Source organism: Rutidosis leptorrhynchoides, chromosome 1, assembly GCF_046630445.1.
Source record: "Rutidosis leptorrhynchoides isolate AG116_Rl617_1_P2 chromosome 1, CSIRO_AGI_Rlap_v1, whole genome shotgun sequence".
Taxonomy (NCBI): Eukaryota; Viridiplantae; Streptophyta; class Magnoliopsida; order Asterales; family Asteraceae; genus Rutidosis; species Rutidosis leptorrhynchoides.
Genome location: NC_092333.1, coordinates 440,842,068 through 440,914,156, shown reverse-complemented (window position 1 = coordinate 440,914,156; position 72,089 = coordinate 440,842,068). Strand labels below are relative to the sequence as shown.

The 72,089-nt window shown below is 33.5% G+C and overlaps 1 protein-coding gene and 1 long non-coding RNA gene across 2 annotated transcripts; both read right to left on the bottom strand.

Moving 5' to 3' along the window:
• Positions 1 to 15,276: 15,276 nt before the first annotated feature.
• Positions 15,277 to 55,318, bottom strand: LOC139872827 (uncharacterized). The gene is made up of 3 exons (XR_011767163.1): positions 54,305 to 55,318; positions 15,813 to 15,870; positions 15,277 to 15,440 (listed from the first exon to the last, which is right to left on the bottom strand). It is a non-coding gene; the product is annotated as an uncharacterized lncRNA (long non-coding RNA).
• A 6,582-nt stretch (positions 55,319 to 61,900) lies between these two features.
• Positions 61,901 to 62,272, bottom strand: LOC139902726 (uncharacterized). Its single transcript, XM_071885332.1, has one exon. The coding sequence runs from the start codon at positions 62,270 to 62,272 to the stop codon at positions 61,901 to 61,903; it is 372 nt and encodes a 123-aa protein (XP_071741433.1).
• Positions 62,273 to 72,089: the final 9,817 nt, after the last annotated feature.

Below are 72,089 nucleotides of genomic sequence, written 5' to 3'. Positions count from 1 at the left end.
AAACTACTCTTATTTGGATATAGATAGAGCCGAATTAAGAGTGATACATAGGTTTTTAGCTAATTCGATTACACAAAGGGGTAAGAACAAAGAAAAAGTAAATGAACAAGATTTGTTTTACCATATGTGTATTCGAGACCCACAGAGCGCTGTAAGTATACCATATTGTGTGGGTTATTATTTATCAGCTATGGTTCGGGGGATGCGACCACATAGCATAATAGGAGGTGGAATTTTTATTACTTTGATTGGTGAATATCTCGGTGTGGATATAAGTCGGGGGGGGATTATTAGTAGAAAATCCGGAACCCCGCGACACTATAGGTTTAAATGTATACCATGGTGCGAAAGTTTTGAAGAGGCGAAATAACGCTGCAGTACGATACCATGGTAGACATCCACAGGTGGAGAGAAACCAGCAGCAAGGTAATGTAGGAGGGGGGAATGAGATGCAAGAAATGCATAGGTTTATAGCTTCTCAGGAATACGAAAATGCTAGACAGAGAGCATTTGAAGATTGGCAAGTTCATCAGAACCAGATCATAGCTCATTGCCAACATATAGGTAGAAACTATATTCCTACACCGAAACCCGTCTTCCCTCCTTGGTCTATAGAGATGCAGCCACCATATCCTACGTATGACCCTGCCGAAGCATTCTATAGCACTTATGGTTATGCCTGGAACCCCTATTGGTACCAATATCATCCTTAGTTTACTTTTTTTTTTTATTCTGTAATTTGTAATTATTGATACATTTAATATTTTTGTTAATATTGTAATCATTTTTATAATTATCTAACTTTTATTCTTAGATTTTAATAATTTTTGAATGTGGGGTAATATACCAAACTTCAAAAATATGTATATATGTTTGCAGTTTATCTTATGTACACAACAGGGTAAAACAAAGCATTTTCAAATACTGGCATTAAGTTCAGCAAAAGCAACTAATTTTGACGACAAGATGCAAAATATATGTGAAATAACAACAAGACGGAATGAACAAATGATGTGCACCATTTATCATTCAGCAAACAAACGCCAATATATTTGGAAACTTTGGTAAAAATTTAATCATTTTCACACAAATCACCCTCAATAATTTAAATTGTTACTGATTTCTTGCAAATGAGGGCATTGCAAGATCTTAAGTGTGGGAAGGGGTTAAATTCTTTCGGATTTTAAAATTTTTATATTAAAACACTTAGTTACCATTAAAAATACTAGTAAAGCAGTAGTTGTATTAGAATCTAGTGCTCTCTGATAAAAAAGAACAGCCCTAGTCTTATATACTGACTACCCAATTCTAGTAAAATTTTTCTAAATTTTCAATTAAATGAATTCAAAATCATGTTTATACATATTTATGAACAATAAAACTAGGTTTTAACACCGAAATTATTGTTACCTCGGAAAGGACATAAATTGAGAAACAAACTAAAATGTTAAAATTCATTTAAAATGGAATAGAGGACGATAAAAAGGAAAATAAAAGCCAAGTGTGGGAAAATTTACCAAGTTATCTTAAACATATGTCACATATATCTGTAACAAATAACTGAAAATACTTTTGCTTTGGACTAAACTAAACTGTTTTACCCGATGAAAGAAAAGAAGAGATGGATCTACACGATGAATCAATTCCATCATTAACAGGAAGTAAAGTCTTCCGAAAAAGACACGCGCTTCTTGATTTAGGTCATGAAGTTGTCGTCCAGACCAGCTGTAGGTTGACGAAAAATCTAGAAAAGTCATCACTAAAATCAGCAGGAAATCCACGGACCTCAGCATTAAACAGGGTCGCCAAGTGGTCAGATTTATCCTAACCATGAGAAGGATTTATCTCGTACAATGGGGGGGCACCATGCAAATTAGCTGGATAAGACTAATGAATCAGATCCCCAGAAAGGATAATCTCCTTAAAGATTAAAAATCAGCTTTTAAGACTGATATTACTCAATCCTAGAGATTGACCTTAAAGATTGAGAATTACAAACTCATGGAATTCGATGATATCTAAACTCGAACTTAAACGAGAAAATATTTTGATCAAAATTATAAACCGATTTGTTTTCTGAAAACCCTATTTTCAATGCGTTCATTACCATTGAACGTAAAATCCTAGGAATTCACCTGGAATTCATTAGGTCACCTGAACTAAATCGGGTGTCAACCGTAAGAACGGTGGTTGCATAATGGTCAAAGACAGGACCTTGTGCCATACCGAAAAATTATAAGGGTGAGCTTTACTATTGCTCCTACCAAGGATAGTAATTGCGTCCGACACGTTATAGACCATAATCAAAAGCATGTCACGGGACATTGCCTTAACAGTTGCTTGTTCAACGCTTTCCTTTACAACCGGACGGTAGTTTGCCGAAAGGTAATATACGGAACAAGTAAACTGGACGTGTTGCTTTCCAAATACAAGGATAGCAAGTGGGTGACACAAAACAGCAAGTTTTGAGCTAAAATTTTCAAATCTAAAACCCACCAAACCCACAAAAATATTTTGCAAACACCGGTAAAGGGTTATTCCGGAAAACTTATCTAGGGTAAAAACTAGATTTCAAAAGATCAAATGTTTTCATAAAGATCCAATTTCCTTAATGGATCTAAATTTTTATAGTCATGTGGGACTGTAAACCATATCGTTACTACCATTGTTTATACCGCCGTATAGAAATCACTGATGTACAAAGTGTGAAGAATAAAGAAGTGATTCTAGTATTTCAAGACGATATTGCTTGAGGACAAGCAACGCTCAAGTGTGGGAATATTTGATAATGCTAAAAACGAACATATATTTCATAGCATTATTCCCCAAGAAAGACAAGCTTTTAGTTGCAATTGTTCTATTTACAAGAGATATTCGTTTAAATAATAAAAGGTGAAGACAAAAGACAGATTCGACGAATTGAAGACGCAAACGACCAAAAAGCTCAAAAGTACAAAAGTCAATCAAAAAGGTTCCAATTATTGATAAGAAACGTCTCGAAATTACAAGAGTACAAGATTCAAAACGCAAAGTACAAAATATAAAATTGTACGCAAGGACGTTCGAAAATCCGGAACCGGGACCAGAGTCAACTCTCAACGCTCAACGCAACGGACTAAAAATTACAAGTTAACTATGTATATAAATATAATATAATATATAATTAATTATATTAATTATATATATATTATATATATATATATATTAAAAACCGTCGGCAGAGAAACTCCAAGGGTGTGAGCTGTAAATTCATCCTCCGCGACTCGCGGAGTTTGAAGAGGCTTTTGCCGCGAGTCGCGGAGCCCCAAATTTCAACTCTGCCTATAAAGCAAACCGAATTCTGATCAAAATATCATCATCTTTTCTTCCTCATTCATACGTAAAATTTATATTTATATTTATAATTTATATTTTAATTTTAATTATAATTCTAATAATAAGGGTATGTTAGCGAATGTTGTAAGGGTGTAAGTCGAAATTCTGTCCGTGTAACGCTACGCTATTTTTAATCATTGTAAGTTATGTTCAACCTTTTTATATTAATGTCTCGTAGCTAAGTTATTATTATGCTTATTTAAAACGAAGTAATCATGATGTTGGGCTAATTACTAAAATTGGGTAATTGGGCTTTGTACCATAATTGGGGTTTGGACAAAAGAACGACACTTGTGGAAATTAGACTATGGGCTATTAATGGGCTTTATATTTGTTTAATTAAATGAAAGTTTGTTAATGTTAATATAAAGATTTACAATTGGGCGTCCCTATAAATTACCATATACACTCGATCGGACACGATGGGCGGGGTATTTATATGTACGAATAATCGTTCATTTAACCGGACACGGGAATGGATTAATAGCCACTAGAATAATTAAAACAGGGGTGAAATTACATTCAAGGGTAATTGGTGTAATTGTTAACAAAGTAGTAAAACCTTGGTTTACACGCAGTCGATAACCTGGTGTATTCATTAAACAAAGTATTAAAACCTTGTTACAATTCGAATCCCCAATTAATTGGAATATTTAACTTCGGGTATAATAATAATTTGACAAGGACACTTGCAATTTATATTTATGACTGATGGACTGTTATGGACAAAAACCAGACGGACATATTAAATAATCCAGGACAAAGGACAATTAACCCATGGGCATAAAACTAAAATCAACACGTCAAACATCATGATTACGGAAGTTTAAATAAGCATAATTCTTTTATTTCATATTTAATTTCCTTTATTTTATATTTAATTGCACTTCTAATTATCGCACTTTTATTTATTGTTATTTAATCGCACTTTTAATTATCGTACTTTTTAATTATCGCAAGTTTATTTTATCGCACTTTTATTATTCGCAATTTCATTATCGTTATTTACTTTACGCTTTAATTTAAGTCTTGTATTTATTTTATATTTTACATTAGGTTTTAACTGCGACTAAAGTCTTAAAATCGACAAACCGGTCATTAAACGGTAAAAACCCCCCTTTATAATAATAATATTACTTATATATATATATTTGTATTTTTAATAAAAGTAAACTAATATAGCGTTGAGCTTTGTTTAAAGATTTCCCTGTGGAACGAACCGGACTTACTAAAAACTACACTACTGTACGATTAGGTACACTGCCTATAAGTGTTGTAGCAAGGTTTAAGTATATCCATTCTATAAATAAATAAATATCTTGTGTAAAATTGTATCGTATTTAATAGTTTTTCCTAGTAAAATATAAACTATTTTATATACACCTCGTACGACATCAAACATCATTGATGCTCTTTTCTTCAGTTTGTACTTTCTCGACGTGTGCTAGAACAGCATAGCAACCTTTTCTTATTAGTTTTTGTGCCTTCAAATTACTAATAAGATGTAGCTTCGTGTTGCCCTTTTCTCCGTACACCATTAAGGGTTTTCCTTTTTCTCGTATAATGCGAATTGCATTTTTGTAACAAACGATCTCTGCTTTCACTTCTTTCAACCAGTCCATACCGATTATCACATCAAAACTCCCTAACTCTACTGGTATCAAATCAATCTTAAATGTTTCGCTAACCAGTTTAATTTCTCGATTCCAACATATATTATCTGCTGAAATTAATTTACCATTTGCTAATTCGAGTAAAAATTTACTATCCAAAGGCGTCAATGGACAACTTAATTTAGCACAAAAATCTCTACTCATATAGCTTCTATCCGCACCCGAATCAAATAAAACGTAAGCAGGTTTATTGTCAATAAGAAACGTACCCGTAACAAGCTCCGGGTCTTCCTGTGCCTCTGCCGCATTAATATTGAAAACTCTTCCGCGGCCTTGTCCATTCGTGTTCTCCTGGTTCGGGCAATTTCTAATAATGTGGCCCGGTTTTCCACATTTATAACAAACTACATTGGCATAACTTGCTCCGACACTACTTGCTCCGCCATTACTCGTTCCGACACCATTTGTTCCTTTCGTTCTATTAACTCCTGGTCCGTAGACCTCACACTTCGCCGCGCTATGACCATTTCTTTTACACTTGTTGCAAAATTTGGTGCAGAACCCCGAGTGATACTTTTCACACCTTTGGCATAGCTGCTTCTGATTGTTGTTGTTGCGGTTATTATTGTTATTGGGATGATTGTTGTAGTTGCTGTTGTTGTTGTTGTTGTTGTTGGGCCGTTTGTTGTAGTTGCGATTGATGTTGCGATTGTTGGGATAATTGTTGCGATTATTGTTGTAATTGCTGTTGTTGTTGTATTGGTGATTCTTATCACCGTTTTCCTCCCACTTTCTTTTGACTTGCTTCACATTGGCCTCTTCAGCAGTCTGTTCTTTAATTCTTTCTTCAATCTGGTTCACTAGTTTGTGAGCCATTCTACATGCCTGTTGTATGGAGGCGGGCTCGTGTGAACTTATATCTTCTTGGATTCTTTCCGGTAATCCTTTCACAAACGCGTCGATCTTCTCTTCCTCATCTTCGAATGCTCCCGGACACAATAAGCACAATTCTGTGAATCGTCTTTCGTACGTGGTAATATCAAATCCTTGGGTTCGTAACCCTCTAAGTTCTGTCTTGAGCTTATTGACCTCGGTTCTGGGACGGTACTTCTCGTTCATCAAGTGCTTGAATGCTGACCACGGTAGTGCGTATGCATCGTCTTGTCCCACTTGCTCTAGATAGGTATTCCACCATGTTAACGCAGAACCTGTGAAGGTATGCGTAGCGTACTTCACTTTGTCCTCTTCAGTACACTTACTTATGGCAAACACCGATTCGACCTTCTCGGTCCACTGTTTCAATCCGATCGGTCCTTCGGTTCCATTAAATTCCAAAGGTTTGCAGGCAGTGAATTCTTTGTAGGTGCATCCTATACGATTTCCTGTACTGCTAGATCCAAGGTTATTGTTGGTATGTAGCGCAGCCTGTACTGCGGCTATGTTTGAAGCTAGAAAAGTACGGAATTCCTCTTCATTCATATTCACGGTGTGTCGAGTAGTCGGTGCCATTTCCTTCAAAATAGTCAAATGGAACAAGTTAATCATACAGAATATTAAGAGTAGTTAATAGTATTTCGTAGCATAATATGAACTCATTTATAAAAGCTTTTTCTTCATATTAGCGTTTTATAAGTTTAAATTCGGGTAGTACCTACCCATTAAGTTCATACTTAGTAGCTAATATACAATTCAACTACTACAATTCTATATGAAAAACTGATTATAATAATATTTCGCGTTCAAACTTTTACACAATATTTTACAAACTTACAATACCGCTTATTTTACATATAGCATGAAATATAGCACACAATAAATTTGATACAAGATGGTTGTGAAGATAATTCTAGCTAGTACACAAGTCGTTCAGCAAAGGCAATAAAGACACGTAATTCATGCGTCCAGAAACAAGTCTTGCATTCTGGTTTTACTAGGATTACTTCCCATCCTTGGTCTTGTGGAACATAACCGTTATGGCCGTTGATAAGACAGCGTGTTGTAACGTCGTCAAAGGGACGAGGGTTACGTAATGTCCAATAGTCCCGTAACAATCTAAAAACCTCATTTCTTACCCCAATTACTGACTCCGTCACTTGTGGGAACGTTTTGTTTAATAGTTGTAGCCCGATGTTCTTGTTCTCACTTTGGTGAGAAGCGAACATTACTAATCCGTAAGCATAACATGCTTCTTTATGTTGCATGTTAGCCGCTTTTTCTAAATCACGAAGTCCAATATTCGGATATATTGAGTCAAAATAATTTCTTAACCCATTGCGTAAAATAGCATTTGGGTTCCCCGCAATATATGCGTCAAAGTAAACACATCGTAACTTATGGATTTCCCAATGTGATATCCCCCATCTTTCGAACGAAAGCCTTTTATAAACCAAGGCATTCTTGGAACGTTCTTCGAATGTCTTACAAACTGATCTCGCCTTAAATAGTTGTGCCGAAGAATTCTGACCGACTCTAGACAAGATTTCATCAATCATGTCTCCGGGTAGGTCTCTTAAAATATTGGGTTGTCTATCCATTTTGTGTTTTTATACTGTAAAATAGACAAGTGTTAGATTCATAAAAAAAATACTTATTAATACAAGCAATTTTTACATATATCATAAAGCATAAGCACACTATATTACATATATTACATCACACGAATACAACTATCTTATTCCGACTCGCTTGTTTCTTCTTCTTCGGTTTTGGTTCATTTTGCCAAGTTTCTAGGGATATATGATGTTCCCCTAATACGAGCCGTCGTTTTCCACATTGGTTTAGAAAAACCTGGTGGTTTAGAGGTTCCCGGGTCATTGTTACAACTTAAGGACTTCGGGGGTTGACAATACATATAAAGTTCATCGGGGTTGGAATTAGATTTCTCTATTTTTATGCCCTTTCCCTTATTATTTTCTTTTGCCTTTTTAAATTCAGTTGGGGTAATTTCTATAACGTCATCGGAATTCTCGTTTGAATCCGATTCATCGGAGAATTGGTAATCCTCCCAATATTTTGCTTCCTTGGCGGAAACACCATTGACCATAATTAACCTTGGTCGGTTGGTTGAGGATTTTCTTTTACTTAACCGTTTTATTATTTCCCCCACCGGTTCTATTTCTTCATCCGGTCCCGATTCTTCTTCCGGTTCCGATTCTTCTTCCGGTTCCGACTCTTCTTCCGGTTCCTCTTCGGGAACTTGTGAATCAGTCCACGAATCATTCCAATTTACATTTGACTCTTCATTATTATTAGGTGAGTCAATGGGACTTGTTCTAGAGGTAGACATCTATCACATAATATCAAACGCGTTAAGAGATTAATATATCACATAATATTCACATGTTAAAAATATATAGTTTCCAACAAAATTTGTTAAGCAATCATTTTTCAAGTAAACACGGTCGAAGTCCAGACTCACTAATGCATCCTAACAAACTCGATAAGACACACTAATGCAAAATTCTGGTTCTCTAAGACAAACGCTCGGATACCAACTGAAATGTCCCGTTCTTATTGATTAAAAACGTTCCATATTAATTGATTTCGTTGCGAGGTTTTGACCTCTATATGAGACGTTTTTCAAAGACTGCATTCATTTTAAAACAAACCATAACCTTTATTTCATCAATAAAGGTTTAAAAAGCTTTACGTAGATTATCAAATAATGATAATCTAAAATATCCTGTTTACACACAACCATTACATAATGGTTTACAATACAAATATGTTACAACAAAATAAGTTTCTTGAATGCAGTTTTTACACAATATCATACAAGCATGGACTCCAAATCTCGTCCTTATTTAAGTATGCGACAGCGGAAGCTCTTAATAATCACCTGAGAATAAACATGCTTAAAACGTCAACAAAAATGTTGGTGAGTTATAGGTTTAACCTATATATCAAATCATAATAATAGACCACAAGATTTCATATTTCAATACACATCCCATACATAGAGATAAAAATCATTCATATGGTAAACACCTGGTAACCGACATTAACAAGATGCATATATAAGAATATCCCCATCATTCCGGGACACCCTTCGGATATGATATAAATTTCGAAGTACTAAAGCATCCGGTACTTTGGATGGGGTTTGTTAAGCCCAATAGATCTATCTTTAGGATTCGCGTCAATTAGGGTGTCTGTTCCCTAATTCTTAGATTACCAGACTTAATAAAAAGGGGCATATTCGATTTCGATAATTCAACCATAGAATGTAGTTTCACGTACTTGCGTCTATTTTGTAAATCATTTATAAAACCTGCATTTATTCTCATCCCAAAAATATTAGATTTTAAAAGTGGGACTATAACTCACTTTCACAGATTTTTACTTCGTCGGGAAGTAAGACTTGGCCACTGGTTGATTCACGAACCTATAACAATATATACATATATATCAAAGTATGTTCAAAATATATTTACAACACTTTTAATATATTTTGATGTTTTAAGTTTATTAAGTCAGCTGTCCTCGTTAGTAACCTACAACTAGTTGTCCACAGTTAGATGTACAGAAATAAATCGATAAATATTATCTTGAATCAATCCACGACCCAGTGTATATGTATCTCAGTATTGATCACAACTCAAACTATATATATTTTGGAATCAACCTCAACCCTGTATAGCTAACTCCAACATTCACATATAGAGTGTCTATGGTTGTTCCGAAATATATATAGATGTGTCGACATGATAGGTCAAAACATTGTATACGTGTCTATGGTATCTCAAGATTACATAATATACAATACAAGTTGATTAAGTTATGGTTGGAATAGATTTGTTACCAATTTTCACGTAGCTAAAAGAGAAAAATTATCCAATCTTGTTTTACCCATAACTTCTTCATTTTAAATCCGTTTTGAGTGAATCAAATTGCTATGGTTTCATATTGAACTCCATTTTATGAATCTAAACAGAAAAAGTATAGGTTTATAGTCAGAAAAATAAGTTACAAGTCGTTTTTGTAAAGGTAGTCATTTCAGCCGAAAGAACGACGTCTAGATGACCATTTTAGAAAACATACTTTCACTTTGAGTTTAACCATAATTTTTGGATATAGTTTCATGTTCATAATAAAAATCATTTTTTCAGAATAACAACTTTTAAATCAAAGTTTATCATAGTTTTTAATTAACTAACCCAAAACAGCCCGCGGTGTTACTACGACGGCGTAAATCCGGTTTTACGGTGTTTTTCGTGTTTCCAGGTTTTAAATCATTAAGTTAGCATATCATATAGATATAGAACATGTGTTTAGTTTATTTTAAAAGTCAATTTAGAAGGATTAACTTTTGTTTGCGAACAAGTTTAGAATTAACTAAACTATGTTCTAGTGATTACAAGTTTAAACCTTCGAATAAGATAGCTTTATATGTATGAATTGAATGATGTTATGAACATCATTACTACCCTAAGTTCCTTGGATAAACCTACTGGAAAAGAGAAAAAATGGATCTAGCTTCAACGGATCTTTGGATGGCTCGAAGTTCTTGAAGCAGAATCATGACACGAAAACAAGTTCAAGTAAGATCATCACTTGAAATAAGATTGTTACAGTTATAGAAATTGAACCAAAGTTTGAATATGATTATTACCTTGTATTAGAATGATAACCTACTGTAAGAAACAAAGATTTCTTGAGGTTGGATGATCACCTTACAAGATTGGAAGTGAGCTAGCAAACTTGAAAGTATTCTTGATTTTATGTAACTAGAACTTGTAGAATATATGAAGAACACTTAGAACTTGAAGATAGAACTTGAGAGAGATCAATTAGATGAAGAAAATTGAAGAATGAAAGTGTTTGTAGGTGTTTTTGGTCGTTGGTGTATGGATTAGATATAAAGGATATGTAATTTTGTTTTCATGTAAATAAGTCATGAATGATTACTCATATTTTTGTAATTTTATGAGATATTTCATGCTAGTTGCCAAATGATGGTTCCCACATGTGTTAGGTGACTCACATGGGCTGCTAAGAGCTGATCATTGGAGTGTATATACCAATAGTACATACATCTAAAAGCTGTGTATTGTACGAGTACGAATACGGGTGCATACGAGTAGAATTGTTGATGAAACTGAACGAGGATGTAATTGTAAGCATTTTTGTTAAGTAGAAGTATTTTGATAAGTGTATTGAAGTCTTTCAAAAGTGTATAAATACATATTAAAACACTACATGTATATACATTTTAACTGAGTCTTTAAGTCATCGTTAGTCGTTACATGTAAGTGTTGTTTTGAAACCTTTAGGTTAACGATCTTGTTAAATGTTGTTAACCCAATGTTTATAATATCAAATGCGATTTTAAATTATTATATTATCATGATATTATCATGTATGAATATCTCTTAATATGATATATATACATTAAATGTCTTTACAACGATAATCGTTACATATATGTCTCGTTTAAAAATCATTAAGTTAGTAGTCTTGTTTTTACATATGTAGTTCATTGTTAATATACTTAATGATATGTTTACTTATCATAGTATCATGTTAACTATATATATATCCATATATATGTCATCATATAGTTTTTACAAGTTTTAACGTTCGTGAATCACCGGTCAACTTGGGTGGTCAATTGTCTATATGAAACATATTTCAATTAATCAAGTCTTAACAAGTTTGATTGCTTAACATGTTGGAAACATTTAATCATGTAAATATCAATCTCAATTAATATATATAAACATGGAAAAGTTCGGGTCACTACACATTGCGCCTTCAAAACGCTGCAGGAAGTCATCTGGATCAGTTAAACCATTATAAGTACCCAACGTGTGAGGTATCTTTGGTGCTGATGGAAACGGATATGCACTTATATGCGGAGGAAACTTATCAAAAGTGGTTGGTAGCTCAAAGGGTGGTTTAACAGGTTCCCCTTTCAATCCCGCAAAGAACCGCATCATCATGTCCTGAACAACGTCAGGCTGTGAAAATAAGTGAACCATATCAGGAGGTGCGGCCTGCATAAATTGACCTGCAAGATTTGCCTGCCCTTGAATATTTTGCCAAGGCTGCCCTGGCGTCTGCGGATACAACCAAGGCTGATGCGTTGGAAAAGAAGGCAGGCTTGCCGGCGCAGAGTATACGGGTAGCTGAAAAGGTGCCGAAACCTGTGGCGCAGATGCCTGCGAGACCTGAGGATATGCCGCTATAAGCCCAACCGTATGCGCAGTGCTTTGCTGTTCTGCGGTTATCGGCGTCCAATGAGAATTGGCATTCGGAATGACACCGAACCCCCAACTATTAAGTAATGGCTGCGCATCCGCAGGAGTCAAAAACTGCGAAATTGGACGCGGTGGTTGCCAAGGTTGCAACGGTGTAAACGATGAATTCTGCTGAACACTCTACGTCTGCAGAGGGATTGAAACCGTGGTACTATAAATAGGTACCTGGCCGCAGCATACAACGTGCGGGCCTACTGTTTCACCGCTAGTGCCCACCAAGATGACCCTTGGATCCACCGCGGAAAAATCCTACCGCGTGGTGGTGACTGGCGAGTTTGCCCTTAGCGGTGTAATCCCATCTGGATATATCGGCTTATACATCTGAAAAGGCTCGCCGGATACAGGCAGAGGATATGGCGCGTATCCCGCCCTCGTAGCCATAGCTTGCGTCTGCTGATTACCAGACGGCGTGTTTTGATTATCTGTTTGAGTACGTTCCGATGATTCCCCGGAAGTCATGATACTGTTAAAGAAAAAATTCAAAAATTTTGTGAATAACAAGCCTTATAATTCAAAACCTTTTAAAAAATAAAAAACAATTAAACAGTCTTGAACTAACTCGACTCTCAATGAAAGCACCACTGATCATGCATATTTTTACCATAGGGTTTAATATGCCTGCTCAATACGTTAAAGGGGGGTTTAAGGATCTTAGAACAAGGCTCTCCGGTCCGGCTACCGTGAATAACCATGGCCGACATGATGATGTCGGCGGGGTGGCCAAGTGATTAAGTCCACCTTTGATGACAGGTCGTCTACCAGAAGGCCCCAAGTAAGGTTGTAGGTGCTAGTTAACGAGAAACTAACCTGTTAACCTTGAGAAGATGCTAGATGATGCTGGTTACGTAAGACGTGTAGCAGATGATGGTTACGTAACGTGATTGTGTCCTTAGAATGATAATTAGGGTTTGTATATATAGGCAAACCCCAAGTCTAGAACCATTCAAGATAATGATAATCTCGTCCATAACTAACTCCCCCGAATCACGGATATAATTATGGAAAAGATATTGACTTGATGGCCAAGTAACCGCCGTACCGGAAACAAAGGCATTCGATGCGAATCCGCATACCGCATAACGCATACAAGCACACGCATACGCATGCTAGCGAGTGCCCGCATACGTATACATGGCGCATGCGGGTTGCGGTATCATTAGCAGATGAAGGTCAGTCTGCACGCAGATTGAGTCAATCTGCACGCAGATGAAGGTCAGGCTGCAACAAGATGAAGGTCAGTCTACTAGTTCTCTCGGTTCTCTACATCCTCTAGTTACACATGGATCCTCACCATATATATATATATATATATATATATATATATATATATATATATATATATATATATATATATATATATATATATATATATATATATTACAAAACACATGGAATAATCGTGTAATTCTTGTCAGCGTATCTCTCTTTATTTCACTATTTTTTTCTTTGTTTTTTTTTCTTTTTTAAATATTCCATAATAATAATAAAATAAAAAAAAAACAAAAAAAAAGAACTCCTTGAAACCCATTCTTGTATCATACGTTTATTTTCTTCTTCTTCCAAGATTCTAATATCTTTTCCTATTTCGTTCATATTCTTAAAAAAAAAAAAAAAAATGTATCGGTCCTATTTTTTTCTTATATCTCTTATTTTCTAAGATTGATTATTTCCTTTTATCCACCACTTTCTAATTTTCTTTCTTTTATATTCCGCACTTCTTTTTTCTTTTATAATTTTGTAAGTTCAATTCCCTTTTAAATCTTCTATCCAATCACTTCCATATCTATCTTCTTATGATTTGCCAAACTAACCTCTTGCTAAATGACAAGGCAGAGACTTTCTAAGATCAAGTATAAAGACACAAGACATATTTTTAGCTTTGTTTATGTTTATGTTTATGTTTATGTTTATATCATGTATTTATGTATTTTCGTTTCAGTTCGAGCATTTGTAATTTACCTCCCGCTTAAACTGCGGGGGAGTATTAGTGTATAGTTATAGTCTGGCCCAATTGTATAGACGCGCTCGGTCCGTTAGGCTTTAGCATTAGGGTTTTGTATGTTCATATACTCTATATATAGTTGATCAATAATACAATACACCCTACGGGGTTTTCTAATATTTTAGAATAATTCTATAATTAAAATTTAAAAAACTCATAGCAGGAACCATTGATTTACATTAGAAATTTGCAATGCACAGTTTAAATGGTAGTTGAATATATATATATATATATATATATATATATATATATATATATATATATATATATATATATATATATATATATATAGTGAGGATCCATGGAGAACCAAAGGTAGTAGAGAACTCATGGAACTCGTGCAGATTGACATTTTTTTTTTTTTTGCAGATTGACTTTTTTTTCTGTGCAGATTTAACTTTTTTTTTTTGTGCAGATTGAGTCAATCTGCGTGCAGATTTAACTTATTTATTTATTTATTTATCTATATATATATTATATTCAACTACCATTTATTTATTTATTTATATATATATATTTATATTCAACTACCATTTAAACTCTCCATTACAATTCCTACTTGATAGATCGAGCATATAAACGATGAATTGTTAGTAGTTATATATGTTCATACGTGGTATATAATCCTAATTACTATTTTTATTTTGATAAGTGCAAAAATAGCAACTCTTATTGAGTTATTTCATAGTGGTAATAGTAATAATCAAATGAACAAAGCAACTATACACCGCTCAAAGTGGTTCAAAGTAATATTAGAGCTTTTGCCTGCGAGGGGAACTGCGAAATATGTTTATAATCCACTCATGCTAAAACTTCAAATAGGAAACTCCATATACTACATTTCTTTTGCCACGGGCATTCAATTGTATCATACTAATACTAGCCTTTAAGAGCCCGTGCGTTGTACGGCGGGCCCTAATAAGACTAAAAAGAACTAATCACATTTAATAATCATGATAGTACTACTGTTACTATAAAAATTGCAAAATGTTTATTTCAATATATATCAACAAAATAATGTAGAACCGATCTAAGTGTCTTAACGGGCAAGGACATCACTTTCCTAAATTAAAAGTCACAAACCTTTACAATGTATAGGAAATGCTAAGCTACATATTGGTGTTTCTTTCACAGAAGTTAATTGAGGTACACCACACCGTAAGCATCCATCTAGTCTGAACCCGTTTCAACCTACATAGAACCTGTTTTTGTAACCGTAGTTTCATTGCGTAATAAAACTTTAATAAAATATCTCGTATCTAATTTACTGATTACATGTGATATGGAAATAGCAATCCAGGTTAACAGGAAGAAACCACAACATACAAAACAATAACTTAAAAATAGTCCTTGATAACAAAACAACACCCTTGGTACACATTCTTATACATGATCTAGATTACCATTGTGCCTAACAAATATCTCAGCCCCAAGAAAGCAAAAAGAAGAACTGAACTCAGCCCCAAGAAAGCAAAAAGCGCACATTACAGATATGTCGACATTGATCGACACACTCTATTAGCTTATTAACAAAACGTATATATAAAGAAAACCTTAAAATACCTTATTTAATCATTTGCAACGCTTCAAAAAGTGGCTTTTGACATGCTCCCTTCAATTTCTGGACACAAAAAAAAAAAAAAAAAAAAAATTATTATAAAATTGAGTAAACTATCACCACATGAGTAAATGTTAGGTACTGATTATATAAAAGGTTAAATTCACAACAAAAATACCGCATAGAAATCAGTAGATACTATAATGGATGCGCCACAAACAAATTACATCTAAAAGTGTCACCTAACTGATAGGTGGCAAAACTTACACAATAAAAAAAAAACACATAACCTGGACATTTCTAGCACTAAGGTGAAACCTGGCCAGCAACTCCTTAGTTTGTTCATGTTGGACCAAATAAAAATAGAAGATGTATGTCAATCTTTATTTTGGTTTTTATATAATTTGATTTTGAACTTGTAAGGAAGTAAATATGTATGTAATAATGTAATTAGGAAATGCAACAGTGTGTATACTGATAGTGGATAAACAAAATATTTATAGATCCTACACAATAATAAACATAGATTCTTTTACTTCCTTTTCATTGTATATATCCTTTAGCCTTGTACTTGTAAAAATAAAAAACCAACCGACTTGTTTGAGTATCAATTTACTTAATTATAACAACCCTCATATTTCCATACATGAATTGACTAATTTGACTATAGGGTTGTTATCCATACGTAATATATAATTAAATTTGACATTGATCAAATATTTATTTTTAGTCGACACGTTCTGTTAACTAAAGTTTACACTAATTATATAAAATAACTTTAGTTAATATTAATGCGTATTATATTTAAAACTATATGTAACATAATTATTAATTAAATGATAAGTTATTTTAATCATTATATATATTTTTAGCTTATAAAAAAATAAAAATAAAAAGAAATAAGATTTTTTTTTTAAATTAAATAATGAGCCCATGAATTTTGACTAAATATTTTCAAATACAAAAACTTATTAAAAACATTTTTAACATGTTTTTATTTTTTGTCAAAATTGGCACCTTTATTTTATTTATATTTTTTCTTTTCACCAATCATTTTTTTTCTATAAATACCCACTTCCATTACATAAAAACTTGTATCAAATCTTTGGAAAAACTCTCTCACAAACTTGGGAAAGTACTTGAGGTATTTTCTATATTTTTTATCGAATTGATTTTATATTTTTGTATATTCTTTAAAAATTCGAATTTAATATATATAAATTATTTTTACATGTTATAATTAGTATTATAAGTATTATGATGTATAAAAATAATTTTGATAATTTATGGAATATTAATTATAATTAAATACGAATTATGTAGTATTTAAATATAAAAACAATATAAAATTCATAATAAAATATTAAACAGTAATAAAAATAATAATAATTTTTTTTTGAGATTATTATACTTTTATAAACAAGCTAAAATTATAAAAATTAAATAAATGGGATGATTAGTATTTAAAAATAATTTACTTTTGCATTATTCTAAACCGAGAGAAATAATAAAGAAAATACAAAATAAATACAAACGTGTATTAAATATTTTTATAAAATTTTTATATAATTAGTAGCATCACTATATACTTTAAAAAAATATAAAAATTAATTTTAAATTATTTTTCCTATTTATTTAATTATAGGCCGATTACAATGGTTAAATAATTAGAAAACATTAAATAAATAATATTTTGATATAAAATTTTATTTAATAATTTTTATAACATTTTTACATAATATAGAACCTATAAAAAATATAAAATTATTTATTTAGGTCGATTTAATATTTATTACCTAATTAAATTTGATTAATATAAACCGAGTATATATATATAAAGAAAAGTGGGAAATAAATACAAAAACTTGATAAAATTATTTTTATAAAATATCCTACTGAATTGTATAATTAACTAAATTTATAAAAATTATAAATATAATATTTAATGAATTAATATTCGAATTAACATATATTAGTATGATTTTCGATTAACATAAGTATATTACATATACTAAATTAATATTATTATTATAACTTACGGTTAATAACTAAGTATACTATATAATAAAGTATAATGCTTATAATGTAAGTTAATAACAATACATTATTAATAAACACTTATTTTATAACTATACTAATTTAATAATAATAACTTATAGTATATAATATAAGATAATCAAATTGTTAATACATCAATAAATATAATATAACATATATAATAACATATAAACCTAAAGTGAAGGTTAATCAAAGATAATGTACAATTCATGTGAACTTCATCGCTACTCACGGTCGTAAGTGAATGATGTCTAGGTTGCCATTTATGGGTAAGCTTGTGGATCTTGAATGCCATGACTTAGATTCTGGTCAAGAGTCCTGGGCCCCCGGTTAAATCTGGTCATTCCTGACTTATTTGATAGCAACGAAGTTTGAGTAAAGTTATACAACGTCTTGCTAAAGATTAACCCGAACTTTCTAAAATTGGAAAATTACTATAAGTGGAAACTTTCCATAAATAGTTACCTTCCGAAAATGGAAATTATTTAGTGAACCATTACTATCAATATAGTACTATATACTATTGTCTGTTAGGCAATGTCTGATCATACGTTCTATCTCTAGGTTGAGATCTCGGTCACGTCCTTCCGTTCAATTCTTTCGTTGAATACTCTTTTGTGCTACTAAGGTGAACTTCATAGCCCCACTTTTTACTGTTTCATAACTGTTTTATAACTTTTGGGGTGAGACACATGCTTGCTTTATAACTATTTTACGCTTAGACACAAGTACTAAATTGTTAACTATGCTGTCATGCTTTGATTCATGCTAAATCCCTACCGTAATATCGTCAATTGCTACGTTTAAATGCAAACTTAATTATTGTGATTAGGCCTATTGAGAGTAACGTCTCTAACCATTTGACCGTTGGTCTTTGGTTACATAATAATGATTCCATGACACTGACAGTACAAGGTGTCATAGGGTAAATTGTTTAGTAGCGATATTACAAACTGCAGCAACACTTTTAGATTGATATATCTATATTGATCAACTTTAAACTAAATCTTGCAGTCTAAAACTTTGGATATTATTTATAAACCTATGAATTTCACTCAACCTTTTTGGTTGACACTTTAAGCGTATTTTGTCTCATGTGATGATTGAGCTAGCTGCTACTTGCTACTAGATGATTGATGTATGCTTTGCTGCTTGCATGGAGTCCATCATTCATATTTATCATTTTGTTTAAGACATTTTCCATTTACTATACTCTTATGATGTAAAACTTTGAATAATGCTTTCGCTGTTTATTTAATAAATAAAACGTCTCATTTAGAGTCGTTCTCGCTTATACAACTGTGTTATGATATGATTGGTCACAATTACCCCTGGTCCATTTTGGGGTGTGACAGATTGGTATTAGAGCAGGCTGTTGTGGAGAACCAGGATTGCATTTTAAGTGTGCCTTATACAATTAGATACCTTAGCAATGTAGGACTACAACTTCCTTTGACTATAGTGCCTTTAATTGTTGCCTTTAACTGTTAAATGCTACACTATACTTTAGAAACTTTACTTATCTTAGAATGCCGAGCCAATCTAAGAACTCTACTCATTCTCCTAAGTACTATTCAATTCCGCCACCACATTTAAATGCGACACCGTTCTCGACATTCCTATGTCATCTATCATGGTTTTGTGTATTACATATGTATTACATGAAATATTATCCATGATTTTTGAAACTCCAATATTTGTTACTATTCATAATCAAACGTATATAACTTCCTTGTTATACCACGCACCTATATGCTTTATGCCTTTATGCATCGATTTTCGAACCGGAAAATGTCATTGAGTTATCGAGAATCTCAAAGATATTATAATGTCATCACTACTCATATTCGTTACTTTTAAATCTTTGTTTTCTCGTTATTTTTTATCATTGAATTTTCTTGACGGATGGCGTCTACGAAACTCTAGAATGGAAGGGTTTGGATTACCAATTTAAAGGATCCTATAGCTCAAGCCCTAGACCTGAATAGGCCATTACGAATTGAAAGTCTTTAATCATTATCTGATTACATACTTATCATTTTTAATCTAGACACGTCATACTGCAATTATTGCATAAATGGAGTATAGACAAATCATATCTTATCATATCTATCCCAATAGACTTTGTCTAACACGTTTCTTAAATTTTCTCAGTAAATTATGGAAATCTTTTTCTATATATACGTATTCAAGGAGACGAATATATCATTCAATATTCAACACCCATTTCATATCAAAACTTATTCCAAACACATAATATGGATTTCTCACCTGATTCCTCAAGTTCCTCTAGCTCCGAAGATAGCATGACGGGAGCACACCCACCGATCAATTACCGAGATTTCTTCAGAAAATGGGGATGGGTTCGCGAAATACTCACCCTATGGAGAAATTGTAGTAACCCGAACTAATCCATCCGGACGGAGTCTTCAACAGTTGGTTCCATTGCGATGATCGACTCCAAGTAAGGTCCTTAACATGAGCAAAAGCACAGCGGAAGACTTAATTCGTACCTGAGAATAACATGCTTTAAAAAGTCAACATAAAGTTGGTGAGATATATAGGTTTAATGCTAACAGCGTTATAACAACCATGGACCACAAGATTTCATATATAAACACATAATACACTCGCAAGTGTATGAAAAGCATTCCAAGCAGTGGGCACCTGGTAACTAGCCTTAACAAGAGTGTGTACCCCTGAGTTATAATAATATGTGCACCGAATCAAGTGCGTTCCGTTAACCTCGAAGTACTAAACACCCGTTCTTCTAGTTTACTAGAACAACATCTGGGTGGGGGTGTAAAACCCGATAGATCTATCTTTAGGATTCGCGCCTACCAGTTCATAAACCAATAGTTAAAGTTACCAAGCTAGGGGATTTTTGATTCAAACCCATGTAGAACGTAATTTTAGTCACTTGTGTCCATAACGTAAATCATTTATAAAAACAGTGCATGTATTCTCATCCCAAAAATATTTAAAGTTCAAAAAGGGACTATATACTCACCTAATGTATTTTGTAGTAAAAATACATATAACACCATTGGTAACTTATAAGGTTGGCCTTCGATTCACGAACCTATATCATTTTGTATATTTATTAATACACATAATTATAATCAAGCAAGTTTATATATATTTTGTTATTAATTATAAGCTTGTTATATTATATGTTATTTAGTTAAATTTAATATATTCATTTTATATATTTTATATATATATATATATACTAATATTTATCCCTCTTTATAACAAATTATAAATAAAAACTTATACTAGGGTTTTTATATGATAAAAATATATTTATGTATCAATTAATATCTTTTATAACTTAATTAGTATATAAAAATATATATATATATATAGTAATATGTATTACTAATATTATAGAAATGAAATTGTTATATATGAATATCTATTTGTAATAATATTGATATTGATCAGTGATAAATAAAATAATGATGAATATAATAATTTTTAATAAAATGAAAAGTCTATTAATAATAATAAAAATAATAACTTTTATAATAATACTTATTAATAATAATATTTTTAGAAATGACAATTTATAGTTCTAGTTATATTAACAAAAATTATAATCTTAATAAGAATGTTATTTTAATAATAATAATAATAATAATAATATTAATAATAATAATAAATAAGACTACCTCATTAAATTGGCTCAAAAAAAAATGTAACTGCAGCAGCCCGGGTTCGAACCCGGGACCTCTCGAACACACAACCACTCTCAAACCATTACTCCGAATTAACATATCTGTGATTATTAGCATGCGTTTGAATTTATTTAAGTTTCCTACTACCCCTTCTTCTTCCTACTTCTTCTTCACAGAACCGAAACAACTATCCTTATAATCGATGCCAAAATCATTTACACGTTTTAGAACTTTTAAATTATAACTGTAACAAACACGTTGTGATTAAATTGATTTTCATAACCGAAAAAAAAATAGAATAATACGCTGTGTTAGTCTTCGACAACACCCATATGAACATATATTTTGATTTTGAAATTTAGAATGTTTTAACTCTTGATTACAAAAGAAAAGAGGTTCTAAATCTTTCAAAGAAACTTTTTGAATTATCAATTTAACCGGAAACAAATTAATGGGTTCGAATTTCCCAGGAAACGATTTATTTGAGTTTTTGAGATCTTACTTTGATTTTTAAAATTCAAATTCGTTAATAACAATTGAAAGATCAAACTTTGCAAATAGTTTTAGATAGAGATTACAAGTACAATTGTATTAATACATTTTTGAAATCAATACTAAATCGGGTCGTGAATTAAATTGAGAAAAAAGCAGGGTATCGTCTGGAAAAAAAAAATCATCAGTGAATTAACCTGATTCAGTAGTAATCGATTTGATGTAATAGATATTACTGATAAAAAGGAGTTCGAATTACTGCTAAGAAAAACTAAACCTATAGAAAAGCCGTCTGAATTCTTGTTTTTTTTCAGTTTTAAAATATGTAAAGGAATAAACGAAAATTTTTCTGTGTTTTATGGATTCGCCTCGCATATAATTGATCAAATATTGGTTTATAGCGGATTGAGTGCCGACCAAAAATCACAGGGGAATAGAAGAACAAGGAAGTCAAGAATCAGATAGGAAAAAAAAGAAAAAAAAACGATTCCTGATAGTGATGTATATATCACGCATATATATCTGTTTCCATTATCTGATTTATTTATTTTTAGAATTTATTATTATTAGTTTAGTATATATAATTATAAATACTAAAATACTGTTATTATATTTAATAATAAAAATAATAGTAATATTAATAATATTAATATTAAAGTAATATTTTTAAGAAAAATGATAATAATTACTAATAAATTTATAATATTACTAATAATAATGATAATAATACTAATATTATTAATGATAATAATAATCAATCTTATCCTTTTCTAATGATAATAATTTATAATGATGATAATTCTTAATAATAATATCTAATAATAAATAATAATGATAAATATAATATCATTACATACAATGCTAAATTATATTTTTCAATAATAATTACAATAGTTCTGATATTAGTATTGGTAATATTAACAGTAATATTTGTAATTAAAGCATCGAATTTCATTTTTATGTTTTATATATAATAAAAATAATAATACTCCTATTAGTATTTAATATCTATATATATATTTTTTTTTATATAATACTACATATATTATAGAAATCACACATATATATTTATTAAATTCACAATTTTAGCTATTCTATATATTATTTTACATATTTATTTATATATAAACATATATCTATTTGCAAACAGTTGTTCGTGAATCGCCGGGCTTGGTAAAAAAAGTAATTAATTATCCAGATTTAAATTTTAGAATTTCTAGACTCAACATTAAGGTTTTTGCTTATCGTGTCGGAAACATATAGAGTTTAAGGTTTAAATTTGGTCGGAAATTTCCGGGTCGTTACAGTACCCACCCGTTAAAAAAATTTCGTCCTCGAAATTTGAGTGAGGTCGTCATGGCTAACAATAAAATTGTTTTTATGACGAATATGAGTTGATATATAGAGTTTTATCATTATTGATTAATATAGATAAAACAATTCGATCATGTGAAGCGTACGAGTGAAGCTATCACAAATGAATGAAATAAGTAAGTATGGATTTATTCTAACCGATGTTGTGGTTATGATTGAATTCCGGGATTCACGAGATTTAAAGAAAATCTTTCGTAATAAGATTTGGTTCTTCGGCGACTTAGGAAACAGGATCTCCTTTGATTTAATGCGGCAAATCTGTTGTGATTTCTTTGTCGGATACTTATAAAACTACCCTCTTCGTTTCCTTATTTCCATATCCCACATCTTCTACTCTTTCTCCTTAATTCTTATTTAAAGATATTCTTAATGGCAACATTTTGATTTGTCAAATTACCAGAATATCCAGGAAAATAGAACTATCAAGATGATTTGTTCTTAATACGTTTCGGAATTGGATAGAATGTAAGAGCCGTGTAACATGGCACATGATGACGGTACTGTGAATCATCACATTCCATTAGAAACTTAACATGACTTACTGTAATATAATGAAGTTGATCAAGTTTCATTATATTATACTAATTCATGCATCAGTTCCCAACACTGCTTCAGAACATTCCTATTTTAAACTCGAAGGATTTAGAAACTAACACAGTTTCCTTTATGTTGTAATGCAGATGTTACGGAGAGATAAATGATCCCAGTTAGGAATAGTTGTGAAAATATCTTCAGAAATATTGAGGATATTTATAATGAAAAATGTGATAATATCTTGAAATTTCTAATGTCGAAGGATGATAATGAAAATTGACCCGTAAGGGTTTAGATTCAGAAGCAAGGTGTTTGCTGCAGAATCGTCATGATTCTTTATGTACAAGTTTAGTCCTTGTAACTTGTTTAGAGTCTCCTTCACAGTTTGCTCAATCCGGTTTTCAGTATCAAATTTTCTATCGAGCGTTCCTAACACTTCTTTCTTTTATCATCAACTTTTGGTCATTAAGGCCATCTACAACATGCTGCTTCGTCAGCATTTCAAGAACTACCTCATAGTTCAAAACATTTTTCAGAAACTTCACATTCGAGGTATGAAATTCTTAGAGATAGACGTTGTAGGTATAACTCGAGAAGTTATGCGAGATTTTCAAAATACAGATTACAGATTCCATCGAAGAAATGACGAGCTGCTGGTACATCTGGTGATGATATCGTGGAATATAAAAGGTTCTCCGGTAACGACGGCGAAAGGACAAGGTATAAATATCGAGGTTATAATAAGAATAGTCTTTCGGAGGAGTCGAAGTTGACCTGCTGAAGCTGTGACAAAATTGGTTACTTTGAAAGGAATCCGTAAAGTTGTTTTTGCTAATGAATGATAAGGAATTCGACGCAGGTACGATTTAATTTATGACTTTCGGTTTCGAAAGTTTTCAGATGCATCACTGTATGCATAAACCTTTCTTCTGTAGACGAGGTGCGGCAGATTCAACTTCTCGATCGAGGTGTTTTCAAGAATCATGATAGATTTGAACACTGATTGTAATTGTCGAGATACAAATGAGGTTTAAGGTGAAATCAAGTGGCAAGCTTGAAGAATTATTTAGTTTCATATGTTATAATCAATATTTTAATTTAATTCATTTTAATTGTCCAAAGTTAGCAGTCCAATAGTCCGATGGTTCAATGATTCATATATAATTTAATATATAATATTCGAATTAAATAATACATATCGTGACCCGTGTACCGGTCTCGGTGTCGATCACAACTCAAAGTATATATATATTTTGGAATCAACTCCGACCCTGTATAGCCAACTCCCACCTTCACATATAGAGTGTCTATGGTTGTTCCGAAATATATATATAGATGGGTCGATATGATAAGTCGAAATCTTGCATACGTGTCCCGTTATTTATAGTGCGTAAAAGTAAATATCAGAAATTAAATGACAATAAATAAAATTGCGAGAATGTAAATTGCGATAAATTAAATGTTAGCTGGGAACAGTTAGCCGGAACAGTTAGCATGGAATCCTTAACAATATTTCAATTAGTTAATTCGTTTGTTTCTAACAAATTTTATTATATCCAATGTTTTCTTCATTATGCCACTTGTTGAATTCTGATAGGTCAAAATCCAAATATGAAATTTGAATAGAAATGGTTATTCTGTGGTGAACGGATACGTATATCGGTAGTTGTAAGTAGGATAGTAAATGATCGTTGAATCAGATTCGAAGAATGTACAGTGTAACTTATTAATGTGAATTCTAAATATTCCTCGGGTACTACCCACCCGTTAAAATATTTTCATCATTAACAGTTTGTACAAAAGAATTTTTAATTACAATCTTTATGAAAATATACTTGCATATATATTTTCATCAGATGTAATCATAGATTTAATGAGTCAACAAGATATTATACTCATTTGATTTATCGTCAATACTAGATTACATAATCTCTAAAGCATTAGAGATTACTTAGTCGCCATATTGAACGAAAGTAATAAGGTAAAATGGTACGTAGATCGAAGATAATCAATGTAGGACGATATGTAGAACGAAAATAAAGTGGATAGAGCGATACGTAGAACGGTGATTATACTCGAGGTGTAATTTGTGACGTTGAGATTTAAGACGGGATTGTGGTTTGAGGGTGATAAGGATACCATTGACGTTGATGATGATGATACTATTGATGGTGCTGGTACTGGAGATTGCGATGTCGATGTTGCTGGAGATACTGGTTATGCTTCCGGTGCTGCCGCTGGTGTTTGTAACCTTCGCACCAGATTCTCCAAAGCCATTACTCGAGCATGTAGTTCGTTAATTTCTGCTAGTATACCAGGATGATTGGCGGTTGGGGTGAGCGAATGAACAAGATCCGAAATATGGGATAGGATATAATCGTGACGAGATACTCGAGAAATGAGAGAGAAAATGGTTTCTCGAACAGGTTCGCCGGTAAGTGCTTCAGGTTCGTCGTCAATAGGGCAATTTGGTGGGTGAAAGGGATCACCTTCTTCTTGTCTCCAATAATTTGGTACACTACGAACCCATCCCCAATTCATCCAGAATAGATGATGGGAAATTAGTTGATCTATTCCGGTGACGCTGCCTTCGGAGCCCGAATGAAAATCCATATCAGCGTAGCTGTCGGAGTCGGAGGAATTCGAACTGGACGCGGAGTTCATCTTGTATAGTCGGGGAATGAATTTTTGGTTTGGGATAAATTATAGAAGTTGGGTTTGATGTTCTTCAATACATAACTTACATATGTATTTATAATACTCAAAATCTCGTAATTTGCGGATAATCTTTGAAATTCGTCAGGCAATGTCTATAGTAACAGATACGCTAGGATACGAATTTTGTCTATACACTATCGATGCACTAAATGCAGTAAGACGTGTCTAGACTTAAGAATACTAAGCAGGCAATTCCTAAGGATGATAAGCACATAATTTCCGACTAAATATGATAAGCAAAACTTTTGACATATAGACACGGTCAAAGTCCAGACTCATTAATGTATTCTAACAACTACTAGTCAGACACACTAATGCAAGACCTGGTTCACTAAGACCAACGCTCTGATACCAACTGTAGTAACCCGAACTAATCCATCCGGACGGAGTCTTCAACAGTTGGTTCCATTGCGATGATCGACTCCAAGTAAGGTCCTTAACATGAGCAAAAGCACAGCGGAAGACTTAATTCGTACCTGAGAATAACATGCTTTAAAAAGTCAACATAAAGTTGGTGAGATATATAGGTTTAATGCTAACAGCGTTATAACAACCATGGACCACAAGATTTCATATATAAACACATAATACACTCGCAAGTGTATGAAAAGCATTCCAAGCAGTGGGCACCTGGTAACTAGCCTTAACAAGAGTGTGTACCCCTGAGTTATAATAATATGTGCACCGAATCAAGTGCGTTCCGTTAACCTCGAAGTACTAAACACCCGTTCTTCTAGTTTACTAGAACAACATCTGGGTGGGGGTGTAAAACCCGATAGATCTATCTTTAGGATTCGCGCCTACCAGTTCATAAACCAATAGTTAAAGTTACCAAGCTAGGGGATTTTTGATTCAAACCCATGTAGAACGTAATTTTAGTCACTTGTGTCCATAACGTAAATCATTTATAAAAACAGTGCATGTATTCTCATCCCAAAAATATTTAAAGTTCAAAAAGGGACTATATACTCACCTAATGTATTTTGTAGTAAAAATACATATAACACCATTGGTAACTTATAAGGTTGGCCTTCGATTCACGAACCTATATCATTTTGTATATTTATTAATACACATAATTATAATCAAGCAAGTTTATATATATTTTGTTATTAATTATAAGCTTGTTATATTATATGTTATTTAGTTAAATTTAATATATTCATTTTATATATTTTATATATATATATATATACTAATATTTATCCCTCTTTATAACAAATTATAAATAAAAACTTATACTAGGGTTTTTATATGATAAAAATATATTTATGTATCAATTAATATCTTTTATAACTTAATTAGTATATAAAAATATATATATATATATAGTAATATGTATTACTAATATTATAGAAATGAAATTGTTATATATGAATATCTATTTGTAATAATATTGATATTGATCAGTGATAAATAAAATAATGATGAATATAATAATTTTTAATAAAATGAAAAGTCTATTAATAATAATAAAAATAATAACTTTTATAATAATACTTATTAATAATAATATTTTTAGAAATGACAATTTATAGTTCTAGTTATATTAACAAAAATTATAATCTTAATAAGAATGTTATTTTAATAATAATAATAATAATAATAATATTAATAATAATAATAAATAAGACTACCTCATTAAATTGGCTCAAAAAAAAATGTAACTGCAGCAGCCCGGGTTCGAACCCGGGACCTCTCGAACACACAACCACTCTCAAACCATTACTCCGAATTAACATATCTGTGATTATTAGCATGCGTTTGAATTTATTTAAGTTTCCTACTACCCCTTCTTCTTCCTACTTCTTCTTCACAGAACCGAAACAACTATCCTTATAATCGATGCCAAAATCATTTACACGTTTTAGAACTTTTAAATTATAACTGTAACAAACACGTTGTGATTAAATTGATTTTCATAACCGAAAAAAAAATAGAATAATACGCTGTGTTAGTCTTCGACAACACCCATATGAACATATATTTTGATTTTGAAATTTAGAATGTTTTAACTCTTGATTACAAAAGAAAAGAGGTTCTAAATCTTTCAAAGAAACTTTTTGAATTATCAATTTAACCGGAAACAAATTAATGGGTTCGAATTTCCCAGGAAACGATTTATTTGAGTTTTTGAGATCTTACTTTGATTTTTAAAATTCAAATTCGTTAATAACAATTGAAAGATCAAACTTTGCAAATAGTTTTAGATAGAGATTACAAGTACAATTGTATTAATACATTTTTGAAATCAATACTAAATCGGGTCGTGAATTAAATTGAGAAAAAAGCAGGGTATCGTCTGGAAAAAAAAAATCATCAGTGAATTAACCTGATTCAGTAGTAATCGATTTGATGTAATAGATATTACTGATAAAAAGGAGTTCGAATTACTGCTAAGAAAAACTAAACCTATAGAAAAGCCGTCTGAATTCTTGTTTTTTTTCAGTTTTAAAATATGTAAAGGAATAAACGAAAATTTTTCTGTGTTTTATGGATTCGCCTCGCATATAATTGATCAAATATTGGTTTATAGCGGATTGAGTGCCGACCAAAAATCACAGGGGAATAGAAGAACAAGGAAGTCAAGAATCAGATAGGAAAAAAAAGAAAAAAAAACGATTCCTGATAGTGATGTATATATCACGCATATATATCTGTTTCCATTATCTGATTTATTTATTTTTAGAATTTATTATTATTAGTTTAGTATATATAATTATAAATACTAAAATACTGTTATTATATTTAATAATAAAAATAATAGTAATATTAATAATATTAATATTAAAGTAATATTTTTAAGAAAAATGATAATAATTACTAATAAATTTATAATATTACTAATAATAATGATAATAATACTAATATTATTAATGATAATAATAATCAATCTTATCCTTTTCTAATGATAATAATTTATAATGATGATAATTCTTAATAATAATATCTAATAATAAATAATAATGATAAATATAATATCATTACATACAATGCTAAATTATATTTTTCAATAATAATTACAATAGTTCTGATATTAGTATTGGTAATATTAACAGTAATATTTGTAATTAAAGCATCGAATTTCATTTTTATGTTTTATATATAATAAAAATAATAATACTCCTATTAGTATTTAATATCTATATATATATTTTTTTTTATATAATACTACATATATTATAGAAATCACACATATATATTTATTAAATTCACAATTTTAGCTATTCTATATATTATTTTACATATTTATTTATATATAAACATATATCTATTTGCAAACAGTTGTTCGTGAATCGCCGGGCTTGGTAAAAAAAGTAATTAATTATCCAGATTTAAATTTTAGAATTTCTAGACTCAACATTAAGGTTTTTGCTTATCGTGTCGGAAACATATAGAGTTTAAGGTTTAAATTTGGTCGGAAATTTCCGGGTCGTTACAGAAATGAAGAAGGTACTCCTTATCACGAGCCAAACTTACCACCAAACGTCGGAGTACTCGATCCGCTTACCCGCGAACCTGTTCGCAATACCACTTTCACTCTTTTCGCAAGGATTTTCCGCCTCGAAGGTCGACTCGATGTAGCCCAAGACAGTATTCGTCCTCTACTCCCGAATTCTAACCAGATAGGGTTATTAGAAGAAGTTAGAAGACTTCGAACTAAATATCAAGAATTGACAAACCTTACGGAGGAATGGGTAGAACAAATCCATAGACTCGATCAAAAAGTAGAAACCCTGGAGGAAACAGTGCACGATTTGGAAGCTAGGCTCACGCCTACTACCCAAGTACCACAAGAAACACCAGCAACATAACCAACACCACTAGTACCAACAATACCACCAACTTCACCAACACCACAAGTATTGTAAGCACCATCAGCATCACCACCAACAGCATCAGCATCACCAACAACAACATCTGCTTTTCACGCCTCAACATCTCACTCAGTACCTCGGATATCAACATCATAAGCCCCATAGATACCAAGGAATATTAGTAATAATGAGTTAAGATGTATTGACTCATTCTTCCTGAAGAATTATATATGTATACTTTATATATATATGGTTTGAAACAATAATAAATCTTTTCGTACTAAGCTATTACGTGTAAATCTTAACTAGTATGTACTACTTGGTTAATTCATATCACTAATATGCTATAATGTCCATCCTTCGTTAATGACTTAATGATCGTTAATCACTGCTTCAGCACAATAAACTCCATTTCATAATAAATCAAGTGTATTATTCAAATCCATGTCTGATTTTACACTTCCATTTTTGATGTACTCGAAACTTTTTAGAAAACATTATTCGTGTCTTGTGAATTTCACAAGAATTCCACGAGCGCCAACATCATATACCGATGTATATCAATAACTATGAACGATGAAGTATTGATTCATAACTCCATTAAAGAAATATTCCGCGACGATTATGTAATCTCTCAAGTTTTGAAGATTATTTATTCTTGTTCCAACCGCAAATCAAATGATTTTAATATTATATTAACTCATTAAATCTATATTATATTTGAAGAATACATATATGAACGTATATCTCCATAAAGATTGTAATTAAAGTTCTTTTGTACAAACTGTTAATTATGAAAATATTTTAACGGGTAGGTAATACCCGAGAAATATTTATATCTCACATTAATATGTTGCATTGTACATTCTTCAATTCTGATTCAATAATCAGTAACTATACTACTTACGTTCACAAGATATATGTATCCGTTCACTAAAGAACAACCATTTTCATACAAATTCAATTACATATTCTAATTTTGACATATCAGAATCCAAGTAAAGCTTTAGCAGGTGTTATCTTCCTAAAGATTACCAAATTCATATATATATTCATTCGTATTTTGTGATGAATTATCACGTCAAACCACCAAAATTAGAACCATTGATGGTTACATCCTACGCTTAAACACTTCAAATTCAAAATTCTTGAAAACACCTCGGATTGATAATCAATGATTCGGATTCGTTAACCTTGAGAATGCTGACGAAGCAGCAAAAGCTATAGGTGGTCTTAATGGCCAAAATGGCCAAAAGTTTGATGATAAAGAATGACATATTGAAAAAACTCAGATTTAGAACTGAAAAACGGATTGAGCTAACCATGAAGGAGACCATGGACAAATCACAAGGACTAAACCTGTAATCAAAGAATCTAGATGATTCGAATTCTGATGAAAACCACAAAAGATCTCCTTACGCATTCTAAATCCTTACAGAAGAATTTTCCTCATTATCATTGGATCTTAGAAAATTCTAAGATATCATCGTATCTTTCGTTATAAATATCCTCTATATTTCTTAAGATACCTTCATAACTATTCTTGACCTAAATTATTTATCACTTCGCACTATCTGTGTTACATAATAAAGGAAACTGTTTTAGTTTCTATATTTCTATAAACATACAAGTTTAAATTTTGAATGATTTGAGGTAGTGTTGGGAATTGAAGCATGAGTTAGTATAATATAATGACGTCAGGCCAACGTGATTATATTACAGTAAGTCATGCTAAATTTTTAATGGAAGATGATGATTCATAGACTTTATAATCATCATTTGCCATGTTACATGACTTTTACATTCTACTTAACCTCTGAACATATCAAGAACATATATTCTTGATAGTTCTATCCTTAGTAATTATAGTAATTTGACAAATCAAATCGTGCTATTACCTTTCCTTCTGCTTTGTATATTATGATCATTCGAAACTCCATACCTACGAATTCTAGACCATTATTCGCTTGACTTGAAGTCGGGAAGGAAAAACAAGAGCATAGAGCTCCGACATATAAGGGAAAATATAAAGCCCGATAACAACACGAAAATTACAAACCGTGTATATCAATGCGTATAGCAACATAAAGACATGGGAGAATTAAAAACACTATAACCCCAAGGTAATTGTAGAAGTAAACAGATTCCTCTGGGGGTAAATGAAAAAGAAGAATGATAGAAACGATAGTCAGAAAAATATCCAGGATAAGAACTGGATGGAGCATTTTCACAATCTTTGGAAGTATGAATCGAGAAAGAAAGTATAGAAGTGGTGAAGATAATGAAACAGAAGAAGCTAATTTATAGCAAAATTCTAGACACAACAATCAAGGCAATTTTAATTTCCTTAATTACCGGATAATCAAATCTTATACAGATTATAAAGATTTCCTTTAAATCCCTTAAATTCCGGAAATCACCCTTAATTATGTCAAAAGTTAAGGCAAACTGATATTTTCTTATTTCAAACTTTTAAGATAACTTCATTTATACTCTTCCTATAATCGAATCGTTTTATCCATATTACCCAATGTTGATAAAATAATATTTTCAACTCATATTCATCATTCTTGTTGTAAAGAATGACAATCTCTATCTGTCATAACCCGTCCTTAACCGTAAGAACATGTTAGATAATGTATGATTTCATTGCGAGGTATTGACCTCTATATGCGACATTTTTAAAAGAAAAACTGCATATATTATACATTACAAACCATGATTCTTATTTTTGATACAAGCTTTGGACGAAATAAAGATGATTATCGTTTAGCGATAATCTTCGACTTACAAACTTTACAAATGATGATAACAACACGATTTCTAGCATATTTTACAACACAAGTTCTTGGATATGCAGCCTTATTTTTGACACAAATATGCGTACGCAAGATCCTGCTCAAATTCAACATAATGCAGCGGAAACTTCTAATTATCACCTGAGAATAAACATGTTTAAAACGTCAACATAAAGTTGGTGAGATATAGGTTTAGTGCCGGCAGCAATATATATATAGACCACAAGATTTCGTATATAAACAGTTTAATAAAAATATTCTAAGTGGTTGAGCACTTGGTAACCATACTTAACAATTAATCACGTCGCATATTCCCTTTAATATGAAATCTTACTACACTGTACCAAGTGTAGTCACGAAACGAAGTACTGTGCAACCGTTGAATACTGGTCGTCCAGTCCGGCTGGGGTTGTCAAGCCCGATAGATCTATCAACAGGATTCGCGTTTACAATACCGCTGTAAATATTAGTTACCAAGCTACAGGGAAGTATGCCAGTGGTACAACTCAACGTAGAATATATTTTTCAGTTACTTGTGTCCATAACGTAAAACATAAAATACATGTATTCTCATCCCGAAATATTTAGAGTTTAAAAGTGGGACTATATACTCACTTTCGTCTTGAAGATATATATATTTTGACTTGGTCTCCCGGTTGATATCACGAACCTATCCATATATAATACATCAATACCTTTTCTTTTTAAACAACGTCACATATATATTCTTGTTATACTTTTAATACTTTTTATAATTCCTTAGTCCGTAGTTAGCAGTTCGTTGTTAGTAATTCAATTTTAATGGTTCATATTTAGATGTTTAATAAACCCCCAACGAAATAAATAAAACCCCCAACGTATATGTATTGGTCGAGATTAATCTTGACCCACGGTACCGGTGTTGTCAAATGACGTGTTGCGTACATAAAGTACCGGTGTTGTCAAATGACGTGTTGCGTACAAACATGGGATCTTATGATTAATCTTCTCGTGTTGTTTACGGGTGATCCTGAACCATATAAAATTGAATTATGAGTACATATATATAAAATATCATGTTATCTTAAAAGGATGTGATTTATTTTAATTTTCTCCAATTAATCCCGAAGTTAAACTAGTCTTGGATAGCCAATTTTGTTTCGGTCATAGTTTCTTCGTTACAACTCCGTTTTCGTTGATTCAACTTGCCATCTCCTTGGATCGAGTTCCTCTTTAAGACTATGAACTGTAAATATCTTAGTTTGTATTCAAAATCACACGGCATAGGTAAAACTTTAGTGAAACTTATGAAGTTAAACCTTTTCCTTTATGTAGGCAACCTTAAATGATTATTTTTCTAAAAATACTTATACTTTGAATTAAATCATGAAATTTTTATGTGTTACCATATTCATAGTAAAAATCATTTTTCCAGAACATAAACCTTCAATTCAAAGTTTAAGATGGTTTTTAATTATCCAACCCAAAACAGCCCCCGGTTACACTCCGACGTCGTAAAAACAGTTTTTAAGGTGTTCTTTGAAAAACCATGTTATACCTTGTTAAATTAGCATATATTTAAGTTATATTACAGGTCTTGAAGTATTTTAAAAGTTAAGTTAGAAGGATCTATTTAGTTTGCAAACAAGTTTGAAAACATTCAAACTATGTTCTTGTTGTTAAAATTGTATACCACAAAATATGATAGCTATATATATATATGAATGGAATAAGGTTATGAACATAGATACTACCTCAAGTTCCTTGGACAAGGTTTCTGTAAAAGAGGAGTAAGAACCTAGAACCAAAAGGGTGATGGAATTGGATGAAAGATTGGAAGTAAGTTTGTGTTCTTGGAAGGATTTCTTGAAGTGTTTTTGTAAGGTTTTCTTATGAGATTTAAGTGTTGTTTTTGAAGCTAAATGATGGAGAAAATGCTTGGAGATGATCAAGTATGAAGTTAAGAGTATTTTGAGAGAGAAATGGAAGTGTAAGTATGAGAAAATGGGGTGAAGAAATGGTGTGCATGCATAAAAACGTTTTTAGGTTATAAAGGAAAAAAAAGATACCTAACTTTGTTTTCTTGCTAAATAATTCATGCTACTTGACAAATGGTTGGTTCCACATGTTTCTTAATCATTTAAGGCTGCTAAGAAGCAGATTTTTATTGGTATATACCAATAGTAAATACATCTAGAAGCTGCGTATGATACGAGTACATATACTCTAGATATACGTATAGAAATTTTGTGAAAAATGGAATGAGGATTCAAATATAGCTATCTTTTGTGAATACACTTATATGGTTTTATGTATTTAAGTTCTTAAAAGTGATTAAATTCATTACTTATACGATATATGTATAAACATTATAGGTCATAAGTATTTAAGTCAAATAACGTTGCGTATGGTTATCGTTTTGAAAACTTAAGTTAGTAGTTTCAAAATATACATATAACTTATTGTTATTAATACAAAATGAGATATTAAAACATTCTTAGATCATGTTAAATATGTATATATACATATATATACACAAACGTATAATTATCATATGTTATATAGTTCGTGATATCATCGGTCAAACTAGACGGTCAAACGTTGTGTAAAACTCTTTTCAAAAACATAAATCTCAACAATTTGGATTGCTTATCATGTTGGTAAGGTTTAATTTATGTAAATATTAATCTTACAAGTATAGAATGATCGAAAAAGTGCGGGTCATTACAGTACCTACCCGTTAAATAAATTTCGTCCCGAAATTTTAAAATTGTACCTATTTTGCGTCATCGGGAAACAAGTGTGGATACTTTTGTTTCATTTGATCCTCTCGTTCCCAAGTAAACTCGGGACCCCTTCGAGCATTCCAACGAACCTTAACGATCGGTATGTTGCTCTGCTTGAGCCGTTTAACTTCACGATCCATGATTTTGATTGGTTCTTCGATGAATTGTAGTTTCTCGTCGACATGGATTTCTTCAAGAGAAATGGTGAGGTCTTCCTTTGCAAGACACTTCTTAAGGTTTGACACGTGAAAGGTATTATGTACTCCGGCGAGTTGTTGCGGTAACTCGAGTCGATAAGCTACCGGTCCAATGCGTTCGATGATCTTGAACGGGCCTACATACCTTGGGTTTAGTTTACCCCTTTTTCCAAAACGTATTACACCTTTCCAAGGTGACACCTTTAACATAACCATGTCACTGATCTGAAACTCTAATGGTTTCCTTCGAACATCGGCGTAGCTCTTTTGGCGACTACGGGCTGTTTTCAATCTCTCCTTGATTTGTACTATCTTCTCAGTCGTTTCGTGTATGATCTCGGGACCAGTTATGTCACACCCCCAAATTAGGGCCTAGGGTATTTGTGACTAATTATATCAAATCACAGTTGTATAAACGAGAACGACTCTATATGAGACGTTTTGAATAAAACATTTATTAATAAAACAGCGGAAGCATTAAAAGTTTTACATCAAATTTAAACCGAAATAATAATAATAGTCTTAATGCAAAGTAAATGTAATGAAATGAAGACTCCATGTAGCAGCATTCAATTCATCAGGTAGCAATCATGGCAATCATCTTATTCATCACCTGAGACAAAACATGCTTAAAGTGTCAACCAAAAAGGTTGGTGAGTTCATTAGTTTATCAAAATCAATCATTTCCGTTATAATAATAGGCCACAAGATTTCAGTTTCATAAATATCCGTACACTAGCAAGTGTATAAAAGCATTCTATAAGTTGTAGGCACCCGGTAACAAGCCTTAACGTTCATGTTTTACCCTCTGAAAGTACACCGAATCAGGTGTGTTATATAAACCTCGAAGTACTAAAGCATCCCATAGTCAGGATAGGGTTGTCAGACCCAATAGATCTATCTTTAGGATTCGCGCCTACCGTACATAGACAAGTAGTTTAATGTTACCAAGCTAAGGGTATATTTCTGGTTTAAACCCACATAGAATTAGTTTTAGTACTTGTGCCTATTTCGTAAAACATTTATAAATCAGCGCATGTATTCTCAGCCCAAAAATATATATAAAAAGGGAGCAAATGAAACTCACCTTAAATAGCAGTTGAAGTATTCCACGCAAGAAAGGAAAGTAAAGCAAGTAAGTGACCGAGATATCAACTAGAAGTAGTTCTTTAAGAGAGAAATGAGAGATTAAGGTGTAAGTTTGAAATGAGAAATGTATGTGGTATTTATAGTTGAAAATGTTAGGTAAAAAAAAATTAAAATAAAATAATTAAATCTTAAAAGTTAAAATAAGAAAAAGTATTTTGTATTTTTATTAAAAGTAAATCTTAAAAGTTAAAATAAGAAAAATTAGTTTGTATTTTTATTAAAAGTAAAATCTTAAAAGTTAAAATAAGAAAAAGTAGTTTGTATTTTTATTAAAAGTAAAATCTTAAAAGTTAAAATAAGAAAAAGTATTTTGTATTTTTATTAAAAGTAAATCTTAAAAGTTAAAATAAGAAAAAGTAGTTTGTATTTTTATTAAAAGTAAAATCTTAAAAGTTAAAATAAGAAAAAGTCGTTTGTATTTTTATTAAAAGTAAAATCTTAAAAGTTAAAATAAGAAAAAGTAGTTTGTATTTTTATTAAAAGTAAATCTTAAAAGTTAAAATAAGAAAAAGTAGTTTGTATTTTTATTAAAAGTAAAATCCTAAAAGTTAAAATAAGAAAAAGTAGTTTGTATTTTTATTAAAAGTAAATCTTAAAAGTTAAAATAAGAAAAAGTAGTTTGTATTTTTATTAAAAGTAAAATCTTAAAAGTTAAAATAAGAAAAAGTAATTTGTATTTTTGTATTTATTTATTAAAAGTAGATATAGTTTTTATTTTTATTTTGTATAAAATTCTAAAAAAAAATTGTTTAATATATTTCTAAACATTTTATTTCTATATTTGTTTAATTATTAAATACCAATTTTATATAAAAATTATTATTATATTTAGTTTTTATAAAAATTAAAATTTATTATTATTAATTTATAGTTTTTATTAGTTTTATAAATGTTATAATATTATTTATTATTTAGTTAATTATATATTCTATTAACTAAATAACAAAAGTAATATAAATATTATATATATATTCATTGATGTAATTATGTTATATTATATATCATAATCTTATTTATAATATTTATAATTATATTATTTATTTTAAGCGTACGTTTATTCGGTCAACGTTAAATTTATTCGTATATAACAACTCTAGGTATTTTAGTAAAATCGGAAGTCGAAAAGTGAGGGTTGTTATAGTACCTACCCGTTAAAAGAAATTTCGTCCCGAAATTTAGTTTTTGCCATCAATCGGCGTTGTTCGTACCTAGACGAGGATATTTACGTTTTATCTGGTCTTCACGTTCCCATGTAGGTTCGGGGCCTTTCGTGAATTCCAACGGATAGAATATTGTTCTGTTTCATGCATTTAAATAATACGAACCCTAATTTCTTACAGGTTCTTCTATAAAGTGCATTTTATCATTAATGTGGAGGTTATCTAAAGGATTAATAAGAGTGTCATTTGACTAGGTTATCCTCAAAAGGGATGATGGTGTTATACGAGCATTTTAGTAAACTGAACACATGAAATGTGTTATGAATAGTATTGAGCTTATTTAAAACTTTGAGTGTTTATGTCACAATATTAGGGTAGACAAAACAGAGAGTAGTTCATGAAAATTATAGTCATGAAGTTTGATAGAGATCATCATTGTTTACAACAAGAATATTGTAATGATGAATATAAGTTGAAAAAATAAAGTTTTATCACTACTGAATAATATGGATAAAACGATTTGATTATAGGAAGCGTATAAACGAAGCTATTGTAAAAGAGTGAATGAGAAATTAAATGTTCGCCTTAACTTTTGACGTAGTCACGATTGATTTTTGGAATTCAAGGGATTAAAGGAAATCTTCGTAATCCATAAGATTTGATTCTCCGGTAATTAAGGAATTTGAAATTTTCTTTGATTAAATGAGGTGAATTGCTTCAATTGCTGTGTTTGGAATTTTGCTATAAATTAGCTTCTTCCGTTTCATTATCTTCACCACTTCTATACTGTCTTCCTCAATTCATACTTCCAAAGATTGTGAGAATGCTCCATCCAGTTCTTATCCTGGATATTTTTCTGACTATCATTTCAGTCATTCTTCTTTTTCATTTACCACCAGAGGAATTTATTTTCTTCTACTATTACCTTGGGGTTATAGTGTTTTTAATTCTCCCATGTCTTTACGTTGCAATACGTATTGATATACACGGTTTGTAATTTCGGTATCGTTATCGGGCTACATATTTTCCCTTATATGTCGGAGCTCTTTGCCTTTTTATTCTCCTCTCGACTCTAAGTAAAGCGAGTAATGGTCCAGAATTTGTAGGTATGAAGTTTCGAATGGACCTACTGTTCTAAGCGTAATATCACGATTTGATTTGGTAAATTACCAGAATTACTGAGGATAGAACTATCAAGAATATATTTGCTTGATATGTTCAGAGATTAAGTAGAATGTAAGAGTCGTGTAACATGGCAAATGATGATTATAAAGTCTATGAATCATCATCTTCCATTAAAAATTTAGCATGACTTACTGTAATATAATCATGTTGGCCTGACGTCATTATATTATACTAACTCATGCTTCAATTCTCAACACTACTTCAAATCATTCAAAATTTGAATTTAAATTTTACGGAATATAGAAACTTAAACAGTTTTCCTTTATGATGTAATAAAGATATTGCAAAGAGATAATTAATTACGGACAAGAATCGTTATGAAGATATCTTTAGAAATATCGAGGATATTTATAACGAAAGATATGATGATATTTTAGAATTTCTAAAATCGATGGATAATGAAGAAATTCTTCTGTAAGGATTTAGAATGCGTAAAAAGATCTTCTGTGATTTCCTTCAGAAATCGAATCATCTAGATTCTTTGGTTATAGGTTTAGTCCTTGAGATTTGTCCTTGGTCTCCTTCATGTTTTGCTCAATCCATCTTTCAATACCAGATTTTCTTTTGAGCTTTTCCAACACACAATTCTTTATTATCAAGCTTCTGATCATTAAGGCCATCTACAGCTTTTGCTGCTTCATCAGCATTCTCAAGGTTAACTGATTTGAATCATTGATTATCAATCCGATATGTTTTCAAGGATTTTGAAGAATGTACAATGTAATATATTAATGTGAATGTTAGATATTTCTTGGGTATTACCTACCCGTTAAAATATTTTCACAATTAACAGTTTGTACAAAAGAATTTTTAAATACAATCTTTATGAAAATATACATACATATATATTTTCTTCAGATGTAATTATGGATTTAATAAGTTAATATAATATTAAACTCATTTGATTTACGGTTGAAATGAGAATAAATAATCTCCAAAACTTTAGAGATTACATAATCGTCGCGGAATATTTCTTTAATGAAGTTATGAATCAATACTTCATCGTTCATTGTTATTAATATACCTCAGTATATGATGTTGATGCCCGTGGATTTCTTGTGAAATTCATAAGGCACAAATGATGTTTTCGAGAAATTTTCGAGTACATCGAAAATAGGAGTGTAAAATCACACATGCATTTGAATAATACACTTAGTTTATTATGAAATGGAGTTTATTGTACTGAAGCAGTGATTAATGATTGTTAAGTCATTAACGAAGGATGTACATCATAGCGTATTAGTGATATGAATTAACCAAGTAGTACATACTAGTTAAGATTCACACGTAATAGTTTAGTACGAAAAGATTTATTATTGTTCCAAACCATATATATATATAAAGTATACATATATAATTCTTCAGGAAGAATGAGTCAATACATCTTAACTCATTATTACTAATATTCCTTAGTATCTATGGGCGTATGATGTCGATGTTTGAGGTACCGATTATGATGTTGAGACGTGGGATGCTGATGTTGTTGTTGGTGAAGCTGATGCTGTTGGTGGTGATGTTGATAGTACTGGTGGTGCTGGTGCTGCTGTTGGTGTTGCTTGTGGTACTTGGTTAGTAAGTGTGAGCCTAGCTACCAAATCGCGCACTATTTCCTCCAGGGTTTCTACTTTACGCTCGAGTCTATGGATTTGTTCTACCCATTCCTCTGTAAGGTTTGTCAATTCTTGATATTTAGTTCGAAGTCTTCTAACTTCTTCTAATAACCCTTTCTGGTTAGAATTCGGGAGTAGAGGACGAATATTGTCGTTGATTACATCGAGTCGACCTTCGAGGCGGAAAATCCTTGCGAAAAGAGTGAAAACGGTATTTCGAACAGGTTCGCCGGTAAGTGGATCGAGTACTCCGACGTTTGGTGGTAAGTTTGGCTCGTGATAAGGAGTACCTTCTTCATTTCTCCATAGGGTGAGTATTTCGCGAACCCATCCCCAGTTTCTAAAGAAATCACGATAATTGATCGGTGGGTGTGCTCCTGTCACGCTATCTTTGGAGCTAGAAGAACTTGAGGAATTAGGTGAGAAATCCATATTATGTGTTTGGAATAGGGTTTGATATGAAATGGGTGTTGAATATTGAATGATATATTCATCTCCTTGAATACGTATATATAGCAGAAAGATTTCCGTAATTTACGGAGGAAATTTAGGAAAAGTGTTAGACAAGGTCTATTGGGAATAGATATGCTAAGATATGATTTGTCTATACTCTAATAATGGCAGTATGACATGTCGAGATTATAAAATGATAAGTATGTAATCTAATAATCTTTCGATTAAAGACTTTCAATTCATATACTGTGATAACCCAATGACATTTCCCGGTTCGCAAACTGATGCATAAAGGCATAAGGCATATAGGTTCGTGATATAACAGGGAGTTATATACGTTTGAGTATGAATTATAGGAGTTTCAAAAATCTTGGATAATATTTCATGTAATACATATGTAATACACAAAACCAGGATAGATGACTAGGTGAGTTGTTCTTAATAAGTTCACCACTTATTAAGTGCGTAAGTGACTAAATGTTGTATGATCACTATAGTCAGGTTTGATATTGTGCACCATACCCAAACATCTATGCCACCGCCGAGTCACTTGAATGATCAATTGTTACCGGTTGGCCCAGGAATTCTCGACCAAAATCTAAGTTTGGCATTCGAAATCCACAAGCGTCCCATAGTGGTACCAAGGATCACCCTAGGCCTTAAGTAGCGTTGACGTTCGAGTAATTTCACATTATCGTGTATGTTATAATCTTAAGATTTAAGTATAGTTTCTAAGGTATAGTGTAGCATTTATCAATTAAAGGCAACAATTAAAGGCACTATGGTCAAGGAAAGTTGTAGTCCTACATTGCTAAGGTACCTAATTGTATAAGGCACACATAAAATGCAATCCTGGTTCTCTACAACAACCTGCTCTGATACCAATCTGTCACACCCCCAAATTAGGGCCTAGGGTATTTGTGACTAATTATATCAAATCACAGTTGTATAAACGAGAACGACTCTATATGAGACGTTTTGAATAAAACATTTATTAATAAAACAGCGGAAGCATTAAAAGTTTTACATCAAATTTAAACTGAAATAATAATAATAGTCTTAATGCAAAGTAAATGTAATGAAATGAAGACTCCATGTAGCAGCATTCAATTCATCAGGTAGCAATCATGGCAATCATCTTATTCGTCACCTGAGACAAAACATGCTTAAAGTGTCAACCAAAAAGGTTGGTGAGTTCATTAGTTTATCAAAATCAATCATTTCCGTTATAATAATAGGCCACAAGATTTCAGTTTCATAAATATCCGTACACTAGCAAGTGTATAAAAGCATTCTATAAGTTGTAGGCACCCGGTAACAAGCCTTAACGTTCATGTTTTACCCTCTGAAAGTACACCGAATCAGGTGTGTTATATAAACCTCGAAGTACTAAAGCATCCCATAGTCAGGATAGGGTTGTCAGACCCAATAGATCTATCTTTAGGATTCGCGCCTACCGTACATAGACAAGTAGTTTAATGTTACCAAGCTAAGGGTATATTTCTGGTTTAAACCCACATAGAATTAGTTTTAGTACTTGTGCCTATTTCGTAAAACATTTATAAATCAGCGCATGTATTCTCAGCCCAAAAATATATATAAAAAGGGAGCAAATGAAACTCACCTTAAATAGCAGTTGAAGTATTCCACGCAAGAAAGGAAAGTAAAGCAAGTAAGTGACCGAGATATCAACTAGAAGTAGTTCTTTAAGAGAGAAATGAGAGATTAAGGTGTAAGTTTGAAATGAGAAATGTATGTGGTATTTATAGTTGAAAATGTTAGGTAAAAAAAAATTAAAATAAAATAATTAAATCTTAAAAGTTAAAATAAGAAAAAGTATTTTGTATTTTTATTAAAAGTAAATCTTAAAAGTTAAAATAAGAAAAATTAGTTTGTATTTTTATTAAAAGTAAAATCTTAAAAGTTAAAATAAGAAAAAGTAGTTTGTATTTTTATTAAAAGTAAAATCTTAAAAGTTAAAATAAGAAAAAGTATTTTGTATTTTTATTAAAAGTAAATCTTAAAAGTTAAAATAAGAAAAAGTAGTTTGTATTTTTATTAAAAGTAAAATCTTAAAAGTTAAAATAAGAAAAAGTCGTTTGTATTTTTATTAAAAGTAAAATCTTAAAAGTTAAAATAAGAAAAAGTAGTTTGTATTTTTATTAAAAGTAAATCTTAAAAGTTAAAATAAGAAAAAGTAGTTTGTATTTTTATTAAAAGTAAAATCCTAAAAGTTAAAATAAGAAAAAGTAGTTTGTATTTTTATTAAAAGTAAATCTTAAAAGTTAAAATAAGAAAAAGTAGTTTGTATTTTTATTAAAAGTAAAATCTTAAAAGTTAAAATAAGAAAAAGTAATTTGTATTTTTGTATTTATTTATTAAAAGTAGATATAGTTTTTATTTTTATTTTGTATAAAATTCTAAAAAAAATTGTTTAATATATTTCTAAACATTTTATTTCTATATTTGTTTAATTATTAAATACCAATTTTATATAAAAATTATTATTATATTTAGTTTTTATAAAAATTAAAATTTATTATTATTAATTTATAGTTTTTATTAGTTTTATAAATGTTATAATATTATTTATTATTTAGTTAATTATATATTCTATTAACTAAATAACAAAAGTAATATAAATATTATATATATATATTCATTGATGTAATTATGTTATATTATATATCATAATCTTATTTATAATATTTATAATTATATTATTTATTTTAAGCGTACGTTTATTCGGTCAACGTTAAATTTATTCGTATATAACAACTCTAGGTATTTTAGTAAAATCGGAAGTCGAAAAGTGAGGGTTGTTATAAGTTAATTGTCGATCTCCTACTTCATTCCAACAAATAGGAGATCTACACTTCCTTCCGTACAATGCTTCGAATGGCGCAGCTTTAATGCTCGCATGATAACTATTATTATACGAGAATTCTGCTAATGGTAGATATTTATCCCATCTGTTTCCAAAATCGATCACACATGCCCTGAGCATGTCTTCAAGAGTCTGAATCGTTCTTTCACTCTGCCCGTCGGTTTGCGGATGATACGCGGTACTCATATCCAAACGAGTTCCTAGGGCCTCCTGTAGTGATTGCCAGAACTTTGATGTAAATCTACTATCACGATCGGATATAATGGAAATAGGTATTCCATGCCTTGAAACAACTTCCTTTATATACAATCGTAATAGTTTCTCCATTCTATCCGTTTCCTTTATAGGCAAGAAGTGTGCAGACTTGGTGAGACGATCAACAATCACCCAAATGGTGTCGTATCCCCAGGCAGTCTTTGGTAACTTCGTGATGAAATCCATGGTAATACCATCCCATTTCCATTCTGGGATTTCTGGTTGTTGAAGTAACCCTGACGGCTTCTGGTGTTCAGCTTTGACTTTGGAACAAGTTAAACATTCCCCAACATATGTTGCAACGTCTGTCTTTAAATTAGGCCACCAATAATGTGTCTTAAGATCTTGGTACATCTTTCCAACTCCAGGATGTATCGAGTATCTTGTCTTATGTGCCTCATTTAATATCAACTTCCTTAATCCACCCAACTTCGGTACCCAAATACGATTTGCAAAATATCGAATTCCATCTTCCCGCATAACGAGTTGCTTCTCATACTTCTTCATTATTTCATTTCCTATATTTTCTTTAGTAAGTGCTTCTCGTTGAACTTCTTTGATTTGTGAGTTGAGATTCATGCGAATTTTTATGTTCATCGCTCGTACTCGAATTGGTTCTCGTTCCTTTCTGCTTAAAGCATCGGCCACCACGTTCGCCTTCCCGGGATGATAACGAATTTCACAATCATAGTCGTTTATTAACTCGACCCACCTACGTTGTCTCATGTTCAGCTGTTTCTGATCAAAAATATGTTGAAGGCTTTTATGATCAGTAAACACAGTGCATTTAACCCCATACAAGTAGTGTCTCCATATCTTTAATGCAAACACGACTGCTCCCAGTTCTAGATCATGCGTCGTATAATTCCGCTCGTGAATCTTCAATTGTCGGGATGCGTATGCAATAACTTTCTTTCGTTGCATAAGAACGCAATCAAAACCTTGTCGCGAAGCGTCACAATATATTTCAAAATCATCGTTCCCTTCTGGTAACGATAAAATAGGCGCCGTAGTTAACTTCTTCTTTAGTAATTGAAATGCACTCTCCTGCTCAGAAGTCCATTCATATTTCTTCCCTTTTTGCGTTAACGCTGTCAACGGCTTAGCTATTCGGGAAAAATCTTGAATAAACCTTCTATAATAACCGGCTAAACCCAAAAATTGACGTATCTGCGTTGGTGTCTTAGGAGTCTCCCATTTTTCAATGGCTTCAATTTTTGCTGGATCAACCTGAATTCCTTTGCTACTAACAACGTGACCAAGAAATTGCACTTCTTTCAACCAGAAAGCACATTTAGAAAATTTAGCATATAGCTGTTCTTTTCTCAACAACTCTAATATCAACCTTAAATGCTGCTCATGCTCTTGCTCACTCTTGGAATAGATAAGAATATCATCAATGAAAACGATAACAAACTTATCTAAATATGGACTACAAACTCGATTCATGAGGTCCATGAATACAGCTGGCGCATTTGTCAACCCAAACGGCATGACCAAAAATTCGTAATGACCATAACGTGTCCGAAAAGCAGTTTTCGGAATGTCCTCTTCTTTGACACGTAATTGATGATAGCCCGACCTTAAGTCAATTTTTGAGTACACACATGATCCTTGGAGTTGATCAAATAAGTCGTCAATTCTCGGTAGTGGATACCGATTCTTGATAGTTAACTTATTTAATTCACGATAATCTATACACATCCTAAAAGATCCATCTTTCTTTTTAACAAATAGAATCGGAGCTCCCCACGGTGAAGTACTTGGTCGTATGAATCCATGATCCAGTAATTCTTTTAACTGACTCTGAAGTTCTTTTAACTCGGACGGTGCAAGTCTATATGGAGCACGAGCCACTGGTGCAGCTCCTAGTACTAAATCTATTTGAAATTCTACAGATCTAAATGGAGGTAATCCCGGCAACTTTTCCGGAAAGACTTCAGGAAAATCTCTTGCCACAGGCACGTCATTGATGCTCTTCACTTTTTCCTTTGTTTCGACTTTATTAACATGTGCTAAGATAGCATAGAACCCTTTCTTCAAGCACTTTTGAGCTTTCAAATAACTAATGAGTTTTAGCTTTGAGTTACCCTTCTCTCCATAAATCATTACTGGCGTTTTATCCTTACGAGGAATGCGAATTGCCTTCTTGGCGCACACAACTTCAGCTCCTATTTTGGACATCCAGTCCATGCCGACTATTACATCAAAACTTCCTAATTCTACGGGTATCAAGTCAATTTTAAACGTTTCTCCGGCTAAATTTATTTTACAATCACGGCAAATTTTATCGGCTTTAATTAGTTTACCATTAGCTAACTCAATCATGTACTTAGCATCGAGAGGTAATGATGAACAATTCAATTTAGCGTGAAAGTCTCTACACACGTAACTTCTATCAGCACCAGTATCAAATATAATAGATGCGGATAAGTTATTAATGGTAAACGTACCCGTAACAAGCTCCGGGTCTTCACATGCCTCTTTAGCATTAATAACAAATGCTCTTCCACGTGCAGGTCTGATATTCTTCTCTGGATTCGGGCACTGGCTCTTATAGTGACCTTGTTTTCCACACCCAAAACAAGTAATGGTAGCCAAAGCAGTTCTATTTGCATTGGTGGCAGGAGTCTTGGTACCATTTGTATTTGTAATGAGAGCCCTACAATCTTCAGCAAGATGACCCTTTCGATTACATTTGTTGCATACCACATTACAGTAACCAGAGTGATGTTTGTGGCATCGGTTGCATAAAGGATTTTGTCCTTTATAACCAAAGCTTAAACCACTACCCGTACCTTGCGTGTTTTCTTGTTTCTTAAAAGATTGTTGTTGGTTACCTCGATCATAATTTCCATTCCACTTTCTTTTGTTACCTGATACCTTCACATCAGTATTGGATACTTTCTTATCCATGATGACCTGATCCATTAGCTCGTTTGCCATGGTTATAGCTTCATGAATTGTCTTAGGCTTCGATGCTGTAACATTTGCTTTGACCTTTTTGGGCAAACCATCTTTGTACATTTCAATCTTCCGTTCTTCGGTTGGAACCAATTCAGGACATAGCAAAACTAATTCCATGAATCGCTGATTGTAGTTGGTGATTTCAGTACCAATAACCTTCAGACTTCGTAACTCATCTTCCAACTTCCTAACCTCGTTCCTTGGACAATATTCATTGATTAACATTGTTTTGAATTCTTCCCACGGAGTATCATAAGCTACATCTCCTCCTACAGCCTTCACATAATTTTCCCACCACGTGAGTGCACTATCTTGTAAAGTGCACGATGCGTATTTGGTCATGTCCTTTTCAACACAACCACTGATTTTGAACACAGTTTCCATCTTTTCTATCCACCGGGTTAAACCGATCGGTCCTTCTGTTCCACTGAATGATGAGGGCTTGCAAGCATGAAAAGTTTTGTAAGTGCACCCCACACGAGGATTTGGGTTAACTGCAGCACCTCTTGCAGCCTCGACCCATAACATTCTGTCATTCACTCGCTGATTGATGAGTTCCTGGATTTCTTGTTCCGTCATTCGGTTCAATCGCGCCATATTCTTCTATAAGAATGAAAAGAAAATAATTATTCACATGGAATATTATAGATGTAGTGTATATTTACAGTACATTATAGCTTATTAATAATATGAACCAGGTATTATTATAAAAGCCTTTTCTTCTTATTAGCGTTTTATAATTATATCTAGGGTAGTACCTACCCGTTAATGTCCATACTTAATAGCTTAGTACAGAATCAATTACTACCATCTAAATAATACTTAACCATGGAAAATTATTGCATTTCACACTTCACTATTTTACATATGCTTATCTTACATCGAACATTAAGCAAACCACACTAATAATATTATACAAAACATTATATGATCCCATGGTTTAATACGGCAGCGCATCGTTTGGTCTATTTTCTAGGACGTTTAGGTTCAAAGAATCGCTTAACGCTTATCCTGGCTGTCTGCCTATATTTTGGCTGTGGGACTGAAGAACTGGATGCCGGGATAGAACGAATAGGAATAGCGGGAATAGGGGTGGTAGTGTCTAGTGGAGTTGGTGCCACATCAACCTTATTAAACTTAGGATTTGAATTTTCTAATTCATTAGCCTTTCGTTTCTTTCCTAGTTCGAACTCTTCTTTTGTAATTTCCTGTATTTCTTCCTCGGGTTCACTTTCCTCCTCGGGTTCACTTTCCTCCTCGGGTTCACTTTCCTCCTCGGGTTCACTTTCCTCCTCGGGTTCACTTTCCGGGTTCTCTATAGTCGGTTCATCCGGAATTTGTGAGTCTTCCCCAAAGATATTATTTTCGTCATCGGATAGGTTAATGACTGGAACACCATCTGAAGATTCTGGTTCGGAGTCGCTGAATGTGATAACAAGTTTTGAGCCCGACATCTATCACACAACAACTAACCCATTAGTACTACATAATATTTACATATAAATTTTAACCAACAATGATAAGCAATGGTTTTTAAATCAGACCCGGTCAAAGTCCAGACTTACTAATGTATCCTAACGACTTATCAGTTAGACACACTAATGCAAACCTGGTTCGCTAAGACCACCGCTCTGATACCACGTGTCATAACCCGTCCTTAACCGTAAGAACGTGTTAGATAATGTATGATTTCATTGCGAGGTATTGACCTCTATATGCGACATTTTTAAAAGAAAAACTGCATACATTATACATTACAAACCATGATTCTTATTTTTGATACAAGCTTTGGACGAAATAAAGATGATTATCATTTAGCGATAATCTTCGACTTACAAACTTTACAAATGATGATAACAACACGATTTCTAGCATATTTTACAACACAAGTTCTTGGATATGCAGCCTTATTTTTGACACAAATATGCGTACGCAAGATCCTGCTCAAATTCAACATAATGCAGCGGAAACTTCTAATTATCACCTGAGAATAAACATGTTTAAAACGTCAACATAAAGTTGGTGAGATATAGGTTTAGTGCCGGCAGCAATATATATATAGACCACAAGATTTCGTATATAAACAGTTTAATAAAAATATTCTAAGTGGTTGAGCACTTGGTAACCATACTTAACAATTAATCACGTCGCATATTCCCTTTAATATGAAATCTTACTACACAGTACCAAGTGTAGTCACGAAACGAAGTACTGTGCAACCGTTGAATACTGGTCGTCCAGTCCGGCTGGGGTTGTCAAGCCCGATAGATCTATCAACAGGATTCGCGTTTACAATACCGCTGTAAATATTAGTTACCAAGCTACAGGGAAGTATGCCAGTGGTACAACTCAACGTAGAATATATTTTTCAGTTACTTGTGTCCATAACGTAAAACATAAAATACATGTATTCTCATCCCGAAATATTTAGAGTTTAAAAGTGGGACTATATACTCACTTTCGTCTTGAAGATATATATATTTTGACTTGGTCTCCCGGTTGATATCACGAACCTATCCATATATAATACATCAATACCTTTTCTTTTTAAACAACGTCACATATATATTCTTGTTATACTTTTAATACTTTTTATAATTCCTTAGTCCGTAGTTAGCAGTTCGTTGTTAGTAATTCAATTTTAATGGTTCATATTTAGATGTTTAATAAACCCCCAACGAAATAAATAAAACCCCCAACGTATATGTATTGGTCGAGATTAATCTTGACCCACGGTACCGGTGTTGTCAAATGACGTGTTGCGTACATAAAGTACCGGTGTTGTCAAATGACGTGTTGCGTACAAACATGGGATCTTATGATTAATCTTCTCGTGTTGTTTACGGGTGATCCTGAACCATATAAAATTGAATTATGAGTACATATATATAAAATATCATGTTATCTTAAAAAGATGTGATTTATTTTAATTTTCTCCAATTAATCCCGAAGTTAAACTAGTCTTGGATAGCCAATTTTGTTTCGGTCATAGTTTCTTCGTTACAACTCCGTTTTCGTTGATTCAACTTGCCATCTCCTTGGATCGAGTTCCTCTTTAAGACTATGAACTGTAAATATCTTAGTTTGTATTCAAAATCACACGGCATAGGTAAAACTTTAGTGAAACTTATGAAGTTAAACCTTTTCCTTTATGTAGGCAACCTTAAATGATTATTTTTCTAAAAATACTTATACTTTGAATTAAATCATGAAATTTTTATGTGTTACCATATTCATAGTAAAAATCATTTTTCCAGAACATAAACCTTCAATTCAAAGTTTAAGATGGTTTTTAATTATCCAACCCAAAACAGCCCCCGGTTACACTCCGACGTCGTAAAAACAGTTTTTAAGGTGTTCTTTGAAAAACCATGTTATACCTTGTTAAATTAGCATATATTTAAGTTATATTACAGGTCTTGAAGTATTTTAAAAGTTAAGTTAGAAGGATCTATTTAGTTTGCAAACAAGTTTGAAAACATTCAAACTATGTTCTTGTTGTTAAAATTGTATACCACAAAATATGATAGCTATATATATATGAATCGAATAAGGTTATGAACATAGATACTACCTCAAGTTCCTTGGACAAGGTTTCTGTAAAAGAGGAGTAAGAACCTAGAACCAAAAGGGTGATGGAATTGGATGAAAGATTGGAAGTAAGTTTGTGTTCTTGGAAGGATTTCTTGAAGTGTTTTTGTAAGGTTTTCTTATGAGATTTAAGTGTTGTTTTTGAAGCTAAATGATGGAGAAAATGCTTGGAGATGATCAAGTATGAAGTTAAGAGTATTTTGAGAGAGAAATGGAAGTGTAAGTATGAGAAAATGGGGTGAAGAAATGGTGTGCATGCATAAAAACGTTTTTAGGTTATAAAGGAAAAAAAAGATACCTAACTTTGTTTTCTTGCTAAATAATTCATGCTACTTGACAAATGGTTGGTTCCACATGTTTCTTAATCATTTAAGGCTGCTAAGGAGCAGATTTTTATTGGTATATACCAATAGTAAATACATCTAGAAGCTGCGTATGATACGAGTACATATACTCTAGATATACGTATAGAAATTTTGTGAAAAATGGAATGAGGATTCAAATATAGCTATCTTTTGTGAATACACTTATATGGTTTTATGTATTTAAGTTCTTAAAAGTGATTAAATTCATTACTTATACGATATATGTATAAACATTATAGGTCATAAGTATTTAAGTCAAATAACGTTGCGTATGGTTATCGTTTTGAAAACTTAAGTTAGTAGTTTCAAAATATACATATAACTTATTGTTATTAATACAAAATGAGATATTAAAACATTCTTAGATCATGTTAAATATGTATATATACATATATATACACAAACGTATAATTATCATATGTTATATAGTTCGTGATATCATCGGTCAAACTAGACGGTCAAACGTTGTGTAAAACTCTTTTCAAAAACATAAATCTCAACAATTTGGATTGCTTATCATGTTGGTAAGGTTTAATTTATGTAAATATTAATCTTACAAGTATAGAATGATCGAAAAAGTGCGGGTCATTACAGTACCTACCCGTTAAATAAATTTCGTCCCGAAATTTTAAAATTGTACCTATTTTGCGTCATCGGGAAACAAGTGTGGATACTTTTGTTTCATTTGATCCTCTCGTTCCCAAGTAAACTCGGGACCCCTTCGAGCATTCCAACGAACCTTAACGATCGGTATGTTGCTCTGCTTGAGCCGTTTAACTTCACGATCCATGATTTTGATTGGTTCTTCGATGAATTGTAGTTTCTCGTCGACATGGATTTCTTCAAGAGAAATGGTGAGGTCTTCCTTTGCAAGACACTTCTTAAGGTTTGACACGTGAAAGGTATTATGTACTCCGGCGAGTTGTTGCGGTAACTCGAGTCGATAAGCTACCGGTCCAATGCGTTCGATGATCTTGAACGGGCCTACATACCTTGGGTTTAGTTTACCCCTTTTTCCAAAACGTATTACACCTTTCCAAGGTGACACCTTTAACATAACCATGTCACTGATCTGAAACTCTAATGGTTTCCTTCGAACATCGGCGTAGCTCTTTTGGCGACTACGGGCTGTTTTCAATCTCTCCTTGATTTGTACTATCTTCTCAGTCGTTTCGTGTATGATCTCGGGACCAGTTATGTCACACCCCCAAATTAGGGCCTAGGGTATTTGTGACTAATTATATCAAATCACAGTTGTATAAACGGTTACATCTGGTCATTCCTGACTTATTTGATAGCAACGAAGTTTGAGTAAAGTTATACAACGTCTTGCTAAAGATTAACCCGAACTTTCTAAAATTGGAAAATTACTATAAGTGGAAACTTTCCATAAATAGTAACCTTCCGAAAATGAAAATTCTTTAGTGAACCATTACTATCAATATAGTACTATATACTATTGTCTGTTAGGCAATGTCTGATCATACGTTCTATCTCTAGGTTGAGATCTCGGTCACGTCCTTCCGTTCAATTCTTTCGTGGAATACTCTTTTGTGCTACTAAGGTGAACTTCATAGCCTCACTTTTTACTGTTTCATAACTGTTTTATAACTTTTGGGATGAGACACATGCTTGCTTTATAACTGTTTTACGCTTAGACACAAGTACTAAATTGTTAACTATGCTGTCATGCTTTGATTCATGCTAAATCCCTACCGTAATATCGTCAATTGCTACGTTTAAATGCAAACTTAATTATTGTGAGTAGGCCTATTGAGAGTAACGTCTCTAACCATTCGACCGTTGGTCTTTGGTTACATAATAATGATTCCACGACACTGACAGTACAAGGTGTCATAGGGTAAATTGTTTAGTAGCGATATTACAAACTGCAGCAACACTTTTAGATTGATATACCTATATTGATCAACTTTAAACTAAATCTTGCGGTCTAAAACTTTGGATATTATTTATAAACCTATGAATTTCACTCAACCTTTTTGGTTGACACTTTAAGCGTGTTTTGTCTCAGATGATGATTGAGCTAGCTGCTACTTGCTACTAGATGATTGATGTATGCTTTGCTGCTTGCATGGAGTCCATCATTCATATTTATCATTTTGTTTAAGACATTTTCCATTTACTGTACTCTTATGATGTAAAACTTTGAATAATGCTTTCGCTGTTTATTTAATAAATAAAACGTCTCATTTAGAGTCGTTCTCGCTTATACAACTGTGTTATGATACGATTGGTCACAATTACCCCTGGTCCATTTTGGGGGTGTGACATTAATAATAAGCCCGAAAACTGATTTCAAGCTTATAGCCTTTTAAATTGTCAAAAAGAAATAAAAAGCTTTCTTGTCTAACAGAATAAAATCTGTATGTAAGAACATATAATTAGTATATGAATGAATAATCTGGAATAACTATAAGCACCTGACTGATTTCTTGAAAAAATGAAACCTGAATTTGAGTTATTATCAAGCCATTTCTTAAAGCACCTTAGTGATTTCTTCTGCTCTTGACTGAAAGCCTTTTATGAACTACTCTTCTTCTTCATCACTGTCTCCATACTGTTGGTATAATGAATGTAGTCCATTATTTGTAGTTTCGGCCTTCTCTTCTTTTTCAGTTGTTTGTGTATTGGCCTCTGAAGGCTTCTTCACAACAGAAAATTTTATAGTCGAAGACACACAAAAACTTGATAGCCATTAGATATTTGATTCAAGTAAAACACAAATGTATCGGACCTACCTGAATTACAGCAACATCACACAAAATCTACCTCGCCATTAGATATTTGATCGACCCAAGTAAATAAAAGTGACGTTGGAGAAGTCTAGTGTAGAGAAAGACTTATCAATTGTGGAATGAAGGTTTAAAACAAATATTACTCTCAAGTAACAAACCGCATAAGAAGAACTTTTGAAACAGCATGTAAGTAATTAAAATCGCCTCGAGGAACTAATGGAATTCAGAAAATATGATCGAATTATAATTATAGGTTACATCTGAAAGTGAGATGTCAATCAAAAACATTACAGTTACTAACCCATACGATTTTTATTATCAATTATAAACAATAATCTTTAAGCAAACTCATAATCATCATCATCATCATTAAATTAATCAGCATATAGAAAATTATATCTTTAAAACTTTAATGAGTAAATGAAGAGTAGATGCTATACCTAGATGTGGAACACAAGTAAGAGTATTACATATTGCACAACACACATTTAAAAAACCTATTGGATACAACAATATGCTTCTACAACCACTACATATACTCTGGCTCTGCATCTTTATATCCCCAAAAGTATTCAAAAATTAACCTAAAAAGTCAAAATAAAATCCTTGATATTTTGTTAGATGTTTTGATTGCAATTATCAAAATCAAAATTCAACTAATAAGATCCAAAGATATTGCTAACAAACTAAATCACATTCACATTATACTATACTTATATACTAAACCTCCTCCCATTTTTGGTCGTTTCAGTTTTAACGAATTGTCGTTTTGAGTTTGCGTTCACACTACAAATGGTACTCCAACTTTCGCACAAATTACACAACAACCCCTCAACTTTACACTTTTTCAGGGGTAAAAAACGTAAATTTATAATTTAATTAAAATAAAAAAACCTTACTCCACCCGAATTTATAACGGGCCCTATCTTCTCGCTCGGTGCGAGTTAAATTTTTCCGAGGCCACCGTTCAACTCGAAAAAATCTCACGAACCCAACGGGACTAACTATATGCAAAACGGACATCGTTAAAAAAACACTAAATAACGGGCCCTATATTCATGCTCGGTGCGAGTTAAATTTTTCCGAGACCACCGTTCAACTCGAAATAATTTTACGAACACAACGCGACTAACTATACGCGAAACGGACATCGTTAAAAAAAAAATATTTCGGGCTATATTACATACATATATATACATATACAACACAACTAACTATACGCGAAACGGACATCGTATATCCAAATTGGACCGCGCGTCGAATACAACCGCAGCAACGCGCGGTCGGATTTTTTCTAGTTAAGTAATATAAAGAATTCATTTGTTATGATGGAAAAATAAAATTTTCAGAATACATTAATCCATTTCAAGTATAGCCATACCTGACCTCTGAAATTGGGCTTGTCGACCGTTGTTCCTCTTTTTCTTTGTAGTGTCGGCCAATTAGCCCTAATATATAATTACATAAACACTGATTCTCTTGATGATCTTTGATAATCGCAACCACATAGCAAAATCAAACCTAACGGTGACAGATCTTACGAATATATGATTTTGTCAATTTAATAAACATATTTGATTGATTGACCAAAATTACATACCTATGTGATAAATGACGAACCTGATTATCACGACTAAGCAGTTGATGAAGAACAACATATGTTGTAAATACGAACCCAAAATCCGCGTTAACAGAAAAGAACCCTAAATCGTTTCAAACCCTAAATCGCTGCAAACCCTAAATCGTTTTTGTGATTTTCGTCTTCATCACTCCGGCTTAAGCGCCGGAGAAACTTTCGACTGTTTCACAAAATCTGGTGTTGTTAAAAAAAATTTATACTGTATTGTAGAGAAAAACGCAACGGATTCATTTGTGGTGGTATTCCGAAAAAACGGCAATCGACGGCGTTCGGCGGTATTCCTCTAGAATGAAGGGTGTTCGGAATAACCGCTGGAGACATTATTTGGGGTTTTTTATTTTCAGCAGTTTCACGTGTGTTTTTCTGTATCCTATTAGCGAGGTTTTTTTTTTTTCTTTTTTTTTCGGACACGTGTCAGTTCATAGGGGTGGGACAGGTGTTACTAAGGTGACCAATAAGAAGATGGAATTTGGATAGGTGGAAACTGATTTATTGGATGGGTGCCATGTGGCAATAAGCCACATGGTTTGTAAAGGTAGAGATACTATAATAAATTGGATCTTGTCATATAATCGTAATTAAATCAACAACAGTTTTGTACATATCAATGCACACCATGCCTCCCAATACTCTCTCCCAAAACAAATCTCACAAAAACCGGGAATTCAAACCATCTTTTCCCAATTCCATCCCTTTGACAAAACAAACCCTTTTCAATCATTAACATTCATCAAAAACACACTCCTCAAATCAGTCATTTAAAAAAAAAAAACAACTTTATTTTTGGGCAATCTAGCTCCATCTGTTGATCCAAACATCATAAAAAATGTACTTACCAATTTCGGCACAGTTATAGGTGTATCTTGGAAACAAGAGAGATCTTTTGCCTTTATCAAATTTCAAAACATGGATCAAGCCACTCATGTTGTTGAAGCCATCAATGGTAAATTATTTCACGGACGTCCTTTATTTGTAGGATATGCTAAAAAGGATATGAACATCAATATATTGCCCAGGTACGATTTTCATAAGTCTGCCACTACAACTGATTCCAATGTTAACTTTTCACCCCCAAAATCTTCCAAAACTAGAATTAACCTTGCCATTAACCTTGAAACCACCAAACGTCTCAATCTCTCAGCCCTTATCGTCGACATAACACCAATTAAGGCCTTAAAGCTTTTCAAATGGTTAAAACATAGATCAATTGTTATCGATTCTGTTTCCACATGGGGTCATTATGGTTAGATTGTTTGTTGCAAAGACGATTTTAGTTACAAACGAATGACTAGTGGCCCTTCTTCCAACGAGATGGAATTCCTAGACATCATTCCAATGTCTGGAAATGAAAACAAATTCATAAGGATCACCAAAATTGCTATTAGAGGTGTCCCATTTAACTGTTGTTCACCCAACTGCACCATCGAAGTAGCGAATTTCTTTGGAAGAATGATTCATGTAGATATTTTATCTCATAACCTCCAGAGGACGGATGTCTTACAAGCTATCGTTGAAACCGATGATCCTGGGTTCATTAGACAATATGTTGATGTCAAAATTGAAAACAAGTTCTTTGGTAAACTTTGGATCGAAGAAGTGTATGAAGATGACATTATGGAAACAATTGATAACGCCATTATTGAGGAATACAACAATCTAACTATGGTTGATCTTGAAGCTTTCAATAATGAAAAATCTTCACCGGGAGTTATTATTCCGGCACCGACGCCACCTGTCATTATTCTTGAAGATGGAGAGATTAACGTTGAGGAGGTCAATTTGAATTTTGAATCTCCTAAAAAACCTTTCAACCATGTTTCGGCTAGTGTCCCTAGAGTTATCCATAATTCTATGGAAAAAGTTTCAATTGCAGTTAAAAAACAAAAGGAAAAGGGTGATGTCTTTAGGAAAGCAGAGAATGAGATCAAAACAAATCTTTTTAAGATACAAAGTGTGGCTTATGTTGCTGACAATATGACTACCAATGAAATGTCCCTTTCAACCCCTACTCCACCTATGAAACATGTCCCCTTCAACCTCAACCTTAATGACTATCCTACCCTTGTATCCCTTTCCCCAAAAAACTCTCCCATTTCCAACTATGACGACACACCTTCCAAACCTGTTAATCCTCCATCCTTTGTTGACATTGTTAATTCTTCTAGCCCTGTTAAAAATTCTCAATCCAATCTGTGTATTGATAAAGGTTGCAAGGACTCTTGTGAAAAAATTAAAGCTAGATCTGTTGTGTCTTCCAATGCCGAGCCTTTTATTCTTAACAAAGACACCAAAATTTCAACCAAAAGCAAATCCAAAGATCAAGATTGGAGTGAGTTAATTCCAAACTTATTGGGTATGTTTGACACCTCAAATGAAATTAATCATGTCATTAGAGATGAACATTGTTTGAAAAACAACAAAACTTCTTCTTCTCAATTTGGTGGCAAGAAACTTACATTTCAAGAAGAGATGGTCAATTTTGGGGCTATGATGCAAAATATGGCTGAATACAATTCTCTAATCCCTAAACCAAAACCATGAGGCTCGCCTCAAGGAACACCCGCAGCCTTGGTAACGGGTCTAGAGGTCGTATGGCGGGTTCTTTGGTTAACCGGTTCCAATTGCAATTACTAGCAATACAAGAGACAATGGTAAAACAAATTACTCAACCTACCCTTAATGAGATATGGTAACAATTCGCATTCGATTCAATTCAAATGGAAGCAAGTTGAGAGAATGGTAAATGATTATTCCCCTAAAGATGCATATCCTTCCCTTTATGTTTCTTGTTTTGATCAATATGCCACTGCGAACACATTTAGTTCTTTTGACCCACTGTCTCCCAATAATAGCAAGTGGGATTTTCATTTATTATTCCCCTTTCCCTATTTTTCTCCATTTGTTTAGACAATCTGTTGATATTGTTGTCTCACGTGATTGTCGATGACTTGGCTGAGGACCAAGTCGTGTGGACAGTCGCAAACAATGGGTCCTATTCGGTATCTGATGCTATTCGTTCCTTAGTTCATTCCAACGTGGTCATTACTCCCGTGGCCAAAAGTGATTTGGGGTAACAATGTTCCGTCAAAAGTCATGTTGTTCCATTGGCTTGCAAATCGCAATAGTATTCCCTTCAAAAACGTGCTCATTAAAAGACATATTTTACCGGCATCTCAATGTGTAGTTGGTGTTTGGAGGATACCGAAACTATCAATCATCTTTTGTTACATCCCAAATGGTCTTTTAAAGTTTGGGCGGAGTATATTTCTTGGTGGATTGTGTTTTGGGTTCTTCCGGGTTCAATTGACGAATTCTCGTTTGATTGGTTCTTTAACATGGGCATCAAAGCTTCAAAGTTTTGGAAGTCAATTGGTTCCGCCTCAATTTGGGCGATTTGGTTAGCTCGTAACGACTTCATACTCAATGGTAAATTCACGTGTAGATCGGCGTTAATTCGTAGCTTCAAGTTAAGACGTTCCTTTAGGCTACCAATCTCAACTTTTGCAATGGCGTCCACTCGTATTTATGGGATCACAACCCATATTTTTATATTTTTAAGTTTTTTCAATGTATGACTTCAATTTTCGTCAATTTAGACCGAGCATGTCTCCGTCATTGTAACTTGTATTGCATCTTCATTGTTTTGATGAAGATCTTTCCATTTATTACAATTCAATTTTTCGCCGTAAAAAAAAAATAAATAAATAAAATAATCATAATTAATACATTTATATTTAAAAATAGACAAAATTGTCAAATTGGTCCCTGTGTTATTCGATTTTCTTTTTTTCCGTCCCTCTCAAAATGTTCCTGCAATTTTAGTCCCTAATGACATTTTCCACTCTCAAATTCGTCCCTGTGTTTAGCGGCCCCCATCTCATCATCAACATCATCATCATCATCATCATCATCATCATCATGCACCAAAAAGTTTCCTTCTTTCATCAGATTGCAAGTATGTTGGTTTAGGTAGAGAACGAAAATAAACCGTTCACGAACATGTTTTCGTATGTTGGGTAGAGAACGAATAGATCTCCAGCTCAAGAACTTCATCTGGTAATGATTATTACATCACAAAAAGAAAGAAAAAATAGTCTTGAAATACTATATTATATAAATTTATTTAAATACCAAATAAATGAAGAAAAAACCAGATTCATGTATGCTAATGTAACAATAAAACATAAAAAACAGTCAATTTTTTAAGCCATTTGCAGCGAATGATTTATCAAAAAAAAAAAAAAAAAAAAAAAAAAAAACTTTCATTAAAGATAAAAAAAAAGCAGATGATTTTTTATTAATTAAAAAATGAAGATAAAGAGTAATTGCCTTTAATTTGGAGTCACGTAAGGCAACAATGCCGGTGGCGCACCACCGTGAGAGGCGAGAATACAACCTTAGGGTTTGACTCTTGATTGTTGATCGAAATAAATATGGATGGAAAAATAAGATGAAAATGAAAATTGATGAATTGTGAAAGACTTTTCTAACGGCGAATTTTTTTTAGTTGTTATCGTGTAATTTTTGTGTTGTTTTATTTCTTTTCTCTGGTACATGATGATGATGATGAGGATAAGATTGGGGCTGTTTTACACAAGGACGAAATTGAGACTACTAAATGCCATTAGGGGACTAAAAATGCAGGAACATTCTGAGAGGGACGAAAAAGAAGAAAATCTAATAAAACAGGGATTAATTTGGCAATTTTGTCTTAAAATATATAGATACGTATAATATTTATTGCTCCAAGTTGATATAAAAGCCCATGCTATGTGTGGGTGGTAATTGGTACCCGTTAATAATTATAAGTAGGATCTTGTCATATTATTATAACTACTACTCCGTATATTACATTTAAATTTGAAATGTAAAGATATGTATAGTATTTATTGCTCAAGTTGATATCAAAGCCCATACTATGTGTGGGTGCATGGTAATTGGTAACCATTAAAACGGAGTAATTATAAGTTGAATCTTGTCATATAATTATAACTTTAAATTTAAAAACGTATAGATATATATAATATTATTGATCCAAGTTGATATAAAAGCCCATACTGTGTGTGCAGTGGGTGGTGGTTAGTACCTATTAATAATGTGGAACTGGTGAGAAAAAGACATGTTAATGGAAAGTCATCAAAGCTTTTTTTGTTTTTTTTTTTTTTTTAATAAATATATTTATGTATACAGAGATATATATATGCAGCCCGCTCGTGCTTTGCGATGACTGACATTGAAAACTAACATTGTTGAAACGTGGAGAAGTCGTTCAATGTCCTCAAGTCTTGTCATGATCGCGCACTCGACGAAAGAGCTTTACAAGCGGCATTGCCCTTCTTCACTCACACGATATTGCTGGATCGGGCTTTCGCCCATTGTCCAAGATTTCCCACTGCTGCCCCCCGCGGGAGTCCGGGCCGTGTCTCAGTCCCAGACTGAAAAAAATATTTAATTTTTATTATTTATTTGACTCTTTTATAATTAATTAAATAACTTATAAAACAAAACTAGACCAAATAAATAAAAATATAATAAAACTTGCATTACTACGAAAAAAAATTCAATTCATAATTAAAAACTAAACTACAAATCATAAAATATCAATGTATAATTATTAAAACATTAAACTAAAATTTGAATAACTACTCACTTTCGCGTATAGCCCAAAGATGTTCTACCAAATTAAATCGTAAACCTTCTTGCACCTCTATCGTGTAATTCCTACGTCCTTCTCTTATACGTGTTGCACCTATCGATCCAACTAGTTGCATGTTCACAACCGGTTCATAAACCTCAACATTCTCAGCAATGCGATACCCGTTATCTTCAACAATCATGTTGTGCAGTATGATACACGTGTACATGATCCTTTGAATGGCTTTCACCTTGTAAGCTCGTGCTGGTTGTTGTAGTATATACCAACGTCCATGTAAAATACCAAAGGTTCTCTCAACATCTTTGTGTGCGGAAGCTTGTTTATTTGAAAAGTAAAAGCATTTTTTTATCAGCCGCATTGGAATATGCTTTAACGAATGATGCCCATGTTGGATAAATCCCGTCAGCTAAGTAATAACCTCGTTTGTACTCGACCCTGTTAACGTAAAAGGGATGTCTGGCATTTCATCATTGAGCATCGAGATGAAAAATGGACTATCTTGTAAAACGTTTAAGTCATTATTTGATCCCGCAATTCCTAGGTATGCATGCAAAATCCAGTTGTCGTAATGGCTTCAAGCATAATAAGTGGATAACCATAATCCCTTATAGTAAAATTTCCTCTCCTTATAATTGGGCATTTTTCCCATGTCCAATGCATACAATAGATACTACCGAGCATTTCGATAAAATCATGAAGTTCCTCATGAGCTCCGTACAAACATATCATTTCATCATGAGTAGATTTCCTCATATAAACATTTGCATACAAATCAGTAATACACATTGAAAAATTTTGTAGACTTATAAATGACACACGTTCCGACATTTGCAAATACTCGTCAAATGCTCCGATGAATTACCGTATAATTGACGTAGTGCAGCTGTAATTTCAAACGAGTCGAAATATTTAACTTTCCATGAGCATCACGCCTTCGATTTTTCATTTGAACTCCACTTCTTGCTAATTTGTGTCTTCGATAAAGTAGTCATCCATTAGCCTTTGACGTTCAAGATGGTGCTCCCTGTTAATGTAACTTCAAGTAAATTGAATGTTTTAACTTTTCGTCTCACCGTCAACTTGCTTTAAACTACCAACAACAAGAAATGTATATCCATCGTCAGAAGAAGAGAATGTTAACGGATATTAGACGTAGACTAATATTTAGCGTATCTCATATTAAATGTAGGCATATCTTGTATTAAATGTAGAGATACGATAGATAGATAGCAAGAGACATGATCCCTAAAATCAAGGGATATGAGCTCAGATCATGTATTATATATTTGGCTTGTTTGATCAATAAGAATCACAGAGAATTAACATTCTAACATGGTATCAGGCCAGACAACTCAATAAAAAAAAAAAAAAAAAAAAAAAAAAAACAAATCAAATCTTCCTTTTTATTTTCCTCTTTATCTTCTTCTACTTTATTTAATCAAAACCGATATATTCCGGGAACCCATTCCTTCTACTTCACCCAAAACCATCGCCAAAAACACATTCACCATCACCCCTAAATCGCAAACATCACGGTTGAAATATACACCGTCGCATCACCACGGTAGGTACTTTCTTTAAAAAAAAAAAAAAAAAAAAAAAAAAAAAAAACACGTACCTCTGCTGTTGATCTTGAAGTCTCCTACGGAGATTGATTTCCTAATCTCACTTATTTTTTCATCCGTGTCTTGTTTTCTATGGCACAAGCACCACAAAGTCATCTCACAAAGACAATACAAGAATATTAAAACTTTGTTTTTTGGTTTCTTGTTTTGTACTGAACAATCACCAAAAAAAAAAAAAAAAAAAAAAAAAAAAAACCCATCTCACAAAGAAAATAATAGTACTCTGTACCTCATTTTTTTTTTATATCTACTCTCTTTATCCTTTAGTCCACCTACCACACCAATCTTATCCTTACTCTCCAAACATCACTTTCATTGTCCCCTACTCTCCATACAAGACTCCATCTTTTCACCCTCTCCAATTTCCATCGGATATTTCCATATCCCAACTCCATATTGGATTATTTACCCTTTATTATTTTCTCATTATTAATTTCCAATTAAAATAATTTTCAAATCTCCTTCCTCTTTTAAAGTATTCGATCAAACCACCTTTTCTCTCTCTAAATTTACTCTTATTTCCCACTTCTACTAGTTTTATTTCTCAACTCTTATCAACCTTCATCTTTCATGGCTCCCACCAACCAATATGATAAAATTTATACAGTTACATCAGTTGGTCATCTCATTCCTATCAAACTTGACCTAGCCAAACTCAACTATAGTCATTGGAGCACTCTTTTCACCACTCACTGTGCCGGTTTTGATGTACTTGGGTTCATCAAAGGCACATCAACCAGTGAAGAACGAGCTACCGAGGAATGGTCTAAAGCAGATTCGGTTGTACGTTCGTGGATTTTTCTCACAATTTCCGAACCCCTCTTGGAACGTGTCCTCAACTCACAACCTAAGACTGCCCACGAGGCATGGGAATTTCTAGCAACGATTTTTCAAGACAATAAACGTGCCCGAACAGTTGAAATCACCGCCGAACTCAAAGCATTAGATATCGGTAATCAAACTGTGGAGGAGTATTTTCGCAAACTTGACTCGCTATCCTCTCTCCTACGCAATCTAGGAACCACCATTGAAGAAGATGATCTTGTTACCTACGCCATTAATGGGTTAAACGATAAATTCCCTCATGCAACTCATATTATAATTCATAGTAATCCTTTCCCGAACCTAGCAACTGTACGATCAATGATAACCCTGGAAGAGATGCGTTTGAATCGGACAAAACCTTGTCCCACCGTAAACAACGCAACGCCATCTAGTCCTACGGTACTCCTTGCTCATACACCCGTTGGAAATTCTCGCTCGACATCGTCCACAAATAATACTCAGCAGGTCTGTCGAGGATTCACACGTGGTTTTTGTAGATTTGGCGCACAGTGCATATACCTTCATCATGGAACCAATCGGCCAAGTCAGTACCGACCTAATCCAAGTAATAATGTTGTGCGCTCATCTAATCCTAACTGGGCATCAGGTAACACTTCTGCTCCACATAATCGGACCAATGTTAATACTCAAGACCACTTGCTAAAAATTATTGAGGCCCAACAGCAGGTCATTAATAATTTTAGTTTATCATCTAACAACTTGGCCCAACGACTGGTACCAGCCCACATGCCTTCGCCATCTGTTTTTAGGCCTGCTGTCTCGCAGCCCAGTTCGGCCCAACAACCACATAATGCTCACCTTTTTACTGGGCCGTATACTCCTCAGGCTCACGTGGCTTTGCCCAGTCTTCTTGGTCCATACTTACCTCAGTTCACAACTATTGGGTCTGCGAGCCATAATAGTCAGACCTCTGTTAACAGACCTGCGTCTTACCTTGGGTCCGTTCCACCCGGATTTTCTGGCCCACAAAATCAAGCTACATATGGACAGGAGACATTAATTCCACACGCGTTTAGCACTGCCACCCTTCCGGATTACAGTAACGCAGGTTGGACCATGGATACTGGTGCGTCCACTCATCTTACATCTAGCATTAATAATTTAAGTAGTGTTTTTAATTATTGCATGTATCCCTCAGTTGCTGTTGGTGACGGGAACCCCATCCCAGTCACCAATACTGGCCATAGCGTTTTGCCAAATGTTAACCGCCCTCTCCACTTATCAAATGTGCTTGTTACACCTAACATCGTTAAAAATCTTATTTCTGTTCGTCGTTTTACTCGTGATAATAAAGTTTCCGTTTCTTTTGACGAATTTGGTTTTTCTGTGAAGGATTACTTGACTCGCCGCCTGCTCCTCCGATGTGATAGCACCGGAGATCTCTATCCACTGACAACTCCAACATCTACACCTGATCATCATGCTCTAGTAACCACTCCCAGCATTTGGCATCAGCGACTTGGACATCCCAGCGCTGATGTTTTTCGTCGTCTTTGTTCTAGCAATTCTATTTCATGTAATAATAATAAATCTCATGTACTTTGCCATGCGTGCCAGCTTGGCAAACACGTGCGACTCCCCTTTACTAGTTCTGGTTCTAATGTTACTTCTGTGTTTGACATTATTCATTCGGATTTATGGACATCTCCAATCCCGAGTCTTAGTGGTTACAAATATTATGTTATTTTCTTAGATCATTTCTCACATTACTTATGGGTATTTCCGTTACGCAATAAGTCTGACGTATTCAATATATTCGTTCAATTTCGAGCTTACATAAAAACTCAATTCAATTCTGAAATCAAAGCTTTTCAATGTGATCAGGGCGGGGAATTCGATAACAATCAAATACACCAACTCTTTCAAAATAATGGCATACACATTAGACTCTCGTGTACTCAAACTTCTCAACAAAATGGAAAATCCGAACGCATGATTCGCACTGTTAATAACCTTATCCGCACACTTCTCTTCCAAGCTCATCTTCCCCCCTCCTTCTGGGTAGAAGCTCTTCATATGGCAACATATCTCCTTAACCTCCTACCATCCTCTGCCATCAATCATGAAATCCCGCACACTCGCCTATACAAAACCCCTCCACACTACTTTACTCTTCGTGTTTTCGGATGTCTTTGCTACCCCCACTTAAACACAACCAATAAACTTTCACCTCGATCCACACCATGCATCTTTCTTGGGTACCCGTCCAATCACCGTGGTTACCGTTGTCTCGATCTCGCCACTCACAAAGTAATATTATCTCGTCATGTTACCTTTGATGAAACCTCCTTTCCATACAGCTCCACTACCACATCCGCCCCTCCCACATATGACTTCCTTGACCCTCCACCTAATCTCTACTCACGTACCTACTCGGAAACATCATCTCCTCCACCCACGGACCCCACTCCAGCCCCTCCACCTACACCTCCAGCCCCCACTCCACCACCACCACCACCACCACCACCACCTACATCTACACACCCCATGGTCACTCGTTATCGTGTTGGCACCAATAAACCCGTTCAACGTCTTAATCTTATTATCTCTTCTCCCACTCCTGTTCCTAAATCTTACTCTCAAGCTTTTACTGATCCCAATTGGCATAACGCTATGACCGAAGAATATAATGCTTTAATTAAAAACGGTACTTGGACCCTTGTGCCTCGACCCTCGGACACGAACATCGTTCGCTCCATGTGGTTATTTAAGCACAAGTTTAATGCAGATGGTACACTAAGCAGGTATAAGGCTCGGCTCGTTGCTAACGGCCGTAGCCAACAGGTTGGTATTGATTGCGATGAGACCTTCAGTCCGGTTGTTAAACCGGCTACGATTCGGACAGTTCTCAGCCTTGCTGCTTCTCGACACTGGCCTATTCATCAGCTAGATGTCAAGAATGCATTCTTACATGGTCACCTCTCTGAGACAGTCTATATGCATCAGCCTCCAGGGTTTCGTGATTCCGATCACCCGGACCATGTCTGCCTTCTACAGAAGTCGCTTTATGGGTTAAAGCAGGCTCCTCGTGCCTGGTTTCAGAGATTCGCCAGATACGCTCAGCGTGTCGGTTTCCAGCATAGCATATGTGACACATCCTTGTTCATTTACAAAAAAGGCACAGATACAGCTTATCTTCTTTTATATGTTGACGACATCATCTTGACTGCATCCTCGCCCGCTCTCCTTCAGCAGGTTATCAGCTCTTTACATCAGGAGTTCTCTATGACGGACCTCGGGCCCCTTCACTACTTCCTGGGTATTTCTGTCACACGCACTTCTTCTGGGATATTCCTATCACCGAAAAAGTACGCATCCGAGATCATCGAGCGTGCTGATATGGTTGGTTGTCACTCTAGCAGGATTCCCATTGATACTAGCACCAAACTGACTGTGAGTGGTCCCCCGGTTAAGGACCCCACTTTGTATCGTAGCCTTGCAGGTGCTCTACAGTATCTCACTTTCACCAGACCAGACATTACTTATGCAGTACAGCAGATTTGTCTCTTTATGCATGACCCTCGGGAGCCTCACCTGGCTGCTCTCCGGCGGATCATTCGTTATGTCCAGGGTACCATGGATCTCGGACTTCAGCTGTATGCCTCGTCCACAGCTTCTCTTGTTGCATACTCTGACGCAGATTGGGCAGGTTGCCCGACTACTCGCCGTTCCACTTCTGGGTATTGTGTGTTCTTAGGTAATAACCTTCTCTCCTGGTCCTCCAAACGACAACTCACTCCGTCTCGATCTAGTGCCGAGGCTGAATATCGCGGAGTTGCTAATGCCGTTGCAGAGACTAGTTGGCTCCGCAACCTTCTTCGTGAGCTCCATTGCCCGCTCAACACGGCTACTCTTGTATACTGTGATAACGTCAGTGCGGTCTACATGTCTGGAAACCCGGTTCAGCACCAGCGCACCAAACACATCGAGATTGACATACACTTTGTTCGTGATCTTGTTCTCAAAGGTCATGTTCGCGTGCTTCACGTGCCATCGCGATATCAGTTTGCCGACATCTTCACTAAAGGTCTACCGTTTGCATTGTTCGACGAGTTCAGATCCAGTTTGAGCGTCCGGAGTGCTCCCGCTCCAACTGCGGGGGGATGTTAACGGATATTAGACGTAGACTAATATTTAGCGTATCTCATATTAAATGTAGGCATATCTTGTATTAAATGTAGAGATACGATAGATAGATAGCAAGAGACATGATCCCTAAAATCAAGGGATATGAGCTCAGATCATGTATTATATATTTGGCTTGTTTGATCAATAAGAATCACAGAGAATTAACATTCTAACAGAGAAAGTCGATATTTGTAGTATATATATTTGATTATGTTATTTAAAGAAAAGATGAGTATGAAATTGTATGAAATGGTTAGTGTATATATAGATTAAAAAAAGTAAATAGATAAACTAAAATTGGTGTAACAGCTATAAAATATAATTTTGGAACCAAATGCAACGGCTAAATTCGTCGAGGCATCGACATTGAAACGGTAAACGCTAAACTGATGCCGGCTAATGGTCGGTCACAACCGATGCCGCAACTGACGTTCGATACTGAGCACTTTTTTCAAAGTAATATAAGAAAACTCAATTTTTTCATCAATGGAGTTTCTTGGACGTTTTAGACGAAGAAAAAGAAGATGAAAGTTGTCAACGTGGTGGGGCAATGGAATTCAGTTTTTTTGTTTTGTCCTTTTAATACTATTTGGGCAAATGGCCCAAAAGGGTAATCTATGTTGTCAAATTTGATAATCAAGGTAACCCTCAATTTCATTAAGCCCGAAAAGGACTCAATTTTAATTTTTGCGCGCAAAAAGGACTGCGTGTTCAAATTTTTTAAATTGAGGTAATATCAGACGAATTTTTTTTTTAAATCGCGAATTACTTCAAATTATGGCTTGGAACAGATTCCTAATGCTCCGAATTTCATTTTTTGTGAAGCAATTAGATCCAAAACATCACGAAAAACGTTGAATCGACTTTTTCATCTCGACTTGTTCATCTCGATTCATTGCTTTTCGTGATGTTTTGGATCTAGTTGCTTCACAAAAAATGAAATTCGGATCATTAGGAATCTGTTCCAAGTCTTAATTTGAAGTAATTCGCGATTTAAAAAAAAATTCGTTGATATTACCTCAATTTTAAAAAATTTGAACACGCAGTCCTTTTTGCGAGCAAAAATTAAAATTGAGTCCTTTTTGGCTTAATGAAATTGGGGGTTACCTTGATTTTCAAATTTGACAAACATAGGTTACCCTTTCGGGCCATTTGCCCTACTATTTTTTACTTAAAACCTCTAAAACTAGTTTGACATTCCAATTAACCAATTAACTACTTAGAGAGTATTATATACAAAAACTTGGCAATACTTGACAAAACAATAATTTGAGTAAGCTAATCATCATTCGAGCTCGATAGTTACAGTCAAGTTCTCTATTTATCTATGAAATTGAGTATAATGATCATGCATAAATTCGCAACTAGGGCAAAGATACGCTTGAGCAACGACATAGAGGTTTTTAAGGGTCAGTGACATCAACACTCCTGTCCGGTGTACCGTGATAACCCGAATCCTGATGATGATCTCGATGGGGTGGTTAATGGTTGACGACCATCCGATTAGTCGGGATAGATCGGTCGAAAGGAAAAAAAAGGCCTTCAAAGGCAAAACCCTTGTTAAGTGTGTAGGAGAAGGATGAGAGGATGAGAGATAGTGAGATCCCTAAAATGAGAGGATGACTCCTCTATTTATAGAGGAGGAATTAGGGTTTTAGGGAGACTCATGTGTATAAGTAATTATTTGAGATTAAAAGTATTTAAGAATTCCTATTCTTTATTTAATTTGTTGAAACCGGACAGTCGCTTGAGACCGTCAGCGTTTATCGTTTTCGTACCATTTAATTGCTAGGATTTTAGTACTTCATACCAATTATCCATTTAGCTTTCTAAGGGCCCAAGAACTCCCTTAACGATGTTAAAATCACCTAGCCTATTTTTATATCCTTTGGCCTAATTTTAAAGCCCAAATGGCCTTAAATATAATTTAGGGATTATCACCAAAATGCCCTTTTTTTTTAAGCTTGTTGACTGACAGCCCTAAAAAAAAAAGTTTGACAATTTGCCCTCGCAAGGCGCAAGACAGCTTGCGTCCTTGCGACCTTGCGACCTTGCGTCTTTGCGTCTTTGCGACGTTGCGACCTTGCGTGTAGCTGTAAAAGAACTAGTTAAATGATCAGTTTGCGTTCACTGTTCCCACACACATACGCAAACTCCTCTCTGGTGCCCTTTCGCTCGTCATTCGCAAGATCCAAACACTCGCAAATCACTCGCAAAATCTTCATCATCATCCTCACGTCATCCTCCTCACATCTTCATCATTACTAGATCTTCTTCATCCTTCCATCTTCGATCTTCCCGAGTACAAGCGAGCTTCTACGCCACCAACATCATCGAATCACCATCATCGTTCACTATGTCTCAAGAACAGGTTAGATTTCTTAGATCTATGTTATATTATTCGATCTACTTCATAGTGCTTAGATTTATGTGCTAAAACAAAGTTTTTGCACTCTTTGCACGCCAACTGTTCGAAAAAATGTGTCAACGAAATTTGTTTGTATTTTGTGTTTTTGATTGTATATTATTGAGATTGCGTACGATACCCAGGAATTTTTGCTAGATTCAAGTTGTGTAACTCTGTTGCTATGTAGACGCAAGACAATCCTTGCGTCCTTGCGTATGCCTCACAATGTACGCAAGGTGATATTTGCGACCTTACGTTTGCTATAATTTTACCTTTGCATGTGCACGCAAGGTAACCCTTGCGTCCTTGCGTCTTGCACATCTGTTACGCAAGGTTAACCTTGCGTCCTTGCGGCCTTGTACGCAATCTCTGTCTTGCTTGCTTGCGTCTATGTGATTTTCTTCTGTTGTTCTTCTGACTTTTACAGGGCTATGTGGAAGGTAAATTGACCATGAAGAATATGTTGACCGTGATTCCTCAGGTCAAGAAAATGTTGACTGAGAGACAAGAAAAATTATTTAGAAGTACATGCTTTGGTCCCTGGTTAGATCTTTCATACACGGGTAATGATCCTGGCCTAGTACATGCCATGCTCCAACGGAAATGTGAGCGTTCAGAAAAATTAGATGCTAGTAAGTACCCTGAAGAGCAACAAGATATATGGTTTCATTTTTCTCCTAATTTTATGATTAGATTTGGTCGGCGTGAATTTTGTTTAGTCACCGGCTTTATGTTTGGTAGCCAGACGGACATGGCACATTACATCCCTCGAAATTATGAATCTAAGACCGCACCCATTAGACGACGTTGTTTTTCAGAACGTCCCGATGCCAGCAACATTTTGGTTAGTGATATACAAAACATCCTTATCAAAAAACAAGGTGATGTAAAGGTTCCCAAGGTTAGTGACGATGATATTGTTCGACTAGCTATAATTTTGATCGTAGAGAGAGCGTTTATGGGGAAGCAGGGGCAACATGTGGTTAGTAAACAGTTTCTATGGTTGGTTGAAGATTTCAATAAGGTGAACGTGTACCCATGGGGGTCTCGTATTTGGGATGCTACTTACTCAGCGGTGAGCGAAGGTTTTGAGGTTCGAGAAAGCCAATTAGAGAGTGGGGGTGGAAAGGCTTACACATTGGCTGGTTTTATGTGGGCATTTAAGATTT

Bases quoted from the DNA above. Each gene is read 5' to 3' on its own strand.
- LOC139902726 (XM_071885332.1), bottom strand. From the start codon at position 62,272: ATGCGGCTGATAAAAAAATGCTTTTACTTTTCAAATAAACAAGCTTCC.